The sequence below is a fragment of the Coregonus lavaretus genome (assembly GCF_964263955.1).
Source record: "Coregonus lavaretus genome assembly, chromosome: 39".
NCBI lineage: Eukaryota > Metazoa > Chordata > Actinopteri > Salmoniformes > Salmonidae > Coregonus > Coregonus lavaretus.
The window spans coordinates 3,928,888-4,000,976 of NC_140026.1; the positions used below are offsets into that span (position 1 = coordinate 3,928,888).

The 72,089-nt window shown below is 42.5% G+C and overlaps 1 pseudogene across 1 annotated transcript; it reads right to left on the minus strand.

The window, feature by feature from the left end:
* Positions 1-43,608: 43,608 nt before the first annotated feature.
* On the minus strand, positions 43,609-50,474 carry LOC311113066 (ATP-sensitive inward rectifier potassium channel 10-like; annotated as a pseudogene). The gene is made up of 6 exons: positions 50,370-50,474; positions 50,026-50,299; positions 49,618-49,828; positions 49,019-49,149; positions 48,704-48,881; positions 43,609-44,021 (listed from the first exon to the last, which is right to left on the minus strand). The product of its transcript is annotated as an ATP-sensitive inward rectifier potassium channel 10-like (transcript).
* Positions 50,475-72,089: the final 21,615 nt, after the last annotated feature.

The window sequence follows — 72,089 nt, forward strand, 5'->3', positions numbered from 1 at the left end:
CTCGGGCAGGCTTCGGCGTTCGTCGTCCCCGGAGTACTAGCTACTGCCGATCGATGTTTCGGTGTTTGTCTTGTTCGGTCTTGAGTGGTTACACCTGTTGTCTATTATGTTTGATTGTAGCCACTATATTTACCCATGTCTCTCGTTAGGTATTTGTGTGTTATTGTTTCGTTGTCTAGGCTGTATCGGCATTGCTGTTTTTGTCGTATACGTGTATTTGTTTTCCTCCCTGGTCGGAGGTTTTGTTTTTGTATGTTCTTTACATTTAGTAAAGTACGTCTGCTAGTATCTCTGTGTCCTGCGCTTGACTTCACTCACCGCATACACGTCGCCCCTGACATTAACAGTATTTTCTGCACAGATCTGGGCTCTTTTGCACCATGAAAATGTTGCATACGGTCTTATTTCAAAGTAACCTTGCTTGTGGTAGCCAGAATGGCTCACAGGAGCATCTCCTGTTTCTGTAGCGTTAGGCAGCTTGATGTACTTACAAGTAGCCTACACCCCTGGACAGGACGCTAGTATGGTGGAAAAATTACAAGATTATGTTTAATACTGTTTTATGTAATAGAATAGGGTTCTTAGAAACTCTCTTCTGTGTCTGTGTGAACTGACAGTAGCCTCTGAAGCTGGGCCTGGCAATTGATTTAGGGATGGCTAGGTGATAAAACCAACAGCCAAATTCAATTTCATGATTAATGGTGTGTGAGAGGGAGATGTCTCTGGTCTGACTGAGCCTGCATTTTCATAGACTGAATTGGTGTTTGTGTAATGTAAGGTACCAGCATGAGATGGCTTGGGTGTGGATAATGTTGATAAGAACCTTGTCTTGAGGGCCAAACCCTGGTTTCCATACAATGAGAACAGTCTTCATAGCAGATGCTGTCAATTATTCATTTATTTCATACAAATCCTAACCTTTTGACTCATTCCACACATCTGCTGTTTGTCATGTAGACTTAGAGAGTGTATCTTTACTGTAAAATATATTTTTATTGTCTGTATGTCAGAGCTCTCCGCCCAACACTCAAGAGTGTTGGGTCGACCAGCCTCACTTACTACCTTATTAATACCTTTTTTAAATAAAGTAATATCCTGATTGGTGGTTGACCTTGTCTCTCCTCATTATTGATTATAATTTCCACGACACTAGTCTATCACATGGTCTATCGCAGGGCTTTACCCCCAACTGTCTTATTTCAAATTTAAATCTAGTTATTTCCAGTATGTGTATAGGATGTATCAATGATAGAATGTGATAACAATGTGCATCTTATTTTCTATTCTTGTTTCACCAGTTCCTCTTTGAGTTCAGTTTCATAACACTGATCTGATGATTGCAAAGCACATGAGTGTCACGATCGTCTACCAATGAGGAGGACCAAGGCGCAGCGTTGAATGTGAACATGATAAGACTTTATTACGTCAAGCACGGACAAAACAATAAACGACTCGTAACGTCCAACGGTAAACATATACCGACACGGAACAAAAACCCACAAACACACAGTGAAAAACAGACAGTTAAATATGGCTCCCAATCAGAGACAACCAGCCAACAGCTGACACTCGTTGCCTCTGATTGGGAGTCACTAAGGCAAACATAGAAAACAACAAACCAGAACCCCCAACATAGAAACACACCACATAGAACAAACACACCCTGGCTCAACAACTAGAGTCCCATAGCCAGGGTGTGACAATGAGAAAGAGGTATTACTAAACAATCTCATGGCTGGCCTCACCACAGACATCAGACTGCTTATAATAGCTCTACCTTTCAATCTCAAAATGGTTGAAAGACTGTCTTTGCCAATCTTTACAACTAAGAGACAATGTCTAAACAGTTGTGTCTAAACTGGTTACTACAGGGGTTCCCAAACTTTTACTGAACATGACCCCAAATGGACACTAGAAAATATAGGGGACCCCACTTGGAAAAATGATATTCCTGGTTAACTTTGTTCATATTACATTTTAATTCCTGCCGGTTGTATAAGAGGTCCTTTAGTTGACAATAAAATGTTATATTCTATACCCATTTGAAGAGAAAAAAGTTATTCATTTGTTTGATAAGATTACAGATTTTTACAGATATGGAGTCTGACCGCAAGTTTGGAAACCAACTTGGATAAGAAGATAACATCTGTGGTAAGGGAGCGGGGTGTAGTTTCCTTTTCAGGTGTTGCATTTAGCAGCAGTTGACAGTGAAACCACTATGTGTGAGACTGATACTGACAGTAGCTATGTTTCCATCCAATTTGCGACAGATTTTCATACGAATATTATAAAATCAGCAGTCTGATGTCTTTCTTTTTTTGTGGATAAAAGGCTGTGATCAAATAAAATTGTATTTGACACATGCGCCGAATACAACAGGTGTAGACCTTACCGTGAAATGCTTACTTACAAGCCCATAACCAACAGTGCAGTTCAAGAAAGAGTTTAAAAAATATTTACTAAATAAACTAAAGTAAAAAATTTAATAAAAAGTAACACAATAAAATAACAATAACAAGGCTTTATCCAGGAGGTACCGGTACCAAGTCAATGTGCGGTGGTACAGGTTAGTCGAGGTAATTTGTACATGTAGGTAGGGGTAAAGTGACTATGCATAGATAATAAACAGCGAGTAGCAGCAGTTAAAAACAAAGGGAGGGGGGAGGTGTCAATGTAAATAGTCCATTGTTGTGTCGTCAGCAAACTTAATGATGGTGTTGGAGTCGTGTTTGGCCATGCAGTCGTGGGTGAACAGGAAGTACAGGAGGGGACTAAGCACGCACCCCTGAGGGGCCCCAGTGTTGAGGATTAGCGTGGCAGATGTGTTGTTGCCTACCCTTACCACCTGGGGGCGACCCGTCAGAAAGTCCAGGATCCAGTTGCAGAGGGAGGTGTTTAGTCCTAGGGTCCTTAGCTTAGTGATGAGCTTTGTGGGCACTATGGTGTTGAATGCTGAGTTGTAGTCAGTGAACAGCATTCTCACATAGGTGTTCCTTTTGTCCAGGTGGGAGAGGGCAGTGTGGAGTGCGATTGAGATTGCATAATCTGTGGATCTGTTGGGGCGGTATGTGAATTAGAGTGGGTCTAGGGTTTCCGGGATGATGGTGTTGATGTGATAGTGGACATGTGACGTGATGATGACATAGTGGACATAAAATCCACTTTTGCACTAAAGTTTTCATGTACCGAATAAAAAATGTGAGTTAAATGTTTTCCATAACATTTTCCACTCTACCGATAGTTTTGTTACACAAACTGTTGCGATAAATGGCAAACTTGCCCAATCTGGTTTTCGTGCATGCACTCTAGACAACAGTTTGCTGATAAAGTGACACTACAATATGATGAGATGGATAACCGCAATATCATTTGTATTTGCTAATTGACAGCTGAGCACCGATCATCATGTATAGCATACATATTAAGACCCTGGATTTTATTGGAAAGGAGCATCAAGCGCAACACCGTGCACGTTCACCACCCTGTAGCCTAAACTGTTTTCGCAGTCAAAAAGCAAGCCGAGATCTACCACTAAGAATTTTTAATTAAACATGACTTACTAATAAAAACAATTATGTAGGAATGATGTCTGTGCAGTAGGCCTAATACATTACCACAGCATATTTTGGCAATATGCCTGGCCTGCCAATATTGTTCTTCTCAGACCATATTATATTTCAAAACTCGAGCTTTGATAACACAGCACAGCTGAGCATGAATTGAAATAATTTGCTAATAATTTGCTTTTTTTATTTTACTGGACTGGTGGTACCTGCATCTGATGGTTATGGTGCTTTCAAGACAACTGGGAACTCGGAAAAAAACGAGGTCAAATCATGACTTCAATGAACTTCAGGCCGGAAATCCGGTGCTCTAGAAATATGCCCGAGTTTCTGAGTTGGATGACCGTTCAAAATGATTTTCCCCAGTCGGATCTAGTTTTTTTTCCGAGTTCCCAGTTGCCTTGAACGCACTAAAGTCGAAGATTTACGAGTTCCCAGTTGTTTTGACCACGGCTATTAGACTCAGCGGAGGGAGGGAGAGAACAGCAGAGGGTTCGCCTCTCACGGTCCCTGCTTGCTCTCTCTTTCCTTTCCTCCGTTGAGACTGACCAGAAAGAGGGGACACAGTCTTACATTTTACATTTTAGTCATTTAGCAGACGCTCTTATCCAGAGCGACTTACAGTTAGGTCTTCCACCTGATAGCCACACCCGTAGCTATGGGCGGGCCATAGGGGGCCGGGCCCGCCCCCAAAAATGCTTGTGCCCCCCCCGCCCCCCCACTTGAGGGAATTTATAATTAAATATACGTACTGTAGGCTAATAATAATTGTGCCCTGCCCTCCCATGCATTTCATATGCCCCCCTTAAGACTGAGGTCTGGCGACGGGTCTGCTGATAGCGAACCTCGAGTCGCACCGCATCTGCCTCAGGCACAAATTAATGTTGTTCCTATGACCAGAGATAGTAAAATATCGATATTAAAATAGACACGGAGGCGAGCTGCTAATAATAATAAAAACGCAGGGCTATCGATACACTTGGCTACTCATTCATTGCAGCTGCAGCGCGAGTGCAGTGTTGATAGTGCTGAATAAAAAAACTGTGTTGACAGTGATTAATAAAACTTAGACATGAACTCACTCATAAAAACAGCAGCTCTTTGCTGTCAGCTCTTTGCTGTATTCTATGACAGTCTCTCTCTGGTCATGGTTATAAAGTTATGAAATCTGACCTAGGCTTGTAACTTTGCTGTGGCCGGGGTCGTGGAAGCTGTAGGATAGATCTTAGCTATCCGATTGGCCAGCGCAGTAGGCACACTCGATTTAGCCACAGATCTCCCGGTCCGCCGGGTAGGAGGAGTTTGTCATTTCAGACAAATGAAATGGTTCAAAATTGGAACATTTTGCACACCCGGTGTCAACACCGCAACACCGCAACACAAACAAAAAAGGAGCGCAAGCCTTCATGTCTTTATCTTTGGCTTTTCTATAGAAATGTTTGGTGAAGGACTAGGAATGCGATCGACGGGCTGGTGACCACTGACCTACAGCTATTCATTCGGTCTCCCATCCAGGATTTTAACCAAGCCCTGCTTAGATTTGCTATTTGTTACTGATTACTACAAATGCGCTATCTTGAGAATAATTATTGAGAGATCTCTTAATAACAAAATATATTTACTGTTGCTAGCGAAGACATTCCAAAGGGTAGGTTTGACAGAGCAAATTAAATGTAACCATACTTTATAAGTCATATACAGTATCATCAATTATACTATTTAGGCCTATATAGCATTTGCAAAGTCATCAACAGCTATTGTTTCAATTCAACCCAGGGTTAAACTAAAATAGACAATACATATAGGCCTAGGGTTTCAAGCTTTGGTTGATTTTAAATGTAATCTTCAAGTGAATCATTAATATGTGGGATTCACATCTCCATCTCAACCAAAAATCAAAGTTAAATAATAGGATAAAATTAAATCTAACTTTTTTTTTGTGCATTTACAGTTTTATATTTATAATTGTATTCTTTAACTTAGATTTTTGGTTCAGATGGAGAGGTGAATCCAACATATCAATTATTATGTTGTAGACAAACTGGATATTGAATTGGGTTTGGTTGTCAAGCAACCAAATATCTCCAATTTAAAGAGATGTATCTTCTGCTTGGATAGTTCCATCTGTGCCGCTGACTTAGTCTGGCTTTAATTCCAGTCTGTCTACGAATTAATAATTGGAATGTTGGATTCAGGTCTCCATCTTAACCAAAAATCTAAGTTAAAGAATACAAACCACGTGCAAACATTAAATATGGCCTTTTACATTTACATTTTACATTTTAGTCATTTAGCAGACGCTCTTATCCAGAGCGACTTACAGGAGCAATTAGGGTTAAGTGCCTTGCTCAAGGGCACATTTACGTCATTTAGCAGACGCTCTAGACCAGAGCGTCTCACAAATTGATGCATTCACCCTATAGCCAGTGGAATAACCACTTTACAATTTTTATTTTTTTTTTGTTTGGGGGGGGGGGGGGGGGTAGAAGGATTACTTTATCCTATCCCAGGTATTCCTTAAAGAGGTGGGGTTTCAAATGTCTCCGGAAGGTGGTGAGTGACTCCGCTGTGGGGTGGGGGGGGGGGGGGTTTATTTTCTAAAATAAATCGCTTTGGTACTATTTTCACATGTGGTGCATTTTCAAAACTCTTAATACAAAACTCCAAACTGGTAACACTTGTAAAACAGCCTTACTGTTTATTCAAACCCTTTTTATTGTGCATTTATTTAGTTTGGAGACGTCTATCACCACACAACCATTGATCCAAAATATATGTTTACTGTGAACAACCATGAGAACATTGATTTAATCACCAAAACACAACATAATGATATCTTCTACATTTAGTTGTTTAAAAAGGTCCAATGCAGCTGTTTTTACCTGAATATCAAATCATTTCTGTGTAACAATTAAGTACAGTGATTGTTTTAAATTAAAATGATCCAAAATAAACAAAAATAGCTTCATAGCCAAAAGCAATTTATCAAGCCAGAATTTTGCTAGGACTTTCTGGGAGTGGTCACAGTGGGGAGAGGAAAACTGAAAACTAGCTGTTATTAGCATAGAGGTTTGGAACTCTCTTTCTTATTGATCTATTAACTAATTTACCTCCTGGTTATTTCACCAGGCAGGCCAAAACTCCATCCCACCAAAACAGGCTGAAATTTCAGGCAATCTTTCTCAAACGTTCTCTTACACTAAAAGGGCATAATCAAAATTTCTCAATTTCACAGTATTATTCCAACCTCATAGTGTGTATATATACACACTCAGTGGCCAGTTTATTAGGTACAACCAAAGATCTTTATAACTAAACCAAGATAGACCACAGCCTGTCGTTTCCAATGGGAACAATGGGAGTCATAATCAGCAGAACAAGCAAGGAGGTGGGCAGAGCCAAGCACGAGCTAGCGAGATCCTATTGGTGCGTTCTGGCATGCATCTGCATATTTCCGTTAGAGAAGGCCTAATCTGTGAGCGTGTGCAATAACTCAATTTGCCTTTGCACTAAACAACGCGATTTAAAAAAAACTTTTGCAAAGGGTAAAGTCTACCAAACTTAGTCCACTCTGTTCATAACATATTCTATTTTTTGGAACAGAAAACTGTATTGAAATCAAAGGTTTAATCGATGAGGAAATTTGCAGAATGTCGTCCAAAATCCATCTCGTTCCATCTTCTCCCACTGCAGGCCAGTGAGCTTCCTCTCACTACCATATCTGATAGTGAGTGGAAAGGCCAAGCAGATGCTTCACTTTTATACATCCGGTAAAATATCTGTCTCATTGTTCTGTGGTACAACCATCTAGTACCGGGTCGAACCCCCCTTTACCTCTAGAACAGCCTGAATTCTTCGGACATGGATTCTACAAGGGGTCAAAAACGTTCCACAGGGATGTTGGCCCATGCTGATGCGATGGCAGTGCAATGGCAGTGAAGGTGTGTGTCTGAGTGAGTAGAGACCTGTGGATGGGTGTAGAGTCAGTGTGTATAGTCTGAGGATAGAGGGAGAGCAGTGTTAGCCATTTAACAGTCTTATGGCCAGGGGATAGAAGCTGTTTAGGAGTCTGTTGGTCTGAGCCTTAATGCACCTGTACCACCTGCCGGACGGGAGCATTGAGAACAGTCAATGTCTCAGGTGGCTGGAGTCTTTAGCAATTTTTTGGCCCTTTCTCAGACACCGCCTGACATGTACGTCCTGGATGGCTGGGAGCTCTCCCCCAGTGATATGCTGGGCTGTCCACATCACCCTATGTAGGGCCTTCTGGTCAAGGGCGGTGCAGTTGCCTAACCAAACGGTGATACAACTAGTCAGGATGCTCTCGATGGTGCTGCTGTAAAAGTTCCTGAGGATCTGAGGGGCCATGTCAAGTCTTTTCAGTCTCCTGAGGGAGAAGAGGTGCTGCCGTTCCTTCTTCAGGACTGTGGTGGTATGAAAGAACCATGTTAAGTCCCCCCTGTTTCCTGTCATACACAATCAGCTCCTTGGTCTTGCTGTTGTTGAGGGAGTGGTTGTTGTCCTGGCACCACACTGCCAGGTCTTTGTCTCATCGCCGTTTGTGATTAGGCCTACCACGATTTTGTCGTAAGTAACTTTGATGATGGAGTTGGAGTCGTACGTGACAATACTGTTTTGGGTAAACAGGGATTCCAGGAGGGCGCTAAGCACACACCCCTGGTCAGCGTGGCGGAGGTGTTGTTGCCTAGTCTCACCACATGGGGTCAGCCCAACAGGAAGTCCAGGATCCAGATGCATAGGGAGGTGTTCAGTCCCAGGGACCCAAGCTTGTTGACGAGCTTGGAAGGCACTATGGTGTTGAACGCTGAGCTGTATTCGATGAACAGCAAGATCCCCCATTCCTCTGGGATGAAGGGGCCCCTCATGCACGACTAGGTTTTTGTCGAAGCGTGCATAAAATGCATTGAGGTCGTCTGGTAGAGAGGCATCGTTGGGCGGATCTTCCTTTGTAATCCGTAATGGACCCCTGCCACATGCGTTGAGCATCAGAGCCAGTGTAATAGGATTCCACCTTGTTCCTATATTGTCCTTTTGCCTGTTTGATGGCTCTGCGGAGGTCGTAGCGGGACCTATTTTACGAGTTTGTGTCCTCAGCCATAGCCTCGGGGTTGGCTGTGATAGCCCTGTGTGCAGTAGCTCTGACCTTTATTTTAGCGCATACCTCGGTGTTAATCCAGGGCTTTTGATTGGGGAAGGAGCGAACCTTCACTGTGGGGACAACGTCAGTGATGCATTTCATGATGAAGCCGGTGACGGAGGTGGTTAGCTCATCGATGCTATCGGCGGAGTCCTAGAACCTATTCCAGTCAGCTCTAGCAAAGCAGTCCAGCAGCATAGCCTCCACTTCGGTGGACCATTTCTCTACGGAGCGTGTCACAGGTACTTCCTGTTTGATCTTCTGTTTGTACCAGGAAGCAGGAGTATAAAGTCAAAATCGGATTTTCTGGTTTAGTACTTTATCACCCTTAGTGGCGAAGGAGACGTGTTGGTAGAAGTTGGGCATCACGTGTCTTAGTGACATGGAATTAAAATCACCGGCAACAAGAAAAGCAGCCTCCTGGTACATGGTTTTATGCTTGCTTATAGCCTTGTTCAGTTCGTTAAGGCAAAAGCCTTGCCTGCTTTTTGTTGTTGTTGTTGTTGTCGTGAGGTGGAATGTATACAGCCGTCACGATAACAGATGAAAACTCTCTCGGGAGGTAGAAGGGTCGGCATTTGTATTCCAAGACGGGTGTACAATCGGTCGAGACTTCCACTGCCTTAGAGTCTGCACACCATTTGTTATTTATGAAGAGACATATGCAGCGTTTGCCGTCTCCGCGAATGCGGGAACATTGCCTTTAAATTTCTATTGCGCTATAGCGCTGAACATCAGCGATACGGATTGAATCAAGCCTTTAGTTTGCATCAAGCCGGTCTTGAGCATTTGGCAATAGGTTCTCATTGTTCATGCACTTGGGGAAAAACCTTTTGGCATTGCGAATCCAAGTCTGACATTGGTCTGGAATGATGTCATCGCATGCCTTATCCATGGCCTGATGGTGATGGTAATCATGGGGATGGCGATTATACACCATCCGCCTGTATTGTAATTATGTATTTTATTTTACAGTATTTTATTGTTCTTATGTATTGTAGTGGTCCTGTGTGGCTGTGATAGTAAGAGCATGGCACTAGCAACACCAGAGTTGTTGGTTTGATTCCCACTGGGGTCACATACCAAAATGTATGGAGTCACTTTGGATAACACCGTCTGCTACGTAAATGGCATATATAACTGAATTGGCCATGCAATTTTACTAAAGCAGTGTGAACCCGGATTAAGTAATAGAGACGTTCTACAAAATGAGTGCCTTTTGCGTCCCTTTGATATTTTAGGTAGAAATTGTGCACCAATATTGAAAATATACACCTGTCTAAAAATGTGGGTGCATTCAGAATGAGGACAAGATCAGGACAAAGGACGCATGTTAGAACCAGCTATTAATGGGGCGAGGGTTAGAATGTGAAAACAATTTGCATTTAATTTGGAAACTATTTTTGTTTCACCAGTTCCTATTTGAGTTCATCAGACCATAACACTCAGGATTTCAAAGCATATGTTATGTATTACTAAACAATCTCATCATGACAGGCCTCACTATTGACATATAGTTGCTTAAATTAGCTATTCCTATCAACATTATCAACAATAACAACAATTACAATGACAGTGTGAAATACTATCTTTGCCTGTCTTTACAGGTGTAAGGCCATTCTAACGAGCCATAATCTAACTAGCACGGCTTTAAATGTCTGACTTTGTGATGAGAATGAGATATTGGCCATTTCTAACACATTTTGTAATTGCTGAAATTAGACAATGTCTAAACATTGTACCTGACTTTAACATGAGACGTTAACATCTGTGGTTAGGGTCAGGGGCTGTAGCTCCCGTTTAAGGTGTGAGTGACTGCGACAAGAAACTGAAAACCACTTCCTGTTGACTGGGTTCTGTGCTGAGAAGAGCTGTTAACAGTTCTCAGGTGTGAAGGTGCTCTGTTGAAGTGCTATGTGAGTGAATCACTGTATTTCCATGCCAAGAAAGAATCAACTTTATCAGGCCCACATTTCATATAATAACATGGATTTGGAACTGAATTATTTCCTGGCTGCTATTGACTCATAGGTGCATAATTTAAAATAAGATCTTTCCAATATCAAAAAAAAAAGTTTCCTTCATGGACGTTGGGTCTTCGACAGAGATGTGTGGGCTTTGTTAGAATTGAAAAACCCCTTCATGTTTCCAATTCCTTCAGTGCAGTTTTGTAGGGACTTCGTTTGATAGCGATGGACCAAAACAGAGCTGTTGTACATCTTCACATTTATTAAAACAGACACTTCATAGTGTGTTAGCTGTTAGCATGATGAGGTTCGAGTATTAGAGATGTGCCCTGACCTAGCCAACACATTATAAACTATCACAGACATGGGGAGCGATCAGCAGGTTTTGAATATAAGACTTGCTGCGTTACAAGTGTTACTAGTTTGGAGTTTTGTACTGAGAGTATAGAAAATTCACCACATACAGTACTTGTGAAAATAGCAACAAAGCGATTGAAAAAAACTGTAAGATGAAATCGTCAACCCTGTTACAGTCAACCCTGTCACTTTATTTGGCACTTAATAGACACTTACTATAGTATTTTTTTTATTTGACCTCGAGATGGGGAAGTTGAACATCAAATCAAATCAAATTGTATTCATCACATGCGCCGAATACAACTGGTGTAGACTAACAGTGAAATGCTTGCTTACTAACCTTTCCCAACGATGCAGAGTTATTAAAAAATGATAATAAAAAATAAAATAGTAACTACACGAAGAATAAAATAAAATACCCAAGAATGGAGCTATATACAGGGAGTACCAGTACCAGAACATGTGCTCTTTATGACAGAATGTTAAAATTAGATGCAATCAAAAAGGCACCCAATTGGTGGAACGACCGCAATAGTAAAATGTATTTTCAAGTTTCAAGTTAAACGTTTATTTGTCACATGCACTGTGAAATGCTAACTTGCTAACCCTTCCTAACAATGCAGTATTCAATATCAAAATACTGGTAATGGCAATCAATAAATCAATGAACAGCAGCATAATGGTAGTAATGAATCTAATCAATAATCACTTTTGCAGCAGCGTAGATAAGCGGGGGTGTGTGCGTGTGTGTTACAGGCATTGGTTTTTCCATTCATACACTGCTCAAAAAAATAAAGGGAACACTAAAATAACACATCCTAGATCTGAATGAATTAAATAATCTTATTAAATACTTTTTTCTTTACATAGTTGAATGTGCTGACAACAAAATCACACACAAATTATCAATGGAAATCAAATGTATCAACCCATGGAGGTCTGGATTTGGAGTCACCCTCAAAATTAAAGTGGAAAACCACACTACAGGCTGATCCAACTTTGATGTAATGTCCTTAAAACAAGTCAAAATGAGGCTCAGTAGTGTGTGTGGCCTCCCTACAACGCCTGGGCATGCTCCTGATGAGGTGGCGGATGGTCTCCTGAGGGATCTCCTCCCAGACCTGGACTAAAGCATCCGCCAACTCCTGGACAGTCTGTGGTGCAACGTGGCGTTGGTGGATGGAGCGAGACATGATGTCCCAGATGTGCTCAATTGGATTCAGGTCTGGGGAACGGGCGGGCCAGTCCATAGCATCAATGCCTTCCTCTTGCAGGAACTGCTGACACACCAGCCACATGAGGTCTAGCATTGTCTTGCATTAGGAGGAACCCAGGGCCAACCGCACCAGCATATGGTCATATGGCACCAGAGGATCTCATCACGGTACCTAATGGCAGTCAGGCTACCTCTGGCGAGCACATGGAGGGCTGTGCGGCCCCCCAAATAAATGCCACCCCACACCATGACTGACCCACCGCCAAACCGGTCATGCTGGAGGATGTTGCAGGCAGCAGAACATTCTCCACGGCGTCTCCAGACTGTCACGTCTGTCACATGTGCTCAGTGTGAACCTGCTTTCATCTGTGAAGAGCACAGGGCGCCAGAGGCGAATTTGCCAATCTTGATGTTCTCTGGCAAATGCCAAACGTCCTGCACGGTGTTGGGCTGTAAGCACAACCCCCACCTGTGGACGTCGGGCCCTCATACCACCCTCATGGAGTTTGTTTCTGACCGTTTGAGCAGACACATGCACATTTGTGGCCTGCTGGAGGTCATTTTTCAGGGCTCTGGCAGTGCTCCTCCTGCTCCTCCTTGCACAAAGGCGGAGGTAGCGGTCCTGCTGCTGGGTTGTTGCCCTCCTACGGCCTCCTCCACGTCTCCTGATGTACTGGCCTGTCTCCTGGTAGCGCCTCCATGCTCTGGACACTACGCTGACAGACACAGCAAACCTTCTTGCCACAGCTCGCATTGATTTGCCATCCTGGATGAGCTGCACTACCTGAGCCACTTGTGTGGGTTGTAGACTCCGTCTCATGCTACCACTAGAGTGAAAGCACCGCCAGCATTCAGCCAGGAAGCATAGGAACTGAGAAGTGGTCTGTGGTCACCACCTGCAGAACCATTGCTTTATTGGGGGTGTCTTGCTAATTGCCTATAATTTCCACCTGTTGTCTATTCCATTTGCACAACAGCATGTGAAATGTATTGTCAATCAGTGTTGCTTCCTAAGTGGACAGTTTGATTTCACAGAAGTGTGATTGACTTGGAGTTACATTGTGTTGTTTAAGTGTTCCCTTTATTTTTTTGAGCAGTATATTTCGAGGTTGGACGTTAGCACGTTTAGCTAACGTTAGCACGTTTAGCAAGTTTAGCTAATGTTAGCACGTTTAGCACTTTTAGTGCACCGATTGGTGTCACCTCCTTAGTCAGTATGTGTTACACCTGTGCTGGTTTGTCATCTTGTTAGTCGGAAGGTGTTTCACCTGTGCCCAGGTGATATTTAAGAGTGGCTGGCCCTGTGCTCTTGAGAGTTAACACTGTTAGTTGGCTCTCCCTATTTGATTTCTAGAAAAACATTCCTTTGTCTGATCTTTCCTGTTTTTGCTTTGCTGTCTTTAAGTTTGGTGTTTTTTGTGTTTTTTTTTGCGTCTTAGTGGGCAAATGTAGTGGGCACTCATGGTGGGTGTCTTTTAGGTCCCAGTTGTTGTTGCTAGTCAACTTTCAGTGGGCAACCCCATGAGTGTCTTTCAGAACTCCTCCTAAAACCAAACCTGTTTCGTTTTGGTTGTTGTCAGTGATTCTTTCTTTCTTCCTTCTGTTTGAGCGACTATTTTTTGTTTTGTTGCAGGGGAACGTAACAGTGTGGGTGTAAGTGTGTGGCATCAGTAATGAGTTGGAGGTTTTAACAAATGAGAAAACAAGAATATCAAAGGTAATGTGAGCATTGCATTGTGAAAAGCAATTCCTTTATATGCAATGTGAAACAAGTACTTCTAGATGAAACAATTATTAAGTTTTGTTGAAAAAGTGACTGGATGATTGTGTGTTGTACTTAGTCAATTGAAAATGTGATTTGAGTTTTGAAACAACTGCCTTTTTGATTATCTCTTTGGAGTTTTATACTAAGCAGATACTTGTGAAAATTGCACACACACTTATTTTTCTATCCTTGTGAGGACCTAACATGGATTTCCATTCAAAATCCTATTTTCCCTAACCTTAACCTTAACCCCTAACCCTTAATCCTAATTGTAACCCTAAACCTAACTCCGAATCTTAAATAGCCTTTGTCCTCTTGGGGACGTGGGAAATGTCCCCACGAGGGAGAATTTCTTGTTTTGCTATGCTTGTGGGGACTTTTGGGGGATTTCAGGTCCCCACAAGGACATAAGAACAAGACCACACAAACAAGCTGTCAGACCACTTGCAACCTTTACAACTATCTTAGAGGAAACTGCATTGTGAACCTCCGCCAGGAGGAGGAGGAGGTAGAAACCACAGAATGTTCATTTTAGAAGTGAGAGATGAAGTGTGGTGTACTTCTGATCTGTCAACTGTGAGTGACTCAGTCTAAATAAAACAACGGTAGCATTTTCTCACCTCACTACTTCCTCCGTCCTGTTTAAGGTTGTTTAATACTCAATGGGGGACGTCTGTGTTGTGCAAAGTACACCTTATGACACACTTTGTTGAAGTAAAGTGTTATTTATTTTTATTTATTTCCACCTTTATTTAACCAGGTAAGCCAGTTAAGAACAAGTTCTCATTTACAACTGTGACCTGGCCAAGATAAAGCAAAGCAGTGCGATAAAAACAACAACACAGAGTTACATATGGGGAAAAAAAAACAAAGTCAAAAATACAACAGAAAATATATATACAGTGTGTGCAAATGTAGCAAGTTATGGAGATAAGGCAATAAATAGGCTATAGTGCAAAATAATTACAATTAGTAGTAACACTGGAATGATAGATGTGCAAGAGATGATGTGCAAATAGAAATACTGGGGTGCAAATGAGCAAAATAAATAACAATATGGGGATGAGGTAGTTGGGTGGGCTAATTTCAGATGGGCTGTGTACAGGTGCAGTGATCGGTAAGGTGCTCTGACAACTGATGCTTAAAGTTAGTGAGGGAGATAAGAGTCTCCAGCTTCAGAGATTTTTGCAATTCGTTCCAGTCATTGGCAGCAGAGAACTGGAAGGAATGGCGGCCAAAGGAGGTGTTGGCTTTGGGGATGACCAGTGAGATATACCTGCTGGAGGTCATACTACGGGTGGGTGTTGCTGTGGTGACCAATGAGCTAAGATAAGGCGGGGATTTGCCTAGCAGTGATTTATAGATGGCCTGGAGCCAGTGGGTTTGGCGACGAATATGTAGTGAGGACCAGCCAGCAAGAGCGTACAGGTCACAGTGGTGGGTAGTATATGGGGCTTTGGTGACAAAACGGATGGCACTGTGATAGACTACATCCAATTTGCTGAGTAGAGTGTTGGAGGCTATTTTGTAAATGACATCGCCGAAGTCAAGGATCGATAGGATACTCAGTTTTACGAGGGCTTGTTTGGCAGCATGAGTGAAGGAGGCTTTGTTGCGAAATAGGAAGCCGATTCTAGATTTAACTTTGGATTGGAGATTCTTAATGTGAGTCTGGAAGGAGAGTTTACAGTCTAACCAGACACCTAGGTATTTGTAGTTGTCCACATACTCTAGGTCAGACCCATCGAGAGTAGTGATTCTAGTCGGGTGGGCGGGTGCCAGCAGCGTTCGATTGAAGAGCATGCATTTAGTTTTACTAGTGTTTAAGAGCAGTTGGAGGCTACGGAAGGAGTGTTGTATGCCATTGAAGCTCGTTTGGAGGTTTGTTAACACAGTGTCCAATGAAGGGCCAAATGTATACAAAATGGTGTCGTCTGCGTAGAAGTGGATCTGAGGGTCACCAGCAGCAAGAGCGACATCATTGATATACACGGAGAAAAGAGTCGGCCCAAGAATTGAACCCTGTGGCACCCCCATAGAGACTGCCATAGGTCCAGACAACAGGCCCTCCGATTTGACACATTGAACTCTATCTGAGAAGTAGTTGGTGAACCAGGCGCGGCAGTCATTTGAGAAAACAAGGAGAAGCGGAAAAGGTACGGTGGGATTCGAAATGGTCGGTGATCTGTTTGTTAACTTGGCTTTCAAAAACCTTTGAAGGGTAGGGCAGGATGGATATATGTCTGTAACAGTTTTGATCTAGTGTCACCCCCTTTGAAGAGGGGGATGACCGCGGCAGCTTTCCAATCTCTGGGGATCTCAGACGTTACGAAAGAGAGCTTGAACAGCTAGTAATAGGGGTTGCGACAATTTCAGCGGCTAGTTTTAGAAAGAAAGGGTCCAGATTGTCTAGCACAGATGATTTGTAGGGGTCCAGATTTTGCAGCTCTTTTTGTGTGAAGGAGAAGCGGGGGGGGGGGGGCATGGGCAAGTTGCAACGGAGGGTGCAGAGCTGGTGACCGGGGTAGTGGTAGCCAGGTTGAAAGCATGGAGTGGTAGCCAGGTTGAAAGCATGGCCAGCCGTAGCAAAATGCTTGTTGAAATTCTCGATTATTGTAGATTTATCGGTGGTGATAGTGTTTCCTAGCCTCAGTGCAGTGGGCAGCTGGGAGGAGGTGCTCTTGTTCTCCATGGACTTTACAGTGTCCCAAAACTTTTTGGAGTAATGCTACAGGATACGGCTAAATGCTTTAAGAACTGGTCTTCTAGTGTGTTGGGTACAGAGAATAAAGGGGGCAGATTTCCGGGCGTTGTAGAATAGATTCAGGGCATTATGTACAGACAAGGATATGGAAGGATATGAGTACAGTGGAGGTAAACCTAAGCGTTGGGTAACAATGAAAGAGATAGCATCACTGGTGGCACCGATTGAGCCGGTCTCGGCATGTATGGGATGTGGAACAAAGGAACTATTTGAGGCAGTTTGAGAGGGACTTGGGGTTCTACAGTGAAATTGTATAATAAGAACTAAATGGAACAGCAATAAGCAAGGCATATTGACATAGGAGAGAGGCATAAAGCAATCACAGGTGTTATTAGAGAGAGCTAAGACAACAACTGGTAATGGCGATAAAGTTTGGGCCGAGGCTAAACAGATAAACAGGACAGGGTACCGTGTAAAGGAACAGTCCAGCAGGCATCATCTGTGCAGCTGAGTGATCATAAGGTCCAGTGAACAGCAATATATGAGTCCGAGAGAAGTTGGAATTCGTGCCACAGCACAGGCGAGCAGGAAGAAGAAGGCTGTTGATTGCGTGTGCAAGCAGCCAGGGCTAGCAGATGGAGCTTCGTGGTCGTCGCAACTGGAAGCCTGTTGAAACCACAGACGATTACGTCGGCAGACCAGTCGTGATGGATCGGCGGGACTCCGTGTCGACTCTAGGAGGTCCCGTCCGGTTGACAGAGAGGTAGATAGCCGGGAGATGTGCCTGACTCAAGGCTAGCTCAAGGCTGATTAGCCAACAACAACGTTCAATTGGTTGCAGCTAGCTAGTTGCGATTGTCCAGTTATTCAGTGCTTCCGGCAGAAAATCCGATAGGTTCTGGGTCGATAACTCGCTGTGCAGACAGTGAAGACTGGCCGATAATAGTCCAGGCTAGAGCTGGCTGGTAGGTAGTGCAGGCCACGGACAATGGTGAAAAACCGCTAACGGTGGCTAATAGCAAGTAACTAGTTAGCTGGTTATAATAATAATAATATGCCATTTAGCAGACGCTTTTATCCAAAGCGACTTACAGTCATGCGTGCATACATTTTTTGTGTATGGGTGGTCCCGGGGATCGAACCCACTACCTTGGCGTTACAAGCGCCGTGCTCTACCAGCTGAGCTACAGAGGACCACAGAAGCAAGGACCAGTTAGCTGGCTACTCCCGTTCGGTAGACAGAGGTAGATAGCCGGGATATGGGCCTGCTCGGGGCTAGCTCAAGGCTAACTGGTGCTTGCTTCTGGGGCAGTGGTGTTTAGCCTACAGCAACATCCAATCGACATCCATTCGGTTGCGACTAGCTAGTTGCGATCCGGTGTTAAGGTCCAGTGATTCAGTTATTCCGGCAGAAAATCTGATGTTCTGGGTGAAAACCGCTAACGGTGGCTAATAGCAAGTACCTAGTTAGCTGGCTAGCTAGTTTCAACTGGAGATTCTAGATAAAGGTGAGTAAATAATAGAATCCGTTCCACATTGAGTGAGGCGGGTTGCAGGAAAGTATATTTAGTAGAAGGATGAAAAGTGTGATAGGGAAGTATATACGTAAAATACAAGAAAAACTGGCTATTTACATGGACACACAAGAGAACAGAACCACACTGCTACGCCATCTTGGATTCAGAAATGAAGTCATAATGCCAGATAATGAGCTTCACAGTATTTTTTCACAGATCTGTGCTCTATGGTCTTGTTACTAGTGTTTACATTTAAGTCATTTAGCAGACGCTCTTATCCAGAGCGACTTACAGTTAGAGTGCATACATTTTCATGCTGGCCTCCCTGGGAATCGAACCCATAACCCTGGCGTTGCAAGCGCCATGCTCTACCGACTGAGCTACACGGGGCCACACGCTATTGTACACCCTCACTCCCAAAGTTACATATCTTTTGTCAGTAAGATATCTTTGTTGAGCGATTATTGGTTTTTGAGGTCAGTTCGGTTTTGGTTCGATTATTAAAAAATAATCACGGATTTCGGTTTCGATTATTTGGATTGAACGCTGTAACAACATTGAATAAAACAATTAATAAAAGTCCCATGATGGTAGTGTTTGCCCATTACTGCTTATCACTTATTAACCATCATTTATTCACATTACTTTACTTTTAATTTCAGTTGTGTATATTACATTTGTTTTATTTGATTACTTTATTATTTCATTCCAAGTCATCAACTCATCTCTGTAGAGCTGCTGTCTGACAAAATCACTATTTTAAGGCATACTTTTATGATATTGTATTTTCAGGTAGAGATACCTCGCAAAGCAACAGCTGTTCTCTATACGCCCTCACGATCATGCATGCTTCTGTCTCTTCTGTAGAAGGCGTAAAAGAAACACAGACCGGACAAGTAGATGTGCAATGGTTTATGGTCATTGTAGTTAATTGCCACGTTTTATGCGTTAAACTATGTAGAATATTGGCCTGTTGGAAACTACAACTCCCTACTTCATCGCACAGTTCAGGCTGGATCTGATTTATCTCTAGAGAAGCTGTGTAATGTGCGCATTGAGCTCGCAGAATAAAAAAGTAGTAGTAAAGTGTGTAGTAAAAGGAATGAACAGACCATTTCAGTTTTCACATATAAATAAGTTGCATTTGCAAAGTATTTCAAGAAACTGGAAAACATATAACTGTGTCAAGCAAGTTTTTTTATATTCCGCAAATATTATCAGATTAACTGTGTTGCACATATAATTATCAGACTCAAGTTACAAGTGCTGCTGAACACTGAAATATTTCGTTTACATTTTTACTCTAAAGTAATGCACTGGGCATTTACTAGTCCTCTATTAGCACACCAATATACAGTAGATGTCTTCAGCGTGGGCAAATCTTTTTTTTTTGCATTAAAATTACATTTCACAACAGATTTCTCAATACATTAAGTGTGTGTCCTCATGCCACTACTCTACTACCACATATCCACAACACAAAATATATGTGTACGTGTGTGCAGAGTGCAGATGTTATCAAGTGTGTGTATGCGTGTGTCTGTGCCTGTGTGTGTGTGTCTCTTCACAGTCCCCGCTGATAAGGATAATCCGAGGTAATTCAACCATAACACTCGTCTGATGATGGGAGAACACATGAGATGTATTACTGAACAATCTCATGATAGACCTCACTATTGACATTGAATTGATTAAATTACCTCTTCCTTTAAATCAACATTAACAACAAAATCAATGACCTGAAATTTCAATGCTGAAATTAATAACAATTTCGAAACATTGTTAACAGCTGTCTAAATAGTTAACAAGACGTTTACATGAGATGTTAACATCTATGGTTAGGGTGGGGGGGGTGTAGTTCCATTTTAAGGTGTGAGTGACCGTGACAAGAAACTGAAAACCTCTTCCTGTTGACTGAGTTCTGTGCTGAGAAGAGCTGTTTCAAGTTCTCAGGTGTGTAGGTGCTCTGCATCTGAATCACTGTATTTCCATGGCAAGAAACACCTTTATCAGACCCACATTTCATATAATAACATTTTTTCCTGGCTGCCATTGACTCATAGATGCTTAATTTAAAATAAGATCTTTCCAATATAAAAATATAAAAAATGTGTAAACCCCTGCAAGCTTCCTTCATGGACGTGGGGCTTCGACAGAGATGTGTGGGCTTTCTTAGAATTGTGCAGTTTTGTAGGGACTTCATTTGATAGAGATGGACCAAAACAGAGCTGTTGTAAATCTTTACATTTATTAAAACAGACACTTCATAGTATGTTAGCATGATGAGGTTCCAGTATTAGAGATGTGTCCTGACCTAGCCAACACATTATAAACTATCACAGACATGGGGCGCGATCAGCAGGACGCAATGTTTACAAACGTTCAGTTAGAAATATACTACGTATTCAGACCCCTTGACTTTTTCCAAATGTTGTTACGTTACAGCCTTATTCTGAAATGGATTAAAGTATTTTTTTCCCTCATCAATCTACACACAATACCCCATAATGACAAAGCAAAAATAGGTTTGTAGAATATTTTGCACATTTATTAAAAATAAAAAAACTGATATGTAAATAAGGTAAGTATTCAGACCCTTTGCTATGAGACTCAAAATTGAGCTCAGTTGCATCTGTTTCCATTGATCATCCTTGAGATGTTTCTACAACTTGATTGGAGCACCTGTGGTAACTTCAATTGATTGGACATAATTTGGAAAGGCACAAACCTGTCTATATAAGGTCCCACAGTTGACAATGCATGTCAGAGCAAAAACCAAGCCATGAGGTCAAAGGAATTGTCCGTAGAGCTCCGAGACAGGATTGTGATGAGGCACAGATCTAGTGAAGGGTACCAAAAAATGTCTGCAGCATTGAAGGTCCCCAAGAACACAGTGGCCTCCATCCTTCTTAAATGGAAGAAGTTTGGAACCACCAAGACTCTTCCTAGAGCTGGCAGCACGGCCAAACCGAGCAATCGGGGGAGAAGGGCTTTGGTCAGGGAGGTGACCAAGAACCCCATGGTCACCCTGACAGAGCTCCAGAGTTCCTCTGTGGAGATGGGATAACCTTCCAGAAGGACAACCATCTCTGCAGCACTCCACCAATCAGGCCTTTATGTTAGAGTGGCCAGATGGAAGCCACTCCTCAGTAAAAGGCACATGACCGCCCGCTTGGAGTTTGCCAAAAGGCACCTAAAGGACTCAGACCACGAGAAACAAGATTATCTGGTCTGATGAAACCAAGATTGAACTCTTTGGCCAAGCGTCACGTCTGGAGGAAACATTGCACCATCTCTACGGTGAAGCATGGTGGTGGCAGCATCATGCTGTGGGAATGTTTTTCAGCGGCAGTGACTGGGAGACTAGTCAGGATCGAGGGAAAGATGAACGGAGCAAAGTACAGAGAGATCCTTGATGAAAACCTGCTCCAGAGCGCCCAGAACCTCAGACTGGGGCGAAGGTTCACCTTCCAACAGGACAACGACCCTAAGCACACAGCCAAGACAACGCAGGAGTGGCTTCGGGAAAAGTCTCTGAATGTCCTTGAGTGGCCCAGCCAGAGCTTGGACTTGAACCCGATCGAACATCTCTGGAGATACCTGTAAATAGCTGTGCAGCGATGCTCCCCATCCAACCTGACAGAGCTTGAGAGGATCTGCAGAGAAGAATGGGAGAAACTCCCCGAATACAGGTGTGCCAAGCTTGTAGTGTCACACCGAAGAAGACTCGGGGCTATAATCGCTGCCAATGGTGCTTCAACAAAGTACTGCTTTGTCATTATGGGGTATTGTGTGTAGATTTATGCAAAAAAATAATAATTGCAATTTGAGAATAAGGCTGTAACGTAACAAAATGTGGAAAAATTCAAGGGGTCTGAATACTTTCCAAATGCACTATATACATACAATTATATATTTAATCAAAATCCTTCAAGAAAAATAACATGTTTTTTTCCCAGTATTTCCACTCTTATGTCCTGCAGACAGAGTACCTTTCTGTGTTAAAAACAGTAACAGTACCATGGTTCTGTGATTATGTCCTCGTAAACCATGTCTGGGTAAAACAGTCAACCTTGACCTTTTAAGAACCACACTTAAGAAAAGTGCAACGGTGTCAATATATTTGGCAGAAAATATTTCCTTCTTCTGGGACATACTGTATGGAGTAATGGTTTCTGTTTCCATTAACCGTGGGCCTAATGGAAAAATGGAAAACTGTGTCCGAATTAGTCAACACTTGTTGGTTTGACTTTGCATGTGCCGAACCATCTAAGAGAATCTGTGAGAGTCATTCAGTCTGTGAAAGCCTTGCAGCCATTCCATAGTATTGCAAAAGGTAGTTTATTGAATGAGTAACCAGCACAAAGTACAAGGTAGTACAATATATAGGGCCAGACAAAGATAAAACCTCCTGAACTAAGAAGAATATTCAATGGAGATTCTCTATTTAAAGTAGTTTATAGTCCAGGAAAAGGCTTAATCTGTGTCTAGGAAAACGGACCCATTATGTATCATTTGGATGTTAACGCAGAGTAGCCTACCAGCTATATTTGAGGACTGTTGCTGCGAATACAAAGGTTTTTAAAAACCTCTTTCTCAAAGCTACGGATCCAGATGACGTTTTGCGAATGTGTTATTTTACGCACACATTTTTACTCACCCTCTTCTGAACCATGATGATGTAGCCTATGCCTCATATTCCTGAACAGCTGAAATAAATAAATAAATATGTGGTAATTTGAATACATATTCAAGGCCATTATGACGGTTACAACGTTCTGTCTGTTTTAACCCATAGAAGTCCCACCCAGTTGACTTGGTGAAATGGTGAAAGCCCTCAATGGCATTGACCATGCTAAAATAGGCTTTTGGGCACTAGAATTCTCTATCTATCTCTATGGCTACACCAGACAAAGATGATCATCGCCAATCAAGGAGGGGAAGCGGCAGTGGAGCAGCTACGTAGGTAGTGGAGTGGGCAGCAGCTAAATAAATACAAATCTGCACATCCACAGAAATCTTTAGACACGGCAAATCGGGTTTCCAAAAAATCCAGAACTGCAGCCACTCCGATATTTCAAATTGTTCTGCTTTTAGCCATAATTGACTGCCATACCTCTGTATATCCTCCCCATAACCAGCTGGATGTGACAGTTACTGAAATGGATAGATGGATACCTTTTTATAGTTATATTTGTAAATATGATTTCTCAAAATATTAATAATTAGACATATAGTATGTATTAGAAAAATAATTACATACTCGGTTGGTTGGTTGATTGACTGTTGATTGCTTGATTTATTTATTGCTTGAATGATTGGTTCATTAATTGAATTATTGATTGGTCGATTGATTGATCGGTTGATTGAATGGGCTTCCCATTTTCAATTAAACTGTTTTGTATATAACATTTATTTTAAAGCATGTACTGTGCTACTGTATTAATATGCATGTTTTATCATTTTATCATTTTCATTTACAGAAAACAACACGGTATGCAAAACGACTTATCATTAAAGGGGAAACCTGCAGTTCAAATACTAAGAATGCCGCCACATTTATTTAGTTAACAGCTTAGGGATTGGGCTGGAGAAGTGTAACCACTCTTAAATTTATAGACGAGGCTACGGATGTAAGGACTGACCATTTGTGATATCAAAATTATAGTTTTAACTATGTTTTGAAGCTATACAGTGTCTGTTTAGAATTACATTGTTTACAAACAATGGAGTTTAAACAAGCAGAATATATATTAATCAAGAATCAATAATTATATATATCTAATTAAAAAGTCCCCAAAATTGATGTAGCAATCGCAGATTGACACTTTAAATAAGGATGACATTAGACATAAACAATACATTCTCTAAATTCTCTCTTCTTTGTAACTTCCCCTGTGTTTCTTCTTTGGTTTCTAAGTCTATGGGTCAAGTCTTAGTCAATGTAACATCAGGGGTCTCTGAGAGGGATGGAGGGGTAGTTTAGTAGGGGGTCTCTGAGAGGGATGGAGGGGTAGTTTAGTAGGAGGTCTCTGAGGGATGGAGGGTAGTTTAGTAGGGGGTCTCTGAGAGGGATGGAGGGTAGTTTAGTAGGAGGTCTCTGAGAGGGATGGAGGGTAGTTTAGTAGGGGTCTCTGAGAGGGATGGAGGGTAGTTTAGTAGGGGGTCTCTGAGAGGGATGGAGGGTAGTTTAGTAGGGGGTCTCTGAGAGGGATGGAGGGTAGTTTAGTAGGGGGTCTCTGAGAGGGATGGAGGGTAGTTTAGTAGGGGGTCTCTGAGAGGGATGGAGGGTAGTTTAGTAGGGGGTCTCTGAGAGGGATGGAGGGTAGTTTAGTAGGGGGTCTCTGAGAGGGATGGAGGGTAGTTTAGTAGGGGGTCTCTGAGAGGGATGGAGGGTAGTTTAGTAGGGGTCTCTGAGAGGGATGGAGGGTAGTTTAGTAGTGGGTCTCTGAGAGGGATGGAGGGTAGTTTAGTAGGGGTCTCTGAGAGGGATGGAGGGTAGTTTAGTAGGAGGTCTCTGAGAGGGATGGAGGGTAGTTTAGTAGGAGGTCTCTGAGAGGGATGGAGGGTAGTTTAGTAGGGGGTCTCTGAGAGGGATGGAGGGTAGTTTAATAGGGGGTCTCTGAGAGGGATGGAGGGTAGTTTAGTGGGGGGTCTCTGAGAGGGATGGAGGGTAGTTTAGTAATGGGTCTCTGAGAGGGATGGAGGGTAGTTTAATAGGGGGTCTCTGAGAGGGATGGAGGGTAGTTTAGTGGGGTAGTTGATCTCCTGTTGTGCAGTACACTGTGTCTGGTTTGTTGACGTTATTCCCATCTTTGTCCACTGGGTGGCACTGTGCTAAAGCTGGCTCCTGTAATGTGGAGTAGATTGATGTAGGCTCTGCCTCAGAAGGGCTATGTGGTGCTGGCCTCTCTTGTTTTGGACAGCCCACTTTGTCAACTCGGTGGTACTCTTCTACCGCTCGTTGCTGCACAGTGCTGTAGAGTGCGTCTGCCTGTGGGGGGGAATGTGGTTCTATATTTTCTTCTGGTGAAGTGTACCCGTTGTCCACTGGGTGGTGTTCTTCTATTGCTGCTGCTGCTGCTGGTACTGCTCCTGGTCTCCCTGCAGTGACGTAGATAGATGTCACCTCAGAACCAGGGGTGTTCTGTGGTTCTGGTCTTCCTGGCATAGCAGCCACTGGGTTGTCAACTTCTGTAATAACAGCCTGTTAGGAGATGAGAAATGTGAGAAACAACACAGAGTCGCTGATGTGGGCCCCCACCGCTCAACAGAATTGTGTGCTCCCGATCTCTGTGGCCGACGTGAGTAAGACACTCGCAAGGCTGCCAGCTCAGACGGCATCCAAAGCCGCGTCCTCAGAGCATATGCAGACCAGCTGGCTGGAGTGTTTACGGACATATTCAATCTCTCCTTATCCTAGTCTGTTGCATACCAACCCAACAGATCCACGGACGACGCAATTGCCATAGCACTGCACACTGCCCTATCCCACCTGGACAAGAGGAAAACCTATGTGAGAATGCTGTTGATCGACTACAGCTCAGCATTCAACACCATAGTGCCCTCCAAGCTCATCACTAAGCTCAGGGCCCTGGGCCTGAACCCCTCCCTGTGCAACTGTGTCCTATACTTCCAGAGGGTCCGACCCCAAGTGGTGAAGGTAGGCAACAACACCTCTGCCACGCTGATCCTCATCACGGGGCCCCACAGGGGTGCGCGCTCAGCCCCCTCCTGTACTCCCTGTTCACCCATGACTGCGTGGCTACGCACGTCTCCAACTCAATCATCAAGTTTGCTGATGACACAACAGTGGTAGGCCTGATTACCAACAACGACGAGACAGCCTACAGGGAAGAGGTGAAAGCCCTGGCGGAGTGGTGTCAGGAATATAACCTCCACCTCAATGTCAATAAAACAAAGGAGCTGAACGTGGACTACAGGAGACAGCAGAGAGAGCAGCATCAACATCGACAGGGCCGCAGTGGAGAGGGTCTAAGCTTCAAGTTTATCAGCGTGCACATCACTGGCGACCTGAAATGGTCCGTCCACACCGACAGCGTGGTGAAGAAGACGCAACAGCACCTCATCAACCTCAGGCGCCTGAACAAATTCAACATCGCCCCTAAGACCCTCACAAACTTCTACAGATGCACCATCGCAAGCATTCTGTAGGGCTGTATCACCTCCTGGTACGGCAACTGCACCACCCGTAACCACAGGGCTCTCCAGAGGGTGGTGCAGTCAGCCAAACGCATCACCGGGGGCCCACTGCCTGCCATTCAGGACATCTACAGCACCTGGTATAACAGGAAGACCAAGAAGATAAGACCTCGGCAGTAAGATTTGAGTTCAACTACCAAAAAGACGAGGACTGTAGCTTTCCCAAAAGAATCTGTACAGGGCCCAAAACAAATGCTCAAAGTTTAACAGGTCAGTGAAATTTGACATGATCACTTAATACTTTCCAATGTGACCCCATCTGGGATTTGAACTCACAATCTCTGGTTTTGGGATATGCTGATCTTTCTGCTGCGCCCCAAAGTCTGTAGTATTCTCACAAGTCTACTCAGCTAACATGGAATTGTTTTAAGATGGTCATACCATGGATCATTTAGCAATTTCATTTAGAATTTTAGGACCCCTGTAGGTATCAAGAAAGTATATAAAAATAATATTTGATGAAAGATTAAATTTGGCCTTACTGCTATTAGCCCTCAGAAACGCATTGAATAAAACATTCATACATGGCAAAACAGATAGTAAAAAAAAAAAATCAATAGGAAGTATGTTTTGAAGTGTCCGTCCAATATCTGAGAGATATAAGAAAGCTCCGATTTTTGGGGGCACAAAACTCCTTCCATACTTCCAATCATTTTTTAAACCGGTACTGGGTTACCTTCAGATGAGGCTTGTGAGGGTCTTAGAGCAAAACGGAGAACACCATCGTGTTCTTGATAGTCTGATCTTTCCAGAGGGGTCATAGTAGTGTGTAGCCCAAACCGTTCGGACACTTCGGATGTTTTCGTGAGAAGACACATTTTTGGAATGTCTCCTGCTCTGACAAACATCGCTGTAGCTCTGCCACCAAATACCTTAAACAGACGAATTTTGATGGGGGCACAGACAAATCGACTTTAGGAGGTTAAACATGATTGACAGAGAGGTTACCTGCATAGACTGTTGCTCTTTAGGGGATTGCCGTCTTCTGGTTGATATGAGGCATCCTACACCAACTAACACACCAACAAAGAATAGTCCACCAGTAACACTGCCCACAATGGTCACAACTGGTAATGTTGAAGCTCTCCCCTTCTTCTCACCAATACCTGAGAGGTAACACACACACACACACGTATTGTTATTCCGTTTTTTTTTATGGAAAATTATTTAATTAGAATATAATTATAATAACAGCAACGATATTAAAATGTTATTGATTAAAAAAATTACAATGGTATGCACAGAAGGTGGAAGCTAGTAAATTAGACTTACATATGTCCTCCATGCGTTGTGAGTTGGTCTCTGCACTGAAGTGATTTCTGCCGGTGCACTGGATAGTCCCGTTGTCATTGGAGATGATGATGTTGACTCTGGTGTGTGACAGAGACTGCTGTGACAGTGTGCACTGACCTCCATCACAGACAGACAACACCCACACACCTGTAACTGAACAGTTCACTGTGACATCACAGAGTCCAGCAGTATAGTTGGAGTAGAGAGACACCACCTCCATGACTGGTCTGGAAACAGCTTCTAAAATAAGTGATAATATCAAAGTTTACAAAATATGTCCAGATGTCCAGAAAAGGACATGGAGCTCTAAAAGATGACATCCATCAAACCAAGCAGGTGACACTAGGCAGGTTTGCATTGATTCAGGTTTATGCGACAAAAGCAATATCGTTAAAAAAAAGCATTGCCACCAGTGGCGGCTCCTGAAAAAATTCTCAGGGGGGGCAATTTTTCTGATGATTTAGGTGACCTACACACATTTAAAAAAAGATATGTCCAGCAACAACATGAAGACAGGGGCAGCATATAAGTCAATACCAGAAGCATTTATTGACTGATCTCAAAAGTGTTGGCTTACCAGGGTTGGTGGAGCCCTCAGTTTCATCTTTACCTCGCAAAGCTAACTCAAACACTCCGCAAAACTTGTCCACCAGTATCTGTCTTTTTATCTCACGTTGTACATCTCTTAAAGCCTGTCTATCACCCCCAGCATAAACTGCCTTCTTCCTATCAAGTAGTGATTTTAGATGTTTTGATACCCAAGGCTTGTTGTTAGGGAAGATTTTACAGGTCTTAGTAGGCACAACTGACTCAACACAGAAGTTTACATAGTCTGAAATAACCTCTGTGAGTTCATCCAGATCAGAGCTGCTGTCCTCAAATACCTCCCACACTGTACAGTCAAAACACCCCAAGTGATACTGTTGTCATTCCAGATCTGGACAGTTTTAACTGTGGGTTTCTCCCTCTCCAGGAGGCGACAGTAAATTGGCCTGAGGTAGACCACATTGTGGTCTGATGTCCCCAGAGGAGGTCTGGTGGTGGCAGAGAACGCCTTTGGTATTGTCCCATAGCACAAATCAAGAGTCCTATTTTTCCTAGTGTGACATTTCACATACTGATGGTATGTGCGCAAGACTTTGTGCAAGGTACAGTTGTTAAAATCCCCTAAAATAAATTTGGGTGCGTCGGGGGAGATGGATTCCAGTTTCTGTGACAGATTATAAATAATCTCTGATGCCTTTGTTATATTAGCTTTTGGTTGAATGTACACAACGGTAACAAACAATTGAGGGAACTCACGGGGCAGATAGTAAGGTCGCAGTGACACAGAAAGCAGTTCAATGTCGGGGGTACAGAGTCGCTCTCTTACCAGGATCGATTTACACCACTGGTCCCTGACAGACGCCCCCGCCGTGAAGTTTCCCTGTGACTGTCAGATCGCGGTCCGCTCTGACCAGGGTGAAGCCGGCCGGCTCCACTTCTCTGTCCGGGACTCTGTCATCCAGCCAAGTCTCAGTAAATGCCAGCAAACAGGCCTCCCGATATTCGTGTTGGAAGCGCAGATTCGCTGACAACTCATCCGCTTTCCCCCTCAGTGACTGGGCATTAATCAGCAAGGTGGTGGGTAAGGGAAGTTTGTTCTTAATTTTTTTTAAGTCGTTGTCTGATTCCCCCGCGTTTTCCACGTTTGCATTTGGGTTTGTAATCCACTCGCAGACAATCAGGTATTAGATGGGCCATTGGGATATCCATCGCGTTCGTATTTGAGTTGCATTGTAGTAAAAACTCCCTGCTGTATTGGATTCCGCTGCCAGCAGCGTTTTCATTATTTAGTCCGTTCGTAGCGGGTATGTACACGATCAACAAGATCAGTCCAACACCGTGACCCCACAACTGGAAATCCATGGTTGGCAGAATGTTTGTAAACTAAGTGTACAAATTAAAAACATAAAATAACGCCACTAAGTGTACAAATTAAAAACATAAGATTAAAAACATAAGATAACGTCACACACACTGCAGGTCGCAACAGAGACGCTGCTACCCGCTATTTTCTTAGTTACGTTCATGGTTACGTTACGTATGACGAAAGCGCGTAAGTGCAAGCCCTCAGACACCCATAGAGATTGTATTGAAAGCTCTGAAATTTGAAAAAAATAGATTTTACATGGGAGTCTATGACAGACTTCTGGGCTGACTGAAATCGCCCCAAAAGGGGGGGTGGCCATTTGAAGCACGACTTTAGCCTGATTCGACATTTAGTGGCAGTGTGGCACTGTGGCAGATCAGACGTCTAGATTACAACACTGATAACTACTGTTGCCGTGATATAATTGATTAGAAAAAAAATCCCTTCCTTTTCCCGTTTGGCAGTGCGTCGCCCATATCGCCCTATTGAACAGGCCGCCCCTGATTGCCACATGTGTAATGGAAAGGCATCTATAGGATAAATGTTCTAAAGATTGACAATATTTGTATCCTTCTGAAAGGGATGGATTTTTCTTTTTTCTAACTTTCTTTATTGCAACAAATGATGATTGAAACTGTGTTTTTCGAATAAAGTATGATTGCCGAATAATTTTGAAGGTAAGCGGGCAAGTGATGTCATCACATAACTTTAAAGTTCCACTCCACTTTAATTCTAAATGCCTACTGCTTGCTAAATCTATTTTTCAACTATAAAAATAATGTTTCTTTGCAGGACTTGACTTTTTAAGAATGCCTGAATTGCTTCATCTTGCCTTCCTGGTTAGCTGGATGCAAGTTTAACCATTCAATTATTTCAGATCTACAGGAGTGTAAGTTTCACCATGGCATGGACCGTGGAGAAACGTTGGCACATGATAATTATTAGAATATGGTAAATATGAGTCATTTCTTGCATTCTATCCATGCTGGTTTTTGCGGGCTACCTGAGACATGAAACAGATAGGTGGGAGGGCAAACAGGCTGTCGCCAATTTATTAATGCGCAATTTGCCTAAATGGATAATGGAAACACTTCAACCATTTCATTTTTATTCCACACTAGGTTTTTTGCGAATAATTTATATTTGTTCAGGTGTGATGTCATTATGTCCAGCTGTTTTCATCGACAGTTCAATGAAAATGCACCGTAGCAGGCAGTGGTGTAAAAAGTACCCAATTGTCATACTTGAAGGTAATTTTACTTGTACTCATAGAAAATTACTAAAGTTAAAGTGAAAGTCACCCAGTAAAATCCTACTTGAGTAAAAGTCTAAAAGTATTTGGTTTTAAATATACTTAAGTATCAAAATTAAATGTAATTGCTCAAATATACTTAAGTACAAAAGTAAAAGTATAAATTATTCAGAATTCCTTATATTAAGCAAACCAGACAGCACCATTTTAGCCATTTTAACTCAACACTCAGACATAATTTACAAACATTTACATTACAGTCATTTAGCAGACGCTCTTCTCCAGAGCGACTTACAGTTAGTGAGTGCGTACATTATTTTTTAAATACTGGCACCCCGTGGGAATCGAACCCACAACCCTGTCGTTACAAACGCCATGCTCTACATCCCTGCCAGCCATTCCCTCCCCTACCCTGGACAACGCTGGGCCAATTGTGCGCCGCCCCATGGGTCTCCCTGTCAGCTACTACAGCGCCTGGATTCAAACCAGGATCTCTAGTGGCACAGCTAGCACTGCATGCCTTAGACCACTGCGCCACTCGGGAGACAAATGAAGCATGTGTGTTTAGTGAGTCAGATCAGAGGCAGTAGGGATGACCAGGGACGTTCTCTTGATAAGTGAGTGAATTGGACCATTTTCCTTTCATGCTAAGCATTCAAAATGTAACGTGTACTTTTGGGTGTCAGGGAAAATGTATGGAGTAAAAAGTACATTATTTTATTTAGGAATGTAGTGAAGTCAAAGTAAAAGTTGTCAAAAATATAAATAGTAAAGTAAAGTACAGATACCCCAGAAAACAACTTAAGTAGTACTTTAAATTATTTTTACTTAAGTACTTTACACCACTGATAGAAGGCAATTGTTGCATTTATTTGATATGCTTTCTAAATGTTGACAAAAAAAATTACTGGACAAGTTTATGGAAACGTAGCTAATGATTGGAATGTAAGAAGCCTGTACAAAACTTACCTTGGACCATCAAATTGTATTTGACCACTTGTGTCTCCTTCCATTTCTCAACCTTATATGCAATGTAGATTCCAGCATCTGTTTGTTCCAGTTTCCTGAGACAAAGAGTGTAGTCTGTGGAGTTATAATCTACCCTCTCCTTGTATTGAGGAGAAACTTCTTCACTCAAAGCTATTACATTACCATCAATCATCCATTTCATTTTCATCTCTTGCTGAGGGTTTTCTCTAACTGCCAAACACACAGCACTGCCCTTCAACCCATATTTGTCTATTGGATGGACATCTGCCCTGGTCCCTAAAGACAAAGGAACAGCAGGTTCACATTTTTGAACGTTTTTTATTTATTTATTTTGTAGACCAATAATGGCATATACTGTACTTAATACCTCCACATAACACAATTAATATTATTCAAAAATCATAGAGTAGAGTTCAGTACCTGTGATGGTACCCAGCCAAAGGATTAGTAGAGAACCCAGAATTTCCATTATGTTTGAGATTAAAAGTCTGACTTCCTGGCTTCTGTCAAAGTGCTATTTAATTAAACCCTCTAGTATTTATCACCTCTAGCAGTTCCTTTAGCTGTAGTAGTTCCACGCAATGGTGACGAGAAAAACACCCCACAAATTCCCCCTCCTGCACATGACAAACGTCACTTACCACTCTAGAAAGAAACTATGGGGGTTTCAACACAATTTTTTTAATAGATTGCCTACTTTACATAATTTTTTGCATGAACAGATGTGGGCAATGCTCAGTTATTATCTGGAACACAATGGTCTCTGTTAGTCTGAAATCCAGAATTATTTTGTGCTAACATTCCACCCCTTATGTTTGTCATATGACACGAAGTACAAGAGTGGAATATTGACACAAACAGACTGGTACCCAGTCTAGCTCTAATAGTATATGCATGTGGGAACACTCATTTGTCCATTGAGATGCGTTTGTTTACTTAGTTCCTCTTTTGGATAAACAATGAGCAAGTACAGTTCTTATCAGAAATAGCTATTGTAACCACACGAGGCCTCAGTTCAAAACAAGCTAGCTTCCTGTTGACAAGTTCTGTACCGAGAAGTTTTGTTCCAATGTATTGCCTACATAGGTTCTCGGTGTGTGTCAAGGCATTACTGAATTTCCATGGGATGTCCATCTTTATCACAGCCACCGTAAGTTTACAGTATGACAAAATTGGGGGAAAACTGAAACATTCCAACCATGCACCATACCCATCTCCCTAACTTAATGAATTGATCAATAACAGTAACCAGGTTTCCTTCCAACCTGTTTATGCCAGTAAAGTATGTCTGATTTAAAAATAAAAATAAATGACAGGCCTGATGGAAACAGAAAATGTTTCGGTAAACTTTCCAAATGTCGAACAAACAAAATATGCTAGACAAGGTGGGATCTTTTTGTGTCGGTAAAATTATTTATGCGAGAAATGTCGGTGGAAACGCTCTTATGCGCAAATACTGATATAATAACCATCATATAAGTAAACTTGGAGTCACGCGATGACATGTTGTGTGTAGGGTGACCACATGTCCCGGATTGTGCGGGACAGTCCCGCATTTTGTCCCTTTGTCCGGTGTCCAGCAACCAAACAATCCTGTCCCGCATTTTTTCAACAAATTCAAACACCACCAATTTAGGGAAAAAAGGCCGATTTATCCCGTATGTCAGTCAGACATTGCAACCTGTCTCTTGCAGTCACTTTGAGTTTATGAAAATATATATAGGCTATCATAAGGATGTGGTAGCCTAAGCCATGGTGATGTTAAACACTTCTCCAATCGTTGTTGAGAACTGATACTCTTCGCAGCGCAAGACGAGACGTAGGCCAATGTCATAGGCCTATCGTCAACCAATATTTCTCAAATCCTTTCGGGCTCAATTCCAGCTAAACTTGGAGAGGACAGTTAGATAACTACTGATAACTACTGATAACTACTTACAAAAAGCATGCTTCTGATGAAGAGTTACAAAATTTATTAAATAGCCATATTATAATTTAGTCAAATTTGTGAGGCTCTCCATGCTCATTAGTTGCTAATTCAACATATTTTATGCTACTTCACTCAATCCCGTTTTAAAAGTCTCCCATCCTAAAACCAACCAGAAATGTTTCCTTGGACAAATATTCCCAGATTTTCATAAAACAGCCACACGTGGTCTCTCGTTTCTACATCACCAAATTGTGTGCTCGTTGGGTGCAGCGGACTGCAGGGGTGTAGTGTCGCCAGAGCACACCCGAGCGTCGCTCAGCCACTTCTTACAATGGTGCTCATTAGTAAAGTTAGATAAAAGCTGAATCAATGTCTTGGGAGATCATAATGATTCATGAGTATTCTACATAACAGAATGAAATACAATAGTTACTGTTACTCCAAAACACCTCCTCATTTCTCATGAGATTTTAGGAGGGTTAGCTGAATAGTCCCCAAAAAGTATCTGCGGCCAAAACTCACCAGCGCGCGCCACTAGGCAGAATGTGCTTTGATTGAAACAAAATACAGGAAGGCTATATAGTAACTCAAGAAGATCTAAATGCATATTCCCATGAATCTGATTGAGATCAAATGATTGGCATGCAGACGCGGTTTGAATATTTCACTGTCAAAACGTGAAGAATTATCATTCACGATCGACAGTGATGATGCCATGGCCTATTTTGAAATTAAGTATGCCTAACTTGGTATTTGAGGGAATTAAAAATGTTATTGAGACAATAGACAGACGTTGCAATTTCATGCATATTCTATAATGATATTCAATATCAGTCGGTACAAAATTAGAAAAATTATGATGTCATTTACAATTGTATTGCTCTCCAGTACCTTTTTATTCAAACGTTTTTATTCATGTTCGCTACATTGTCCCGCAAAACCATCCTGTTGTCCCGCATTTGTGTATTTTAAATTATGATGAACATCACAGGGTGGTGAAAGTGCAAGGTGATGAACTCGATGCTCCTTTCCAATAAATATCATGGGTATTATTCTGGATACATGATAATCGATGCTTGGCTGCCGTTTTACAAATACAAATAAATCTCGGTCTTTTGTCCATAATAATAATAATCTCATCACATAGGCTAACGTGCGCTCTAGCCAACAGCGTGCAGATAGCGCTGGTGGTCAGAGCGCACCTGCCAATTCCAGATTTTATCATTTTTTGTGAGAAAGTAGAGACCAGTAGAGTTGAAAATGCGATGGAAACCCATTTAACTTCCATTTTTTATTCGGTACATGGGAGTTTAACCGCAAAATGTATTTTTATGTGCGCTACGTGCACAGCCTTTTATCTGCAACAAATCAATTTGATGGATTTTAGAATATTAGCGTGAAAATATGTCACCAATTGGATGGACACCTAGCTAGTGATGGTCTAAATTCCACCTACTTGGTCTCGCAGGTCTGAAGCAAAAAATGTCAACTAAAAATGTTTAAGTAGCAGGGGAGAGCCTTTTTTTAATGCACTATAGCCTATTTTATTGCCTTGCCTCCATAACTTGCTACATTTGCACACACTGTATATATATGTATTTCTGTTGTATTTTTGACTTTGTTTTGTTTTACCCCATATGTAACTCTGTGTTGTTGTTTTTATCGCACTGCTTTGCTTTATCTTGGCCAGGTCGCAGTTGTAAATGAGAACTTGTTCTCAACTGGTTTACCTGGTTAAATAAAGGTGAAATAAAAAAATAAAAAAAAGAGCCGGTGTGGTCACCCTGCATTGCTTGCTGTTTGGGGTTTTAGGCTGGGTTTCTGTATAGCACTTTGTGACAAAAAAGGGCTTTATAAATACATTTGATTGATTGATTGAGTGTGGTGAGATAACTCGGTCCGTTGGAATACGGCGATATGAGCGTTAATTTTAAAGAGCGCTCCGTAAGCCACTCCCCCAGTGGGCAGAGCTAGGTATGTTGCGCTGGGACACGTTTTAATACAAAAACGCCTCTCAATTTACAATGGGCCTGCCGTGGTTCTGTGTAGACTAGTTATGCTAATATGTTTGAGACCAGTGTATTGCAGTTAATTTCGTCTTTGATTTAATAAGTAAAATATATTTGAGTAGTCGTTAACAGGGAAACAAGGAGTCCCAGACAGTTCGCAATAGACCATACCAAAGCGGGGCATGGTTTACTAGGCTACCTAAATTATTGGGGTCATCTGGTTACCACCAGTGTTTGGAATACATTGAGTTCGTTGACAAAACAGAGAATTGGGACGCCTTTTCACACTGAGATTTATTTGTCAAAGGTAATGACATCTATTAATTTACTGTTATAGTATTTCTAAGTAGAAGACATATCTGCCAGGGAAACTAATTGTTCTCACTTTGATAGAACATTCCGATTTTTCTGCCTGACTGTGGCGCTCTTTAGTTGAATTGTTAGGATTTTCTTGTGATCACAACAAAACTACTTATTTTCAGTGGCATGTATTCATGGATGCCAAGGGAAGCCAGGCTTCCACAAATATTTGACCAATAAATTAATTACAATTATAAAATAATTTCTCTTTCATGTCTCTGTGTTTTCAGAATATTTCCGTGAATTCGCAAGTGTCTGTCTGAATCTCACCTGAGAAATCTTCAGAGCGAGGGAAACGGCCCCCCTCTGTCTCAGTATGTTTAGCCCATGTATCTGATGCTGTCTGGACCAAAAGAGTATAACATGTTGCCGCTGTAGCATTTGATTGTTTGATGCCAGCAAGCATTTGGCCTCTCTTGATAAAAAAAACATAAAATAATTAGCCATTTTCAGAAAAACGTGTCTGTTTCTGGTCTGCTTGTGTTGATGTCTTGCAGTAGCTAACTTGCTAAATCGGCCCTTTCCTAAGCCATGGATGGAGATGGGGATTTGGTCTTCTGGTTTTAACTTAATTCTCTGTACAGTCCAAAGATTATGATGCCGATTCTGATGTAACCATAAATTAATATGTTGTGCCACTGGCCTGAGATGATTGAAGTTCAATATGTAGCCTAGATGTAGCCAATTAGGCTCACATTAATTAACGTTTGCTAGCTAGCTAACTTAGCTGGTTCATTGTTGCCCATGCAAGGAAGTCTGACAAGCAAGCATTTTAGCTAGGTAGCCTATGACAACAACATTTTTAAGTGTACTGTATGACAGAGCCATTGGCATTCAGCTAGTCTACAAGTAGGGTGGGTCAGTCAACATTTTTAGTTTTACTTGCTTGCGCACGCACACACACAGAAATCAGTACCATGGAGCAGTGGAGGCTCCTCAGAGGAGGAAGGGGAGGACCATCCTCCTCAGTGAATTTCATAAAAATAAAAATAGTATCATTTTTAGATAAAACTATACAAAATATATTCACATCACCAAATAATTGATTAAAACTCACTGTTTTGCAATGAAGATCTACAGTGGCCTCAGCAGCTCTCTGTAGGGTAGCACCATGGTGTAGCCTGAGGACAGTTAGCTTCCGTCCTCCTCTGGGTACATTGACTTCAGTACAAAACCTAAGAGGCTCATGGTTCTCACCCCCTTCCATAGACGTAGATAGTAATTATGACAACTTCTGGAGGACGTCCTCCAACCTATCAGAGCTCTTGCAGCATGAACTGACATGTTGTCCACCCAATCAAAGAATGAATCTAGTTCTGAAAGCATAAGCTACAGCTAGCTAGCACTGCAGTGCATAAAATGTGGTGAGTAGTGGACTCAAAGAGAGAGAAAGAAAATAGTTGAACAATTTTAAACAAATTAATTTCTTCCAAAGTTAAGGAGACGCAAGAGAGGGAGAGAGAGAGAGAGAGAGAGAGAGAGAGAGAGAGAGGGGGAGACAAAGAGAGAGAGCTAGCTATATTTAGTTTTTTTTTTAACTTTCACTTAGCTAGCGAATACAGCTACCTAGTTTAACCTACTCAAGCACCCGGCTCAAACAGAGAGGGATGCTATGTTAGCTAGCTGGCTATGGCTATCCAACACTGGAACTCTTCCAAGTCAAGGTAAGCGTTTGATTTTATTAATTTATTGCAACCGGGGCCCACGGGTGTAACTGCTAAACTGTTTTCTGACTGTACACAGTACTGCATGATTGTAGAAGGTTACTAACGCGTTAGTTCTAGTATGTTGACTATGACGTGACAACGATGTAGGCTGTGTTTAGTGGTTAGGGGTCATGATACCTCCATAACTTGCTACATTTGAACACACTGTATATATATTTTCTGTTGTATTTTTGACTATGTTTTGTTTTACCCCATATGTAACTTTGTGTTGCTTTTTATCGCACTGCTTTGCTTTATCTTGGCCAGGTCGCAGTTGTAAATGAGAACTTGTTCTCAACTGGCTTACCTGGTTAAATAAAGGTGAAATAAAAATAATATAAAAAATAATAAAAAATAAATATGAAGGTTTGGCTTGGAAAGGTTTTTCGCCTGGTCACAGACAGCTGATGTGTTGTGCACTGAATTCCATAAGCAAGGAGAAACGGTGAGAGGAGGAGAGCTACACTGAACAAAAAATATAAACGCAACATGTAAAGTGTTGGTCCCATAATTCATGAGCTGGTGTAAAAGATCCCAGAAATGTTTCATACGCACATAAAACGTATTTCTCTCATGCTGTGCACAAATTTGTTTACATCCCTGTTAGTAAGCATTTTATCCTTTGTCAAGATAATCCATCCACCTGACAGGTGTGGCATATCAAGAAGCTTATTAGACAGCATGATCATTACACAGGTGCACCTTGTGCCGGGGACAATAAAAGGCCACTCTAAAATGTGCAGTTTTGTCACACGACACAATGCCACAGATGTCTCATGTTTTGAAGGAGCGTGCAATTGGCATGCTGACTGCAGGAATGTCCACCAGAGCTGTTGCTAGAGAATATAATGTTAATTTCTCTACCATAAGCCGCCTCCAGCATCATTTTAGAGAATTTGGCAGTATGTCCAACCGGCCTTACAACCACAGACCACGTGTAACCATGCCAGCCCAGGACCTCCACATCCGGCTTCTTCGCCTGCGGGATCGTCAGAGGAGGGGAGGGTGCTGAGGAGTATTTTTGTCTGTAATAAAGCCCTTTTGTAGGGAAAAACTCCTTCTAATTGGCTGGGCCTGGCTTCTAAGTGGGTAGGCCTATGCCCTCCCAGGCCCACCCATGGCTGTGCCCCTGCCCAGTCATGTGAAATCCATAGATTAGGGCCTAATGAATTTATTCCAATTGATTGATTTCCTAATATGAGCTGTAACTCAGCAAAATCTTTGAAATTGTTGCATGTTGCGTTTATATATTTTTTCAATATAGAAGTAAAGTGATGTTTGCTGATTGACCATTGGACATTTGCCAAGTTAAATTTGCACCAAGTGCAACTCGCCTTGTATGACCCGATTTATAATACAATTTTTTGTTCAGTATAGTTGCTAAAAGGAATTATATATACAAAGTGCAAAGTGATCATGCTGTTTTTATGTGTCTGCTATGAAAGTGAACTTCGTGTGTGATCAGGGGTGTATTCATTCCGCCAATTCTTTTGAAAAACTTTTCTTAAACGGAAGCAAAGGGCACGAAACGGGGATAAACATACCTGAATTTGTCCAATAGAAACTCTCATTATGAAACTGTTGGACTAATGATTACACCCTAGATCAGCTAGATGAAGGCAAGAGTGTGCAAGGTGGTATTGAATGTGTCACTGTCTGTCACTTTGATTACTCAAAATTCTCTCAACCTGTGCACCTACGTTGTAAACTTTCATTCATAGGCTAGGTTGTAGCAACCTCATGATGGGTACAGGGAAAATTTGAGTATCATGTAGTAGCCTAAACCTATCAATGTTACATTGAGCTGGGTGAATGGAATATGAATGACAGTCATCCAATATGCTGTAATAGAAATAAGGCCATGCTCATACAAACAAAACAAAAATCATCCTCCCTCATCTTAAACGGCATCGACAGCCACTGATGGACAGCGACATGATATTTAGCCAAATTGATAGGACTAAATTGTTTTTGGTATCATTTAAGTTTGTTTTTAGTGCATTATAGTAACCATATATAGCCTTGTTGATTTGATATTTAAATGTTTAAGTTGAGATGGTGCTGGAATAGCGGAGGAAGTGCTCGTGTTGTCTTTGGGCTGACTTGGTTCTAAATCAGTAGTGGTTTAGTAAACTGTCAAACATTAACTTGCTTGACCGTGCTGCAGGTGATATAACTGTTTGTATGCAATATTTGCTTTGTAGACTTCACTGGACAGATGTTGCTTTCCAGTTTTGTGATGAAACAAACTTAGTCAAAATTTATTCCGCCACTGTGTGACTGTTGTCTTTTTGTTGTCACGGTCTTATTGTATGTCATGGTGGCGTATGAACGAATGGGTTATAGAACAAATAACGCAATTATCACAACAAAGGTTGTAATATGGCTTTTTTACTGACTAGGCTTGGCTTCCTCAGTGATTTTTAGCATCAACTAGCGCTAACTGGGCTAGTCATTGTCTAAATGACAGGTCCAAACACATTCATAACCATAAAGGGTTTCAAAATTTCAAAAAAATTTATAAACTTACCACAAAATAGTTTTGTTGAAATATTTCCAAAAGTTGTGATGACACAGAGGACATTTTGTGTTGAGCAAGAGCAGTGGCAGCAAGGGAAAGTGTTGGGGAAATAATTTGGTGACATCTTGTGGTCTTTATGTGAATTACAGGGGGGAGGGGCTGTTACCCCTAGTACCCTATAATGCAGTTGATTTGCGATGATGACCAACATTATATTAAACAGGACATTCATACAAGTCTTAAAATCCAATTATAATCGAAAGGTAGTGTGAAATGCACTAATAAGCAACATGTTCTATAATAACTCCCCCTTGTTCTGTCCTAGTGTGGCAATGCTTGCAAACACAGAAAGGGGCCTATACTGAGACAGAGAGGCACTGTTTCCCTCGCTCGGATGATTTCTCCTATGAGATTCAGCCACTTGCGAATTCAAGGAAAATTATGAAAACACAGAGAGAGACGAAAGATAAACTATTTTATAATTTTAATTGATTTAATAGTCAAATATTTGTGGAAGCCTGGCTTCCCTTGGCAGCCATGAATACACACCACTGAAATTGTATCTTCATTTTTTTTGCAGACCATCTAATCATTTGACGATCTGACATAATGGTAGGCAACGTTTTCGGTTTAAAATTAGTGATTGACAATTGTTTTAGGTCAATTTCTAAGCATTACTGAACGAAGAGCCGTTTGGGAGTCAAATTAACGGTTATTTTAGGTGAACGGAGCCAAATGATCCGGGTCACAGAAAAGACTAGGGAATGCCCATCACTAGTAGCCAGTTGATGTGATAACCATCTTGTGGGCTGACAGAAATACTTTCCCCAAAACCTTCTAAATTAAATGTTAACTGCAAAGTAGGCTTACCTGGCAGAAGTAAATTATATAATGATTAAGTATATCATTTGTATCTATTATTTGTTAGAAGCAAACTTTGCCATTAAATGATCAGCAACAGTACAAAACCATCGCTAGACCAGCACATTAGATGGCACACTAAGATGCGCAATTAACGGGGAATTACACTCCAGATGTTTTAGTTTTCTCCCAGAACCCCCCAAAAAAGTGTCTTCTGATGTGATTTAAGCATTGACATCGACTCAGAACATCCAATTTCGTTGTTTCTCTATGAACAATTGTAATTTTGAGAGTGAAAAACCTCAAAAGAAATCTAAAACCAGGGGGAAAAAAACGAGAAAACAATTTTTGGGAAAATATAAAACAGAATTTGGGAAAGAAATCACAGATTTTATAGACCATCCACATTATTTTACCAGGTATATTGACAGAAAACAGCGCACTACTTTCTCTTGAACACTAAGGACCCGGGGAAGAGTTGCAGGGGAGAGAAGAAGAGAAGAATATGCCTATTCTAAAGCTAGAAAAAAATGAGTAGCTCGTGACAGAAAGTAAAAGTATCTCTCATGCTAGAAAAGGTTGGAGACCCCTGCTCTAGCGCCCCTGTACTCCCCTACCTGCTGCACTCTGGGATCAGGAGTGCATTGTGCAAGTGTACAGCAACAAAAACCATGTGGTATGTCTTTAGTGCATGTTTCCATCAGTGCTGGTTTCACTGAAACCAACACAGCTGTTGGGGTTTCGTTTGACAGAGACAGGCCAATACAGAGCTGTTTTAAATCTGCACATTTATTAAAAACAGACATTTCATTGTATATTATCTGTTCCAGGATTACAGATGGGTCCTGGCCTGGGCAACACCTCATAGTATATTATCTGTTAGGGTGATGAGGTTCCAGTATTAGAGATGGACCCTGGCTTGGCCAACACATTATAACCAATCACAGGCAATGGTAGCATTCTTGCCTGACTTCATTGCAGATGCCTGTCAGATCACCAAACACCTGGATAGGGGTTTAACATGTCAGCTAACCACACCATATGATATAGAAATCTGATGTTCGACTGCACAGACACTGGCACATCAAAGGCACAGTTTAGTGGCACATTTTAGAATGACCACTGGAGTGATCAGGTATTTCTGTACAGTCTAAGGATGAATAAGAAGTACATACATATGAACATGCATATGTTAAAACACACATACATGCAGACATACTCAAATGCCTGAAACATATAAATATGCTTGTGGACACATACACACCATCAAGTTAAAGTGCTTTTAGTATTGTTAACATACATCTCCAATACATATATTCCAGTGAAAAAGAATACATACAATAATAGGAACACTAAAAATCAGGGTTGGGGTGAATTCCATTTAAATTCCAGTCAATTCAGGAAGTACACTGAAACTCCAATTCCATTTCTCTTCGGTGCTTTTCAAAGAGCAACATTTGGAATTGGAATTTGGTTTACTTTCTGAATTGACTGGAATTGAAATGGAATTGACCCCAACCCTGCTAAGCATATACTCAGATGAATAAGTACTGCTGCATATCGCATCGTTAGGGACAAAAACATACAGTATTCATACAATATCATATATTCAATCAAAATCCTCCTAGAAAAATTACATTTTTTTTTTTTCTCCAGTATTTCCACTCTCATGTCCTGCAGACAGAGTACCTTTCTATGTTAAAAACAGTAACAGTACCATGATTCCACAGGAGGTTGGTGGCACCTTAATTGGGGAGGACGGGCTTGTGGTAATGGCTGGAGTGGAATAAGTGGAATGTTATCAAATACATCAAACACATGGTTTACTCCATTACAGCCAATATTATGAGCCGTCCTCCCCTCAGCAGCCTCCACTGCATGGTTCTGTGATTATGTCCTCGTAAACCATGTTTTGTCCCGGTAAACCAATCAACCTTGACCTTTCCAGTCCTCTCATAAAAAATACAGACAAATGAAGTTTAAAAAGCTTCCTTAGTCCATCTTTGATTACAGGACAGTAGACACAGATGGGATGTATTTTATCCCTTTGAAGGTTATCACTTGTTGAATCCTTACCAACCACAAGGGGGCGATACATACGCATCAAGTCCAAAAAAGAGTGTGTGTGTGTGTGTGTTCACATTTCCCAATAGGGGAGCAGCTCGTCTCTCTTTCATCAACTCTTTATTCTCACTTGATCATTTATCAGTCTCCATACAGATCTCCTCTCTTTTCTCCTTCCATCTCATTCATGCTTGCTCTCTCTCCCTCCATCCTCCCTCTCTCTCTCCCTCCATCCTCTCTCTAAACATTACTGATACGGACACTGAGGGGGCTACTATCTCTCCCCCTCCCCCTGCCCCTCCCCCTCTCCTCCCCTCGATAGCTCTCCTCTAGTTTCATCTTCTCCGGGTCCGCCCCTTCCTCCGCGCCCCCTCTGCTGCTGCGGGACGAGTGCATGGCCGGGCTTGGGGGCGGGGCCTGTTTGAAGAGGGGCGGGGTCTTAGTTTTGTCCACCTTGTCGAAGAAGGCGAAGTCGGCCACATACTTCCCAGACGGGGACAGGGAGACCACGGGGGGGAACTCGTACCCCCACAGGATCTCGTCAGGCAGGTAGGATGTGCGCACCTGGCAGGTGGCGGAGGTGGGCTCCACCGTGGCACTCATGATCACCAGCAGCTCAAAGTCTGCCAGATCCGGATCCATCCATCCCCCTCCTAGAACACAGGTAGAGTGAATGAAAAATACAAACTATTTAGCACTACAGATCCATAAGCAACAATTGGATATAACAATAAAAGGCTAAACGTTATTTCTAAAGATACCGTCTGATTTTACTACTCACAAAATAGATTTATTCTAAATTCCATGATCACTTCCAAGCATAGGACACAGACAGAATGAAAGAGATACACATCCATTATCATTATAAGCAAGAATGGGATAATAGCAATAAAAGGCTAATCTTTATTTTCCAACATACAGTAGCTACAGACCCATTTCTCTACTAAATCCAGATCACAAAATAGATGGACTAAATTCTCTGATCATTTCCGAGCGTAAAGTGGAGATCTAAACAGAGTCCATTGACAGAAGCCCCTTACCACATACATGTACACTCTCTCTCAAATCTAGTCTACTACAAAACACAAGAACACACACTAACTGAACACACAAATGGCTGCACCACAAAGGCCTATATACGTTCATAACGAACATCAAGCACACGAACAGCAAAGATACACACCCCCTTCAAGCACACTGTACATTTACATTGACATTTACGTCATTTAGCAGTCGCTCTTACCCAGAGCGACTTACAAATTTACATGCAGTTGGTCCAGAATCCTATCATACATTCATACAAAGACATAAAAAAATAGATGATACCATTCACAAGCGCATTCCCATTCAGTTACACACAAGCACCATTGGACAAATGATCCGTATACAACACATTAGGAACACCTTCCTAATATTGAGTTCCACCCCCTTTTTGCCCTCAGAACAGCCTCAATTCGTCAGGACATGGACTCTACAAGGTGTCGAAAGCGTTCCATTCACCCTCTCACACATACACAATCCCATCGCCGCAGGAAGTAGAGTGCTGAGGGTGCTGCACCCCCTGAAAAGTCAGAATGAAAAAATATATATATATGCAAAAAAAATTAATAAATTGAAATAAATATTTGTTCACAAAAGTTGTGCACTGGGCCATTACAGGACGTATTAGAGGATAGATATATACTGTAGCGCTGGCATAACATTTTTTCAGCATCTCTCCTTTGGCAAAGAAGGTAGTTGTATAATTAAGAATAGTATATTGCAGAATTCAATAGTTGGAATTGTAAGAGTTGTTGCCCTGTCCCTTTCTCTGCTATTGTCATTCTAATGGCATCCAGAAAGAACAAAACCCTGTCCTCAAACATTTACATCAAAAGGTACAGTTATGGGCAAAGACACAAAACATCCACATCAAATTAAATATTTTTCTTGATCAAATAACATGGAAAACAACCACTTTTGTGCAGTATTAATTTACCATCCTTACAAACCACTTAATGTAAATGTACATTACTGTATTGTACATAGGCTGGTCATCTAGGTTTGTACCTGTAGACTTTCCATCACCATGAAGAAAAACAATGCACAAAACAGTAATTGAGTGTATTGAGACATCAAGTGGTTTGTGATGATGTGTGATGACATGGCTCAGTTGGTAGAGCATGGTGCTTGCAACACTAGGGTTGAGTGTTCAAATCCCACAGGGGACCAGTATGAAAATGTATTCACTCACTACTGTAAGTTGCTCTGGATAAGAGTGTGTAGTAAAAGGAATGAATAGACCATTTCAGTTTTAACAGAAATAAGTTGGATTTGCAAAGTATTTCAAGGAACTGGAAAACATATATCAAGCAAGTATTTTTATATTCCACAAGTATTATCAGATGAACTGTTTTGTAAAGATAATTATCAGACTCAAGTTACAGATGCTGGTAAACACTCACATACAATTATTGAAACATTTTTGCACAATCCATGTCTCAATTGTCTCAAGGCTTAAAAATCCTTCTTTAACCTGTCTCCTCCCCTTCATCTACACTGATTGAAGTGGGCTTAACAAGTGACATCAATAAGGATCATAGCTTTCACTTGGATTCTATGTCATGGAAAGACGAGGTGTTCCTAATGTTTAGTACACTCAGTGTGCACACTGAGAGATGTACCCTGTCTTCTATGAAAACAGTCCTTAACTCTAACACAGACTGCTCTCACTGAGGCAAAAACACAGCACTTCGTAACACACACACGCGCACGCACCAACGCGCACGCACGAATATCACACACGCACACAAGCACACACACACAATGCATGATATGGTAGACAGCCTAGTCTATTCAGTCTCTAATGTTGTTCTTGACTACTGGTTTGAGCAGTCCTGACAGTGCTCTTCTGAACAACCTTTACAACCTCTCTCCTCCTCTCTTCTCACTCCTGTTAACAATTACAGTGTACTGAGGGGACTCACGTTAGTGCACTCACTGTAAGCCCTTACTGAAAGTCCTGACAGTGTCCCACCATATTTGGCAAAGTCCCCAACTCCCCATCCGTGTGCCCCAAAGAGCTGCAGATATTTCTACAGAAATGCATCATGAGGAGCTGAAAGCTACCGTGAGAGGAGGCCGGATTAGAAGATAGATTCATAGATAGTACAGGGGCTATTATCGTAGTATTATGTACTGTTAGTAATTTGATTATTTTAATAATAGTATTATGATACTTTAAGATAGTATTAAGATTTTTGCAGATATTACTTACCGTACATTTTCAAGGTACACAGTGTTATCTGGGATCAGGCATCATTAAAAAGCAGTATTAAGTGTACAGTAACACAATCTGACGACAGTCAGTTTAACAGGAGTAGTTTGGCCTCAACGAGAGAGAGAGAGAGAGAGAGAGAGAGAGAGAGAGAGAGAGAGAGAGAGAGAGAGAGAGAGAGAGAGAGAGAGAGAGAGAGAGAGAGAGAGAGAGAGAGAGAGAGAGAGAGAGAGAGAGAGAGAGAGAGAGAGAGAGAGAGAGAGATCAGTAATAGCCCTGTGGTTAGTGGTGATGAGAGGCCTGCCCTCCTGTAAGAGGATCCCCCCCGGCTGTGTGTCAGCACCCCTCACTGTACCAGACTGTACCCCATTGTCTTTTAATGAGAAGCCCTGGCACCCACTCACACACACATTCCACTGACACACAGAGATGGAGAGAGAGCGAGACACCCCTCTCCCGGTGCCATCCCATAGACCCCAAAAATGTCACTATACACTGGAGTGAACTAATAGGTATTAAACTACTTTTTTTTTTTTTACATTTTTAGTCATTTAGCAGACGCTCTTATCCAGAGCGACTTACAGTTAGTGAGTGCATACATAATTTCCACTGGAGTTAACTATAATGAAAGTCTCATTTGCATTTTTCCCAGGGTGCCTTTTCTTTTTGAGGGAATTGTCGAGTGTACCACCCATGACTGTATTTGTTAGTGACACAGACATGGTTGTTGAATTCTTTCCTTTTAAAGGCCTGTGGCTTTCACCAAGTGAGTTCTTAGGTGAATGTTATCATTCAAATGAAACGTTGACAATATACAGTACATTACATATATAATAAGGCCTTACTTTGATTGCTTAGTTTTATCCTAACTCAGTGGTGTTAGGAAACTCCTGGTTTACAGGCCACATCAGGCCTGGAAGTCACATTATGCTGGCTTGCAAAGTGATATGTATTTCCTATTGGAATCCAGACATAGCTAGGATATCCAACAGTTGGATTTTCTATTCACCCGCAACCCACATTCAGAATGACTGTCAGGATAATCGAAATTGATAAAGGAGCCTACCTAAACCATTTAAACTGGAACAACCATTTCAGTAACGGGTGCAATAAATCTAATTAACTAATTGGATTAGTTTAGAAAAATTTATGTTATTTATCTTTGTGTAGCATAAGATTAATCAATCAATCAGTGTACATGCAAAAACACAGTAGAGCATTCTGGGAATTCTGATAATGATGGGTGTGGTTTTGATGGGACCAGTTTTCCTCTCCACAGTGTAAAACAATAACTCTGATTATTAACTCCAACGCTGGGGGTAATTTTACACCACTGAGTGTTAATTTCACTCTTACTCTTGCTGAATCCACACTAGAAATGTTACACAGAAAAATCAACACTGGCCAATTTGCTTTCCCTCTACACCAGGGGTCGGCAAAAAGGTTATTTTCAAATACAATCTCTTTTTTGGCTTAGTTGTGGTCAATTTGCAGTTTACAAATTATTATAATTATGTTCCGGCCCCCCTAACACCCCTCCCCACTGTCCTGGCCCTGTTCCAAGTGCCCTGTATCCATCACAGCAGTGACCTCTAATCTCCTAAATTCACCCTTCTCTTTCCCTCCACACGGATCGCTTTCCGTTCCCACACCCCGACTGGCCCTCTCCTCCTGCTGGTGATTAAGACATGGGAGATGGTAAACTATAGCAACAACCTCACTAAACCACTACTACAACAGAACACTGAACCTGCCTGTCTATGGAACTACCATGTTTTAAGCCACTTACATTAATATCAAATTGACCCAATAGGACAAGAACACTAGACTCGAACTACACTGTGCCTGCCTATGGAACTGGTATCAAGTTTTAGGTAGTGAAATAGGACCGATTTGAAGGAGAACACAAAACACAAATAAATCCCATTGTAAACGTTAAACTAAGTTAGTATGTTACACTGAAGTGCCTAGGAACCATGTTATAGGCCACTAATATGAAATAGGACCAATTGAAGAAGACCACACAACACAAATAACTGACATTTTAAACGTTAAACTACTGTATGTAATCAATCCTACCCTTGGTAGCCCAGGCTCTGAGCGGGCTGCTGTCGTCTATGATGTGGTAGAAGGTGAGGGGGAGGATGAGGAAGGGGCTGTCGCTGGACGTGTCCACCTGGAAGGGAACGTTCCTCTGGTCCAGACGCACCGTCTCCCCCTCCTTGGTCTGGGACGTCTGGAGCAACTTCCCCGTCACCTAGGAGCCAAAATGGAGTCATTTGGTTAGGGGACATGTGCGAGAATTCTGAAAAGAGGAGCGTCAATGGAAAATGACATTCTCACAGACTCACACACACACACAAACAAACACACAGACACACACTGTGTCTCTACCGAGCAGCCCAGCAGCAGGCTCTTGCGCATGTTAGCCACACGGATCATGAGGCAGGGTCGGCCCTCGTGATTGGACACCACGGCGTACTGGCTGAACTTCACTGTCTCTCCTCTCTTCTTGGCCGCGCCACCTGAGGACAATGAGGAAGGAGTGTCGTCAGAGCCACACATTGTAGCATGATGAACTACACTACCCACAATGCTCCTCTGGAACATATCCGGTTTCTCTGTAAATATTATTGTGCTGCACAACCTACTGTAAGTCTCCTTATCAATACATACATGGGCATGAACGTCATCTTAACCTCCGCCCCCGACACACAGAAACACACATATAGATAACTCTGAGAGAGAGAGAGAGAGAGAGAGAGAGGAGAGAGAGGAGAGAGAGAGAGAGAGAGAGAGAGAGAGAGAGAAGAGAGAGAGAGAGAGAGAGAGAGAGAGAGAATATTGTGGCACTGAAATGTGACATGTGTAGATCCAGAGTTTACCTTAGTGTTATATATCCATACTGTATAGCGGTGGTATACGTTATCAATGAATATGATGGATGGTAAAGTGAACATCTTATCAATCTGCCCAGGGGAAGGGTGAGGTACCTTGCGAGGAAGGTTCCAGTGATGAAGATCTCCAGCACCATGGTGATGACCAGCTGGAGGATGAGGAGGATGATGGCGGCGGGACATTCCTCTGTGATGCAACGGAAGCCGTAGCCATGGTGGTCTGCGACTCCAGTGAGGAAGAGGAACGCCCCCGTCAGAGTCTGCACCTGCATCACACACGGGGTGTGGTTGGATGGAGGGTCAAACTCTGGAGGGAGGGGTGGTGAAGGGAGGCACAGGGAGAGAGGCAAGGTTGTGAGATTGTATGTGGAAAGCAAAAGGTCTAAGGGTTGAAGATTATAGGGGAGGTACAACTGATTATATTGGTATTTTGCTATACAGTATCATTGCTCTCAAATGTCTTAGCATTCTCCCTCTCTCTCTCTCCCCTCCCTCCATTCTCACCTAGCAGGTCTCCGGTGCACCAGCGCCACCAGGTACCACAGAACCCCGAACAGGAGAACCAGGTCCCGGCGAAGGTGGCCGAGAACAGGAAGAGCTTGGTAGCGCCACTGCCATGTCCAGGAAGGTCGTCCAGATCGTCACGCAGGTACATCGCCCCACGCCTCGCTCACATGCTCAATGCGCACGTTGCTGTGCCCGTCCTTGGAGAGAACGCGCCGTCTCCGTCGGAGCGCGCAGACCGCCGTTGCTGCCCCCCCTGCCGCTGCTGCCCCCCCTGCCGCAGCTTGCCCCCCCCTGCCGCTGCTGCCCCCCTGCCGCCGCTTCCCCCCTGCCACCGCTGCCACCTCTGCCGCCCCCCCTGCCCCCCAGCAGCGGCTTCAGAACCGTCATGGAGTGACACTCCTTCTGGGGGGAGGAGCTGCGCGAGGAGGGGGAGTGGCCGATGTCATGGCTGCAGCTGTATGGGGGGAAGAAGGGAGGGATGGTGGGGGGGGGGGGTAGAATGGATAAAATGGGAAAGGAAGAGGGTGACGGTGGAAATTAGAGTGAGGGTGAGGAGTGAAGAGGGAGAGGGGTGAAGAGACGAAGGAGGAAGAGTGAGAGGAGTGAAGAGACGGGAGGAGTGAAGAGACGGAGGAGTGAAGAGGGAGAGGGGTGAGAGAAGGAGTGAAGAGGGAGAGGGGTGAAGAGGGAGAGGGGTGAAGAGGGAGAGGAGTGAAGGAGACGGAGGAGTGAAGAGGAGAGGAGTGAAGAGACGGAGGAGTGAAGAGGGAGAGGAGTGAAGAGGGAGAGGAGTGAAGAGACGGAGGAGTGAAGAGACGGAGGAGTGAAGAGGGAGAGGAGTGAAGAGGGAGAGAGTGAAGAGACAGGAGGAGTGAAGAGACGGAGGAGTGAAGAGGGAGAGGAGTGAAGAGGGAGAGGAGTGAAGAGACGGAGGAGTGAAGAGGGAGAGGAGTGAAGAGGGAGAGGAGTGAAGGAGACGGAGGAGTGAAGAGACGGAGGAGTGAAGAGGGAGAGGAGTGAAGAGACGGAGGAGTGAAGAGACGGAGGAGTGAAGAGGAGAGGAGTGAGAGGGAGAGGAGTGAAGAGACGGAGGAGTGAAGAGACGGAGGAGTGAAGAGGGAGAGGAGTGAAGAGGGGAGAGGAGTGAAGAGACGGAGGAGTGAAGAGTCGGAGGAGTGAAGAGGGAGAGGAGTGAAGATGGAGAGGGGTGAAGAGGGAGACGGGGTCAGAGAGAGGAAGAGATACTTATTGTAAGTGCGAAGTCAAAGTTGATGAAAACAAGTTGAAAGAGTTTGTGAGAAAGGAGAGAAGAGGAAAGGAAGAGAAGAGGAAAGGAGAGAAGAGGAAAGGAAGAGAAGAGAAAGGGTGATGAGGGGATGAATGAACAAGGTGACAGGAGTGGGAGGGGGAAGACATGAAGAAAGGGAGAGAAAGAGAGGGAGATTATAAATGGGACACTCTATTTCAAGTGGACAGATGCAGGCCTGTGGCTGTCAATGTGGTCCAAACTCTCTCTTTTATTCTCTCTCTTCATCCTTGTCCTTTTCAGGACAGAGAAGCAGCTGCCCTTTCAAAGTAAAAGCCCCCTTTCAGCGTGAAGTCACAGCTGTCTTTTCATTTTAAAAGCCCTCTATAATGCTAAGGCGCTTGTGTCTGCAGCACATCACGCTGGCTGGATCAAGAGGAACAGAAACAAGACGTACTTATTCCTCATCCAAAACCAGGAACAGAAAAGCTGCATGTAGCCTAGTATTTGGAGCACAGGAGGATGGTGGCAGCTTAATTGGGGAGGACGGGCTCAAGGTAATGGCTGGAGCGGAATGGGTGGAATAGTATCAAATACATCAAACACATGGTTTCCATGTGTTTGATGCCATTCCATTTACACCGTTCCAGCCATTATTATGAGCCGTCCTCCCCTCAGCAGCCTCCACTGATCTAGATCAACCATTTATGAATGTGCTTTGATCCCTGACACGATCTACATCTCTTTTATTATCCCTTCTTCCCTAACGAAATGAGATGACATTTTCAATCGTCTTACTGCTTTACACTTAGTGGTTGGCATTTAGTGTTTGTGCACTTTCATAAGAGTGTTCAAACTATGACCTTACCAGGAGCCTATAATAGTTAATTACGTTGATGATTAGGCCCATACTGCCCCAGTGGTCTACCACCATGTGCAGCTCCAATGGGACATTCATCAGCTGTCACATATTGATCTCATTTTCACTTTCCAATAAATGTGTTTTTGTGTCAGAGAATTACGCAGTGTGGTTTGTGGAGGAGTATAGAGCTTGTCCAAATCAAATCAAATGTTATTTGTCACGTGCCGAATACAACAGGTGAAGACCTTACCGTGAAATGCTTACTTACAAGCCCTTAACCAACAATGCAGTTTTAAGAAAATAAGAGTTAAGAAAATATTTACTAAATTAACTAAAGTTTAAAAAAGTAACACAATAAAATAACAATAACGAGGCTATATACAGGGGGTACCGGTACCGAGTCAATGTGCGGGGGTACAGGTTTGTCGAGGTAATTTAGGTAATATGTACACGTAGGTAAGGTTAAAGTGACTATGCATAGATAATAAACAAAGTAGCAGCAGTGTACATTTTTTAAAATAGTCTGGGTAGCCATTTGATTCATTGTTCAGCAGTCTTATGGCTTGGGGGTAGAAGCTGTTAAGGAGCCTTTTGACCTAGACCTGGTGCGCTGGTACCGCTTGCCGTGCGGTAGCAGAGATAACAGTCTATGACTTGGGTGGCTGGAGTCTTTGACACATTTTAGGGGCTTCCTGACACGGCCTGGTATAGATGGCAGGAAGCTTGGCCCCAGTGATGTACTGGGCCGTACGCACTACCCTCTGTCTGCTATCTATCAGGGCTAGTAAGAGGCTGCTTTTTCTCCTTGGGGATATGGAGACTTGTTGTTTGTGGTGACTTTGGCACAAGCATCCTTCTAGACTTTGTTCTGTATCTTCATCTGGACTCTCTCTCTATCCTTCTTTCGCTCTCAAACTTTCTTTTTCTATCTCTCTATCTCGCTCTTTCTCTCTTTCTTTCCCTCACACTTTCTCTCTCTATCTCTCTATCTCTATCTCTATCTCTATCTCTCTCTCTCTATCTCTCTCTATCTCTCTATATCTCTATTTCTATCTATCTCTCTCAATCTCTCTCTCTATCTCTCTCTCTCTCTCTCTCTCTCTCTCTCTCTCTCTCTCTCTCTCTCTCTCTCTCTCTCTCTCTCTCTCTATCTATCTATATCTCTATTTCTATCTATCTCTCTCAATCTCTCTCTCTATCTCTCTCTCTCTCTCTCTCTCTCTCTCTCTCTCTCTCTCTCTCTCTCTCTCTCTCTCTCTCTATCTCTCTCTATCTCTATATCTCGCTATCCTTCTATTATTTCGCTCTCACACTCTCTCTATCTCTATATTTATCTATCTCTCTATCCTTCTTTCTTTTGCTCTGTCTCTGTCTCTCTCTCTCCCCCTCTCCCTCTCCCTCTCCCTCTCACTCTCTCTCTCTCTCTCTCTCTCTCTCTCTCTCTCTCTCTCTCTCTCTCTCTCCTTGGCTAAATGGTCCTTTTGTCTCTGCCTGCCTCTGCTTTCCAGACCAATAAAAAAATAACCAACTAAAACAAAAGGCAGAGAACTAGGCGATCTGATACGCTCTCTACTTTCTGACCTTTCTCTCTGTGTGTCCCCACTCGCTTACTCTATTCTCTCTCCCCCTCTCTACTCCATCCTCCCTCCCTCCCCTCTCTCCCTCTCTCCCTTCGTCTCTCTATGGTGCTGAAGCTCACACTGTGAGTATGAATAGGGATCTGTGTAGATTTCTGTGCTCAGAATACTAAATGGGGGGGGCGGTCTGCTTAAGGAGGCGGGGCTTCGGACAGGCGCGTGTGATAGGCCGAGTACATTCACAGTTGACCTCTGAACCCTACTGAGGCCCTGCCCACACATACAGTAAACACACATTCACATGTACAGGGACATACACAACACGGCCGTCAAAATATATCAATGTTAATACTTCCGAAACAACTGTTACTATTATTATTATTATTATTATTATTATTATTATTATTATTATTATTACTATTATTACTATTATTACTATCATTATTATTATTATTATTATTATTGTTACTATTATTTTCCTTTCAACACTTCTGTGTCTTCCTCTTCACTACAATCTCTCTTTTTTGAATCAAATTATGCACTGTAAAAAAAGATTTGTTGACTCAATTTACAAAGGTTTGTTACCAGGCTGCCTTAAAATGTCATGTCAAGTCCAATTCGTGTGGTGATTCTGAGGGGTTGGGTTAAATGCGGAAGACACATTTCAGGTGAATGCATTCTGTTGTACAACTGACTAGGTATCCCCCTTTCCTTTCCTCTTCTCCCTTTCTCCGTCTCTCTCTCACTCTGTCCTGTGTGCACAAGAATCCTTTGTTTAGAGAGATGAAAGGGACAAAAGCCACCATTGAAAAATACGACTGAGTGAGAGAGAGGGAGAAAGTGTGTGTGTGTGTGCGCGCATTGGTTTGTGTGACTTTGTGATCCTATGTGAGTATGTGTTCGAGGGTGTGAAGGGAAGAGAAGGGGAAAGAGGGCTTGGATTAGAGAGAGAGAGAGAGAGAGAGAGAGAGAGAGAGAGAGAGAGAGAGAGAGAGAGAGAGAGAGAGAGAGAGAGAGAGAGAGAGAGAGAGAGAGAGAGAGAGAGAGAGAGAGAGAGAGAGAGAGAGAGAGAAGAGAGAGAGATGAGAGAGAGAGAGAGATGAGAGAGAGAGAGAGACCTTAAATTGAATTGAGAGACGAGAGAGAGGTGACAAAAGATACTCATTAGTATTCCTGAGCAGTGTGATCCACCCATACTCCTTCCTGTCTCTCTGTGTGCACCCTTCCAATTCCCCAAACAACCTCTACACAAACACTCCAGTGACTTCCGAACAACCCATGAAAACACTACAACATCCGCCCCACAACACTGAAAGGACCCTATAAATCAACATTGATGCACCCAGCCAGGTGTGAAGTGGAGATACTTTGCTGCTGCCCTGTGCTCCAGTCAGTGTGATGTGAATGAGTTTGAGAGTCTCATGTACCCTACCTAGGCGACACTTGAGTAACTCTAATGGACATATTCAAGCAACAATCAAGTCTTGTATATTACACATGAACAGTATAAGGTGTAACAATCCCCACACAGCCTCTCCAAACAAGCACTGGCACAACTTCTTAACCAAACTATTTGTGTTCCAAATACTCAAACTACCCACAATTGACACTTGAGAAGCACATCTTGCACACTGTACCTGTATGGGTAACTCAGGTACATTTGACATTTACGTTTTAGGCATTTAGCAGACACTCTTATCCAGAGGGTTAAGTGCATTGCTCAAGGGTTAAATACCTTGCTCAAGGTCAGATCGACAGATTTTTCACTTAGTCGGCTCAGGGATTCAAACCAGCAACCTTTCGTTTACTGGCTCTTAACCGCTAGGCGACCTAGGCCTCACTACTGACACACACTGTGTTTACTACATTCAAGATACTTTGAATAGTTTTAGTAGAACCTTGCCAGCCTATCAATAACAAGAGCAATCACAGAGCGTGAAAATAAAAAAGGCTTTACAGTATTACTGCATCTAACGCATTTAATGCAACCCAACTTGAATGTTTACATCTCTTTAGTGTCCGTTTTATACATTGTAGACTTGACTTGTAAACCGCAGCCAGTGAGTGTTCTGGAATGTCCAATTTAAACTCTAATCATTGTGCCAGAGAGGAGATTGATGTTATAGTGCCAGGATTGGTGCCAGAGGTAATTTGTCAGCACCCTCTCAGTATCCATGGTGATCTTCCTCAATGTGTCCCGGGTCAGGTTGCCTTCCTACAGGTGTGATTGATAACACTCATCAACACTAATACAGTCTACAGCAACTTGTCTTTATGCCTTCACTCTTCCGCAGTTTTTGACAGAGAGGAACTGAGGTCCCACTTTAAACGAAGTACAGCTTATAAAGGCCTTATATAGCATACACTGTAAAAAAAAAAAAAAGATATATATATATACAGTACCAGTCAAAAGTTTGGACACAGCTACTAATTCAAGGGTTTTTCTATATTTTTACTATTTTCTACATTGTAGAATAATAGTGAAGACATCAAAACTATGAAATAACACATATGGAATCAAGTAGTAACCAAAAAAGTGTTAAACAAATAAAGAAATATTTTAGATTTTAGATTCTTCAAATTAGCCACCCTTTGCCTTGACGACAGCTTTGCACACTCTTGGCATTCTTTCAGCCAGCTTCACCTGGAATGCTTTTCCAACAGTCTTGAAGGAGTTCCCACATATACTGAGCACTTGTTGGCTGCTTTTCCTTCACTCTGCTGTCCGACTCATCCCAAACCATCTCAATTGGGTTGAGGTTGAGGGATTGTGGAGGCCAGGTCATCTGATGCAGCACTCCATCACTCTCCTTCTTGATCAAATAGCCCTTACACAGCCAGGAGGTGTGTTTTGGGTCATTGTCCTGTTGAAAAACAAATGATAGTCCCACTAAAATCAAACCAGATGGGATGGCGTATCGCTGCAGAATGCTGTGGTAGCCATGCTGGTTAAGTGTGCCTTGAATTCTAAATATATCACTGACAGTGTCACCAGCAAAGCACCCGCACACCATCACACTTCCTCCTCCAAGCTTCACGGTGGGAACCACACATGCGGAGATCATCCGTTCACCTACTCTGTCTCACCAAGACATGGCGGTTGGAAGCAAAAATCTCACATTTGGACTCATCAGACCAAAGGACAGATTTCCACCGGTCTAACGACCATTGGTCGTGTTTCTTGGCCCAAGCAAGTCTCTTCTTCTTATTGGTGTCATTTAGTAGTGGTTTCTTTGCAGCAATTCGACCATGAAGGCCTGATTCACGCAGTCTCCTCTGAACAGCTGATGTTGAGATGTGTCTGTTATTTGAACTCTGTGAATCATTTATTTGCACTGCAATCTGAGGTGCAGTTAATTGCCGATTTCTGAGGCTGGTAACTCTAATGAACTTATCCTCTGCAGCAGAGGTAACTCTGGATCTTCCTTTCCTGTGGCGGTCCTCATGAGAGCCAATTTCATCATAGCGCTTGATGGTTTTTGCGACTGCACTTGAAGAAACTTTCAAAGTTCTTGAAATGTTCCCTATTGACTGACCTTCAAGTCTTAAAGTAATGATGGACTGTCATTTCTCTTTGCTTATTTGAGCTGTTCTTGCCATAATATGAACTTGGTCTTTTACCAAATAGGGCTATCTGCTGTATACCCCCCCTACCTTGTCACAACACAACTGATTGGCTCAAACGCATTAAGAAGGAAAGAAATTCCACAAATTAACTTTTAACAAGGCACACCTGTTAATTGAAATGCATTCCAGGTGACTACCTCATGAAGCTGGTTGAGAGCATGCCAAGAGTGTGCAAAGCTGTCATCAAGGCAGCCAAGAGTGGCTACTTTAAAGATATTTTGATTTGTTTAACACTTTTTTTGGTTACTACATGATTCCATATGAGTTATTTCATAGTTTTGATGTCTTCACTATTATTCTACAATGTAGAAAATAGTAAAAATAAAGAAAAACCGTTGAATGAGTAGGTGTGTCCAAACTTTTGACTGGTACATATACAGTGGGGGAAAAAGTATTTAGTCAGCCACCAATTGTGCAAGTTCTCCCACTTAAAAAGATGAGAGAGGCCTGTAATTTTCATCATAGGTACACGTCAACTATGACAGACAAATTGAGAAAAAGAAATCCAGAAAATCACATTGTAGGATTTTTAATGAATTTATTTGCAAATTATGGTGGAAAATAAGTATTTGGTCACCTACAAACAAGCAAGATTTCTGGCTCTCACAGACCTGTAACTTCTTCTTTAAGAGGCTCCTCTGTCCTCCACTCGTTACCTGTATTAATGGCACCTGTTTGAACTTGTTATCAGTATAAAAGACACCTGTCCACAACCTCAAACAGTCACACTCCAAACTCCACTATGGCCAAGACCAAAGAGCTGTCAAAGGACACCAGAAACAAAATTGCAGACCTGCACCAGGCTGGGAAGACTGAATCTGCAATAGGTAAGCAGCTTGGTTTGAAGAAATCAACTGTGGGAGCAATTATTAGGAAATGGAAGACATACAAGACCACTGATAATCTCCCTCGATCTGGGGCTCCACGCAAGATCTCACCCCGTGGGGTCAAAATGATCACAAGAACGGTGAGCAAAAATCCCAGAACCACACGGGGGGACCTAGTGAATGACCTGCAGAGAGCTGGGACCAAAGTAACAAAGCCTACCATCAGTAACACTCTATGCCGCCAGGGACTCAAATCCTGCAGTGCCAGACATGTCCCACTGCTTAAGCCAGTACATGTCCAGGCCCGTCTGAAGTTTGCTAGAGTGCATTTGGATGATCCAGAAGAGGATTGGGAGAATGTCATATGGTCATATGAAACTTTTTGGTAAAAACTCAACTTGTCGTGTTTGGAGGACGAAGAATGCTGAGTTGCATCCAAAGAACACCATACCTACTGTGAAGCATGGGGGTGGAAACATCATGCTTTGGGGCTGTTTTTCTGCAAAGGGACCAGGACGACTGATCCGTGTAAAGGAAAGAATGAATGGGGCCATGTATCGTGAGATTTTGAGTGAAAACCTCCTTCCATCAGCAAGGGCATTGAAGAGGAAACGTGGCTGGGTCTTTCAGCATGACAATGATCCCAAACACACCGCCCGGGCAACGAAGGAGTGGCTTCGTAAGAAGCATTTCAAGGTCCTGGAGTGGCCTAGCCAGTCTCCAGATCTCAACCCCATAGAAAATCTTTGGAGGGAGTTGAAAGTCCGTGTTGCCCAGCGACAGCCCCAAAACATCACTGCTCTAGAGGAGATCTGCATGGAGGAATGGGCCAAAATACCAGCAACAGTGTGTGAAAACCTTGTGAAGACTTACAGAAAACGTTTGACCTGTGTCATTGCCAACAAAGGGTATATGACAAAGTATTGAGAAACTTTTGTTATTGACCAAATACTTATTTTCCACCATAATTTGCAAATAAATTCATAAAAAATCCTACAATGTGATTTTCTGGATTTTGTTTCCTCATTTTGTCTGTCATAGTTGACGTGTACCTATGATGAAAATTACAGGCCTCTCTCATCTTTTTAAGTGGGAGAACATGCACAATTGGTGGCTGACTAAATACTTTTTTCCCCCACTGTATGTTTTTACAGTAACTTACTTGCAGCCAGTTACCTGTAAGTTACTATAAAAAAAGGTACAGTATGTTACCGTAATTTCCAAAGAGACTGTAAAAAGTACATTTACGATAACATACTGTACTTATTTTTACAGTAAGTTACAGGTAACTGGCTGCCAGTAAGTTAACAAAAAACAACTCTTTTTTTACAGTGTACATAAAGGCTTCATAAACACTACATAAATGCTTCACAAATCATCTATAAGTTGATGTCATACTCTATAAATGGTCTATAAACATGCATAGTGCCTTATGTCACATTTGGCAATTCACCCTTCAGTGGGAATGGTTATGTCACCCTTTATACATCATTTATAGAGTATGACATGTGTTTATAGATGATTTGTGAAGCATTTATGTAGTGCTTATAAAGCCTTCATCATTTGTACTGCATTTAAAGTTATACCGGAGGAGTATGAATAATCAAAGTGACAATTAAATCAAAAATTATAAAATTCGAATCAAGTACTGTTACTAAATACTTACATTTTTATTGATTGAAAATGCAGAGTATGTTTTAAACTTAATAATGGTCACAAGAAAACTTCCCTTGAGATGATGTCTACCTATTATTTTACAAGGTGTGATTGAAAAAAGGAAGAAACATGATTCCAGCATCTCTAATCTAAACAGTCATTTTAGTCACTTACAGGTGTCCACAAACTCCAGCTCCGCTTATAAGAGCGGCACACAGAGTGGGCCCAACCAGGACTGTAAAAACACTAACCCGCTTAGTAGCATTGATAGGCTACATTCATGCTGTTCTCTGTATGTGGGTGCAGCTGTGCTCTCTGCCCGTCTCCTCTTTGCATACTAAGCCAAATAGCATTCCAATTCATTTCCGTATTATGGTTATTCTTCATGAAGTGGTTGAAACGTACATAACTCCATTTTCTAACTTAATAGGTCTAACTTTTCATCAAGTGCTGGCCTTTTTATATTAGACCCTATTGATATAACTCCCTGCTGTCTCTCAGGTGAAAAATCACCAAATAGCTTTGCTGCTAACAAACTTCTATGTATTCTGTAAGATAACAATAAGCAAATAATTGTTGAAGATCTAGTAAGCTAATGAAAGCAAACTGAATTTAGGCCCAGTGATTAGAATGTGCGTGTCATCACTTACCTTTTGTTGCAATTGTTGAATGCAATTTTGAGACTTTAAAAAGTGTTTTTATCCCCCAAAAACCATTTAAAAAATGTATATTATGATCAATTAGCCTATTTGTTGCCTTTTTAGTTGATCAGTGCGACCTCATGGATTGGAGCAATGCGCACTTGTTGACCGTTCTCTCGCACGCATTATCACGAGACCTGCAACTTTCATTGTCTACAGATTTCGATCCTGATTGTAGTTCTAGATATTGCCATTCTAATTCTAATATGCCTAACAATAAAACAATTATTACAAAAACGTTCAAATCAACAAGTTTCTGTAGCCTATTTATCTAATCCCGAATTTACGAATTTACCAAAGACAAATCAATGGTTGCTCTGAGACTGAAGTGTCAGTCGGTACCGGTTCCGGTTGAATGTTACAGAGTTATTATGTAATAAAATAGTTGCAATGTCCCCCGTTGCATCTCGAGGTGTGATGGTTCTCGAGTTCATGTAGAAGTTGGATTGTCCTCTTCTCTCAAGTTTTCTCTTGTCTCTCCTTATAAATGAAAAAGTAGCCTATTCAGTCACTCAACTGGACTCAGGACATTTTAATTCATTAATTCAACTCTCCTCCCAGCTTCTCCTCCCACCCACCCTCTCTCTCTCTCTCTCTCTCTCTCTCTCTCTCTCTCTCTCTCTCTCTCTCTCTCTCTCTCTCTCTCTCTCTCTCTCTCTCTCTCTCTCTCTCTCTCTCTCTCTCACCCTGTGCACTGTAAATGGGTCCCTTGTTAAGGGTTCCTCGACTGTTCAGCCTTTGTCAACTTTCTCATGTAAATTTCTGATGGTTAAGATACACGCCTGGAAGTTATTTCACTGTTAGAACGCGTGGAGGTAGCCTATTTACAAATCAGAATGAACAACAGACACTTTATTGTGGACTTGGCTCCTCGCAATTTTGCGTCGGCAAAGTTGGCCAATGGTTTGACTGAATAATGTCGGCTTCGCTCTGTGAGGACATGCCATGTCCGCCTGCAAGGAGAGAAACGCTATACACGTGCTCCCGCCGCGACGGACATCAGAGGAACTGTCCTGAATAATAATTTAAGAAAAAGAAGAAGAGCACTGGACAGTTAGGTATACCCGGAACAATGAAAAAGCTAATAACCTACATGTCTTGTTACAGTTAATAGTGATGCCTATAATCATGTTTCTTGGAAAAATAAAAGGACAACTTGATGAAAGACACCATGTGAAGTTTGTTTTGTCGGGAGCTGGATTTACAGGGTGCCCCAGCTGAGCGGTCATAGCGGGAGGCAGATGCATGAATAAACCTGAGCTGCACGATATTTGCTGGACCTTTTTCACACGCGCATCAATCTCATGGACCCGCCTACCCGCCAGCGCGTGCTGTTCCATCCTGTAGTTTTCCGGTCCCGCTGAGAGAGGGGTTCCCTCATCCGGGCACGGGCACCTAAAGGGTGTGTGTGTCTGTTATGTGTGTGTGTGTGTGTGTGTTCCATCCTGTAGTTTTCCGGTCCCGCTGAGAGAGGGGTTCCCTCATCCGGGCACGGGCACCTAAAGGGTGTGTGTGTCTGTATGTGTGTGTGTGTGTGTGTGTGTCCAGAGCAGAGTCCTTGTACAAGGTTACATCCTGGGTGGGGATGGTGTATAAGAGAAAAACGTATTCGCTGGATTACATCATAAAAAATATACAGCGCCTTCAGAAAGTATTCATACCCGTTGACTTTTCCATATTTTGTTGTGTTACAGCCTGAATTTAAAATAGATTAAATTGAGATTTTAATGTCAAAGTGGAATTATGTGCAATTATGTTTTCCGGAATGTTTACAAATGAATAAAAAACAAAAAGCTGAAATGTCTTAAGTCAATAAGTATTCAAGCCCTTTGTTATGGCTAGCCTAAATAAGTTCAGGAGTAAAAATGTGCTTAACAAGTCACATAATAAGTTGCATGGATAGTTGCAATAATAAGTAGCAATACTAGTGTTTAACATGATTTTTGAATGGCTACCTCTTCTCTGTACCCCACACATTTCAAACACAAAGACCAGGGAGGTTTTCCAATGCCTCGCAAAGAAGGGCCCCTATTGGTAGATGTGTAAAACAAAAAAACAGACACTGAATATCCCTTTGATCATAGTGAAGTTATTCATTACACTTTGGATGGTGTATCAATAAACCCAGTCACTACAAAGATAAAAGTGTCCTTCCTAACTCAGTTGCATCCTGCTTACAACAACAAGGCACTAAAGTAATACTGCAAAAAATGTGGCAAAGCAATTAACATGACTTCCTGAATACAAAGTGTTATGTTTGGGGCAAATCCAATGCAATACATTATTGAGTACCACTCTGCATATTTTCAAGCATAGTGTTGGCTGTAGCATGTTATGGGAATGCTTGTAATCATTAAAGACTGCATGGGGAGTTTTTCAGTATAAAGAATTAACAGAATGGAGCTAAGCACAGGCAAAATCCTAGAGGAAAACCGGGTTCAGTCTGCTTTCCACCAGACAATGGAAGATGAATTCATATTTTTTTTTTTTTTTTTTTTTTACAAATATAAGTTTCACTTTGACATTACAGAGTATTTTGTGTTGATTGTTGAAAAAAAATGACTATTAAATCAATTTTAATGCCACTTTGTAACACAACAAAATGTGGAAAAAGTCAAGGGGTGTGAATACTTTCTGAAGGCACCTGACCTGACACCCAGAACTTATACTACAGTGGGGAGAACAAGTATTTGATACACTGCCGATTTTGCAGGTTTTCCTACTAGCATGTAGAGGTCTGTCATTTTTATCATAGGTACACTTCAACTGTGAGAGACAGAATCTAAAACAAAAATCCAGAAAATCACATTGTATGATTTTTAAGTAATTCATTTGCATTTTATTGCATGACATAAGTATTTGATACATCAGAAAAGCAGAACTTAATATTTGGTACAGAAAACTTTCTTTGCAATTATAGAGATCATACGTTTCCTGTAGGTCTGACCAGGTTTGCACACACTGCAGCAGGGATTTTGGCCCACTCCTCCATACAGACCTTCTCCAGAACCTTCAGGTTTCGGGGCTGTCGCTGGGCAATACGGACTTTCAGCTCCCTCCAAAGATGTTCTATTGGGTTCAGGTCTGGAGACTGGCTAGGCCACTCCAGGACCCTGAGATGCTTCTTACGGAGCCACTCCTTAGTTGCCCTGGCTGTGTGTTTCGGGTCGTTGTCATGCTGGAAGACCCAGCCACGACCCATCTTCAATGCTCTTACTGAGGGAAGAGGTTGTTGGCCAAGATCTCGCGATACATGGCCCCATCCATCCTCCCCTCAATATGGTGCAGTCGTCCTGTCCCCTTTGCAGAAAAGCATCCCCAAAGAATGATGTTTCCACCTCCATGCTTCACGTTTGGATGGTGTTCTTGGGGTTGTACTCATCCTTCTTCTTCCTCCAAACACGGCGAGTGTAGTTTAGACCAAAAAGCTATATTTTTGTCTCATCAGACCACATGACCTTCTCCCATTCCTCCTCTGGATCATCCAGATGGTCATTGGCAAACTTCAGACGGGCCTGGACATGCGCTGCTTGAGCAGGGGGACCTTGCGTGCGCTGCAGGATTTTAATCCATGACGGCGTAGTATGTTACTTATGGTTTTCTTTGAGACTGTGGTCCCAGCTCTCTTCAGGTCATTGACCAGGTCCTGCCGTGTAGTTCTGGGCTGATCCCTCACCTTCCTCATGATCATTGATGCCCCACGAGGTGAGATCTTGCATGGAGCCCCAGACCGAGGATGATTGATCATCATCTTGAACTTCTTCCATTTTCTAATAATTGCACCAACAGTTGCTGCCTTCTCACCAAGCTGCTTGCCTATTGTCCTGTAGCCCATCCCAGCCTTGTGCAGGTCTACAATTTTATCCCTGATGTCCTTACACAGCTCTCTGGTCTTGGCCATTGTGGAGAGGTTGGAGTCTGTTTGATTGAGTGTGTGGACAGGTGTCTTTTATACAGGTAACGAGTTCAAACAGGTGCAGTTAATACAGGTAATGAGTGGAGAACAGGAGGGCTTCTTAAAGAAAAACTAACAGGTCTGTGAGAGCCGGAATTCTTACTGGTTGGTAGGTGATCAAATACTTATGTCATGCAATAAAATGCAAATTAATTACTTAAAAATCATACAATGTGATTTTCTGGATTTTTGTTTTAGATTCCGTCTCTCACAGTTGAAGTGTACCTATGATAAAAATTACAGACCTCTACATGCTTTGTAAGTAGGAAAACCTGCAAAATCGGCAGTGTATCAAATACTTGTTCTCCCCACTGTATATATACTGAATAATGTGTTGCTGTTGCAGATATTATGCAACAGGTGAAGGATACAGTTCAGCATTAGTTGTATTCTCAAACTTGCGACTCTGTAGCTTTATGTTTTCTACATTGGCAATTTCTCAGGTGAAGAGCATAAACATGATTATTTGTGGTTAATGACAGTTAATAACAGTATATGTATCACTTGACGTAATTTAATTCCATATAAAATAATGTTCCCCCTCTCCACAGTGAGAGATTTTTAGAATGCTTAGCGCATGTTTCTCTGCTTTAGGAAAACTATGTTAGAGGGGTCAGCAATTGACGGAGAGAACAGGAGAGAACAGGGAGAGAGGGAAGAGGATGAAGCGAGGGGTGAAAGAGAGAGAGCGGGGAGAGGGAGGAAGAGAGGGAAGAGGATAGAGGGACAGAGAGTGGGAGAGAGGGAGGAAGAGAGAGCAGGGGAAAATGAGGGAGAGAGGGAAGAGGATAGAGGGACAGAGAGAGGGAGAGAGAGCAGACAGAATGCTCAAGATTGACTTCGGAATTGGATGTCTGTCCATGTCCTGAGGACGTCGGGTATATCTTCAAAATCGGCCACTAGGGTCAACAGTGAGCGCTAATACCATCAAGAAGGTCATGTGTTCAACCCCAGTGGTAGGCACTCATTTTAACTGGTTTTGTTTAACCCTATCCCAAACCTTAACCTTTAACTTAACCATTCAGAATTAATGTCTAAACTAAATATTTTAAACCTATCCAAAACTTTCAATGTCCAATGCAGCCGTTTTTATCTCAATATCAAATAATTTCTGGGTAACAATTACGTATCTTACGTATTTTAAATTAAAATGGTCAAAAATAAACAAAAATAGATTCTTAGCAAAGAGCAATTTCTCAAGCAAGAATTTAGCTGGCTGGACTATTTGGAGTGGTCTGAGTGGGGAGGGGAAAACTGAAAACTATCTGTTATTGGCAGAGAGGTTTGGAACTCTCTTACTTAGTGGTCTATTTAAGCAATAAGGCCAGAGGTGGTGTGGAATATGGCCAATATACCACGGCTAAGGGTTGCTCTTAAGCACGACACAACGCAGAGTCACCAGGCAGGCTAAAACTCCGTCCCAGCGAAACAGGCAAAACGTTCAGGCGGGCTTTTCAAACACCTCTTACACTAAAAGGGCATTATCAAAATGTTCACAATTTGACAGTATTATTCCAACCTCATAGGGTGGATATATATATTAAACACAGGAAAAGCATGTTTTTGACTGCACTGGACCTTAAACCTTTAACGTCGAAATTTGATTTTTGGATAAATTGAATGATGCTGAGCAGGAGGAGTCAACCCATGGTGTCAGAAATACTTCAAAATGTGATGTTTGGAGCTACTTTGAAATTTGACATTTGGTGCAGGTGCATCAGGAGAATGGAAGGATTGTTTCCCTCCTTTTCTCTCTTTGTTTATCCTTTTCTCTGGTGCTGCATTTGGCTTATTCTTCTGTCACATGGATCCCCCTTCTCTCTCTCTCTCCCCCCTTTTTTTCTCTCTCTCTCTCTCTCTCTCTCTCGCTGTCTCTCTCTCTCTCTCTCTCTCTCTCTCTCTCTCTCTCTCTCTCTCTCTCGCTCTCTGTCTCTCTCTCCACTTCCTTCCGACTCTACTTCTTTTTCTTTGACCCCTCTCTCTGAGCTGTTGGTTTAGACTCAATGGAGCTGTTTCTCACCCCCCCCCCCCCCCCCACACACACACACATACACACACATACACACTCTGTCTCTCATTCTCTTCCTCTCTCATCCATCTCTCCTTTCTTTCTCCTTCAACAGGGTTCTCTGCTCACCGGATTATAAAGTGAAAAGAGAGAGAACAAGGAGTAGTAGTCTGTCCTTATTGTGATCTCATTCAACAAACACACACACACAAACACACACACACACACATTCAACTCTATAAATTATAATGGAATACGCACATTAACAACACAATAATCTTATAACAGCACTGTAGTTTTCCAGATACGATAGACTAGACTCTAGAGATACATGAGTAAATGGTCACTACAGTGATTTTGCTACTAGATGATGCTGACATAATTATGTCATTTCGTAGGTCTGAAACGTCTACCCTAGACAACTGCTAAGCTCCATCGCCATCTAGTGGTCACCACTAGTAAACCTCCACAGTGGTGGACCAACCAGTTTGAATTTCATGTTTAGAGCCCGTTTGTGCTCAAGACAAGTTGAAGTGTTTAGAGTTGGCTGTGAGCATTCAGTTCTACCAGTAGGGGGCCACCGAGGTTTGCTTGCAGAAATAACAAATGTTAGGAACACCTTCCTAATATTGAGTTGCAGCTCATGAGACATTTATAAGTTATATTCTTCAAGAATCAGTGGGTATATATCATTAAATTAAAAGTCCAAAAATGGATATAGCCATTACAGATTGCATTGGGGTTGCAGGTTGTAGGTTGACATTGGGGACGGACAACTGATCCTGGATCTGTGCTTGAGGACAATTTCTACCCAAAGATGTCTATGCTACATTGTAACGGAAAACTGTAAATTATACAGTATTTTTTTTGTATTATCAACAGCAATATACTCTGAAACGTTTTACTGCAGCATACTGTAAATTATGGTGCGTTGTGGGAAAAGGTTGTGGGCGGGGAAAGAATTGCTGTATTTCGAATTATACTGCAATTCCACCCCACCGAAAACAGTACCGTACTGTATTTTTGGAGTGCCATAAACCCTTTGACCACTAGTGGGTGCAAGGTATTGTTTTTTCTTGTTTATAAACATATTTTGAGGTTTGCCTTGTAAGAGGCTATATTTGATACACCCTTGAGTGAGAATGCTGAACCAATTTAACTCCTACAGATGAAGGATCTTAATTTGATCACTCTTTTGTTGATGAGAATTTTCCTACACAGCAGGAAATGCAAACTTGTAATGTATTTAAGGTTTAAAAGGGCTTCTAAAGTTTGACATTTCAACATTAAAATGTCACACTTGATTTGCTCTAACAAAATCAACCCCTACAAAAAAAATTGCATTAATTATCATCCACATAATCATTTACATTTCCTGTTGCTGCAAGATTATTTTCCTACTGTAGCAAACGTGCTCACATCTGTATGTAGTTATGTGCCCCATTGATTTAAAATGTATAAGGGACAGATTGGAGTGGCAGCAAGTCTTAAATCTTAAATGGTAGAGCATTTTGCCATGTCCTTTTGGTCTGTTTTGCCCTGTAGTCTCTGCCAGTTTGGAAGCCTTTCTTAAGGCCTCTAGAAGTGCAAGTGATATAAAACACCATATATTAATTAATATACTGTAATGTGTAAACACTTTACCTAGCAGCCAACCTGCTTGCTCCAATCCCTTGTAATTACAGTAAAATACTGTGAAATACAAACCCCTCCCCTCAACAAATTTCATTAATTAATCTATTAATTTGCTCCGATTACGGTAGCATTAACTTTTTTTACAGTATAATACAGTACATTTTACGATATTGTACTGTGTGTCATTACACAGTACTTGCTTTGATACCGTATTTATATTACTGTAGGTGTACTGCAATATGAAATACATAACAAGCTGCCTGTCAAATTCATGGTAGCCCCTTTAAAGTGTATGTAACATGTTAATCCAAATAGTTCATGCGAGGGACTTCAGGAATCATGCCTGAAAATACTGTATTAGTCTGGTGGAGCCCGCCTGTCACGACTTCCGCCGAGGCTGCCTCCCCTCCTTGTTCAGGCAGGCTTCGGCGTTCGTCGTCACCGGCTTACTAGCCACTGCCGCTCCATATATCATCATTCCATTTGTCTTGTCTTGTCATTACACATACCTGGTTCTTATCCCCTCATTAGTCAGTGTATAAGTGTTCCCTCTGCCCCCTTGTCCTTGTGGGTGATTGTCCCTGGTTCGCAAAGTGCTGGCCCGACTGTTGGAGAATTACCTTTATGCCAAGGCAGAGAAGTGTATGTTTTTCCAGCAGTCCGTCTCCTTCCTCGGACACCGCATTACCACCTCAGGTGTGGAGATGGAGGGAGATCGCATTTCAGCCGTGTGTAATTGGCCGACTCCAACCACGATTAAGGAGGTGCAGCGCTTCCTTGGCTTCACCAACTACTATCTGAGGTTTATCCGGGGCTTTGGCAAGGTCGCAGCTCCCATTACATCCCTGTTGAAGGGTGGGCCGTCCCGGCTCCGCTGGTCTGCTGAGGCTGACCTGGCCTTCAGTAAACTGCGGGGTCTGTTCACCTTAGCCCCGGTACTGGCCCACCCCGATCCATCACTACCGTTCGTAGTGGAGGAGGATGTGTCCGAGGTAGGGATAGGCGCTGTCCTATCTCAACGCTCGGGCACGCCACCCAAGCTCCGCCCCTGTGCCTTCTTCTCTAAGAAGCTCAACCCAGCAGAGCAGAACTACGACGTTGGTGATCGGGAGCTGTTGGCTGTTGTCCGAGCTTTGACCGTGTGGAGGCATTGGCTCGAAGGGGCGAAACACCCTTTCCTCGTCTGGACGGACCACCGTAACCTGGAGTACATCTGGGCAGCGAGGAGGCTGAATCCTCGCCAGGCCAGGTGGGCCCTATTCTTCACACGGTTTGATTTTACACTGTCATACATTCAGTGTACGAAGAACGTGAAGGCAGACGCACTGTATGACACAGAGGAGAGGCCCAGAGACAACACCCCTATACTCTCGGCCTCCTGCATTGTAGCGCCGGTAGTATGGGCAATGGACGCGAATATATAGCAGGCATTACGCCACAGATCCATCTCCACCTCAGTGTCCAGCTGGGCTGCGGTACGTGGCTGCTCTTATCCGTGATCGTCTGATCTATTTGGCACACACGTCACCCTCCTCTGGTCACCCAGGTATCGGTCGTGCAGTGTGCTGCCTGACCGTAAAGTACTGGTGGCCTACCTTGGTGAAGGACGTCAATTACACACACCTGGTTCTTATCCCCTCATTAGTCTGTGTATAAGTGTTCCCTCTGCCCCCTTGTCCTTGTGGGTGATTGTTTTATGTGAATTGAGTGTAGCTCGGTGGAGCTACCCTACCATGTATTGCTGGGGTAGATTGTTCCCCTGTGCCTGTATTTTGTTGGAGCTACCCTACCATGTATTGCCGGGGTAGATTGTTCCCCTGTGCCTGTATTTTGTTGGAGCTACCCTACCATGTATTGCCGGGGTAGATTGTTCCCCTGTGCCTGTATTTTGTTGGAGCTACCCTACCATGTATTGCCGGGGTAGATTGTTCCCCTGTGCCTGTATTTTGTTGGAGCTACCCTACCATGTATTGCCGGGGTAGATTGTTCCCCTGTGCCTGTATTTTGTTGGAGCTACCCTACCATGTATTGCCGGGGTAGATTGTTCCCCTGTGCCTGTATTTTGTTGGAGCTACCCTACCATGTATTGCCGGGGTAGATTGTTCCCCTGTGCCTGTATTTTGTTGGAGCTACTCGTACCTTGTATTGCCGGGGTAGATTGTTCCCCTGTGTCTGTATTTTGTTGGAGCAACCCGTACCTTGTATTGCCGGGGTAGATTGTTCCCCTGTGTCTGTATTTTGTTGGAGCAACCCGTACCTTGTATTGCCGGGGTAGATTGTTTCCCCTGTGCCTGTATTTTGTTGTTGCTATCCAGCGCAACTGTGTACGACGGAATAAACTCTGCATTCGGTGATTTACCCTCCTGAGCCTGACTCCTTCTAATGACACTCATCACACCGCCTGAGAGAATGGTGAATACAACGATCAAATCAAATCAAAATGTATTTGTCACATGCTTCATAAACAACAGTAGACTAACAGTGAAATTCATACTCATGGGCCCTTCCCAACAACGCATAAAGAAAGAAAATAGAAAAAATAGAAAAGTAATAAATAAGCAATAATAAATACACGGGGTACCAGTACTGAGTCAATGTGCGAGGTACTGAGTCGAGATACGAGGTAACTGAGGTAGATACAGTGGGGAGAACAAGTATTTGATACACTGCCGATTTTGCAGGTTTTCCTACTTACAAAGCATGTAGAGGTCTGTAATTTTTGTATTGTATGATTTTTAAGTAATGAATTTGTATTTTATTGCATGACATAAGTATTTGATACATCAGAAAAGCAGAACTTAATATTTGGTACAGAAACCTTTGTTTGCAATTACAGAGATCATACGTTTCCTGTAGGTCTTGACCAGGTTTGCACACACTGCAGCAGGGATTTTGGCCCACTCCTCCATACAGACCTTCTCCAGATCCTTCAGGTTTCGGGGCTGTCGCTGGGCAATACGGACTTTCAGCTCCCTCCAAAGATTTTCTATTGGGTTCAGGTCTGGAGACTGGCTACGCCACTCCAGGACCTTGAGATGCTTCTTACGGAGCCACTCCTTAGTTGCCCTGGCTGTGTGTTTCGGGTCGTTGTCATGCTGGAAGACCCTAGCAACGACCCATCTTCAATGCTCTTACTGAGGGAAGGAGGTTGTTGGCCAAGATCTCGCAATACATGGCCCCATCCATCCTCCCCTCAATACGGTGCAGTCGTCCTTTCCCCTTTGCAGAAAAGCATCCCCAAAGAATGATGTTTCCACCTCCATGCTTCACGGTTGGGATGGTGTTCTTACATTTTACATTTACATTTTAGTCATTTAGCAGACGCTCTATACTCATCCTTCTTCTTCCTCCAAACACGGCGAGTGGAGTTTAGACCAAAAAGCTCTATTTTTGTCTCATCAGACCACATTACCTTCTCCCATTCCTCCTCTGGATCATCCAGATGGTCATTGGCAAACTTCAGACGGGCCTGGACATGCGCTGGCTTGAGCAGAGGGACCTTGCGTGCGCTGCAGGATTTTAATCCATGACGGCATAGTGTGTTACTAATGGTTTTCTTTGAGACTGTGGTCCCAGCTCTCTTCAGGTCATTGACCAGGTCCTGCCGTGTAGTTCTGGGCTGATCCCTCACTTTCCTCATGATCATTGATGCCCCACGAGGTGAGATCTTGCATGGAGCCCCAGACCAAGGGTGATTGACCGTCATCTTGAACTTCTTCCATTTTCTAATAATTGTGCCAACAGTTGTTGCCTTCTCACCAAGCTGCTTGCCTATTGTCCTGTAGCCCATCCCAGCCTTGTGCAGGTCTACACTTTTATCCCTGATGTCCTTACACAACTCTCTGGTCTTGGCCATTGTGGAGAGGTTGGAGTCTGTTTGATTGAGTGTGTGGACAGGTGTCTTTTATACAGATAAAGAGTTCAAACAGGTGCAGTTAATACAGGTAATAAGTGGAGAACAGGAGGG